We start from the raw sequence: 69,237 nt of genomic DNA, 5'->3' as shown, positions 1-69,237 counted from the left end.
ACTCCAGGTTTGTTACTCCAGGTATCTCTTGGCTTCTACTTTTGCATTTCAGTCCCCTCTGATGAAAAGGACATCATTTTGGGTATTAGCTCTAGAAGGCCTTGTAGGTCCTCATAGAACCTTTCAACTTCAGCTCTACATTGTACAGGAGGCTTCAGCATTATTGGTTGGGGCATAGACTTGCATTACTGTGATACTGAATGGCTGGCCTTGGAAATGAAGAGAGATCATTCTGTCGTTTTTGATCAAACAGATCGTTTTGCCCATTCCAATCCATTTTAAATCAGTGATTCCTAAAATCTTGATGTTCACTCTTGCCATCTCCTGTTTGATCACTTCCAATTTACCTTGATTCACGGACCTAACATTCCAGTTTCCTATGCAATATTGCTCTTTACAGCATCAGACTTACTTCCATCACCAGTCACGTCCACAACTGGGCATTGTTTGTGCTCTGACTCCATCTCTTCATCCTTTCTGGAATTATTCCTCCACTCTTCTCCAGTAGCATATTGCCCAATATGACCTACTGACCTGGGGAGTTCATCTTTCACTGTCATTATCTTTTTGCCTTTTCATACTGTTCATGGGGTTCTCAAGGCAAGAATACTGAAGTGGTTTGCCATTCCCTTCTCCAATGGACCACGTTTTGACAGAACTTCCACCATGACCCATCACCTGTTATCCTTCTCTGTCAGAGTGCAGACAGAATGAAATCCACAATCATAGACAGCATCACTGACTCAGTGTACATGAGTTTGAGCAAACTCCGGGCGATAGTGAAGGAAAGGGAAATCTGTGTGCTGCAGTTAGTTCATGCAGTCGCAAAGAGTTGGACAGGACTTAGTGACTGAACAACAACCCCACAATGGCTGAAGCCCTCACTTTAAACACCATCTTCAGCTAAAGACAAAAGAGGATTTCAGGGGTAGTGGTTTGGGGCTTCAAAGGGGCAGAAGGCAATTGACAGAGATGGAAAAGCAGATGTTTGGTGAACAAATGTTTGTGGGCCCTGCAGTGACGGTGGAACACAGAGGGGACTCTGATCTGTAGATTTCCCCACCACTCTGGCCTGTGTTCTTTGTAGATAGCTCTGGTGGTGGTTCTGTTCTGGGAACAGGCTCCTTATCTAAATTCTTTAGGCAGCTGAGGGAGAGGTAAAAAGACTTCCCAAGTCTTCTTTCTTAAAAAAACCATCAGCCTAAATTAATCCTCAGGCCAGAAACACATTTTTGGGTGGCACATCTTACCTGTCACAGTGAGCATGAACTGTCAAGCTCGACGCAGTGCTCCAAGGTAGGCATTACTGATCTCACGAACAAACAGAAACTCTTGAGTCCAAATAAGTTTATAATCGAGAGCTATAGGCTAAATACTCATGTCTCCCCACTCAATACATTTAAATTCTAACCCCCAAGAGGTGAGACTTTTGGGTCATCATCAGGCCATGATAGTAGAGTCCTGATATATGGAATTAATGCCCTAATAAAAGAGACCCCAGAGAGCTCTCCTTTCCACTATATGAGGACTGTGGGGAACCAGTATAGGCCATCTCAAAATATGCCTTAATGACATATTTTTTATTAATATACATATTTTATTAAAGTATACTTGACTTACAATGTTTCAGGTGCACAGCAAGGTGATTCAGTTATACATATACACATATATTATTTCATTATTTTCCAATATAGGTTATTACAAGATATTGACTATAGTTCCCTGTGCTATACAGTAAACCTTTGTTGCATATCTATTTTTTAATTAGAAATATAGCATTATACTAAGTCAAACAAGTTGAATCAAAATGTCATAAATTTTTTAGTTAGGCAAAAATTCATAGCTTTTCTAAAACATACACATTACACATATTATTTGTATATATGTATACAAAAGATTTTCTACTACACTTGATAAAGGCTTGAGAAAGAACATAAAAAAAAAAGATGGAGGAATTGGAAAACATAAACTAAATGAAGTGGGAGCACTGAGTATGAAATTTTTAAAGTGGAACAAACTAGATAAAATAAAAGATCCTTATATAGTCCAGTTGTTTTTAAACATGGCTGCTCATTAGAAACATATCTGGAGCTCCGGAGAAAAAAACCAACATCCAGGCATTTGTAGTTTTCAAAAAATTCCAAGATAATTCTGATACACATCTGGATTTTTAAAAGTGATTACAGGTTTTTCTATTAGACCATAGTTTTGGTGATATAGAGTTCTATTATTTTTCGGTTGATCAGTCATGATACAATGGTATTAACTGAGTAATAGTCACATAATCACAATAGTAAAAGATGTTTATCAGTTTTCACAACAATAGCCAGAAAAAAAATAAAAGATAATTACAATTGCAAGCCATAATGGAAACATGGTCAACCTAACAAGATAATTACATACAATTTCACAACCCAGATAATCACGATGGTGTGATCACTGACCTAGAGCCAGACATCCTGGAATGTGAAGTCAAGTGGGCCTTAGAAAGCATCACTACGAACAAAGCTAGTGGAGGTGATGGAATTCCAGTTGAGCTATTTCAAATCCTGAAAGATGATGCTGTGAAAGTGCTGCACTCAATATGCTGGCAAATTTGGAAAACTCAGCAGTGGCCACAGGACTGGAAAAGGTCAGTTTTCATTCCAACCCCAAAGAAAGGCAATGCCAAAGAATGCTCAAACTACCGCACAGTTGCACTCATCTCACACGCTAGTAAAGTAATGCTCAAATTTCTCCAAGCCAGACTTCAGCAATACGTGAACCGTGAACTTCCTGATGTTCAAGCTGGTTTTAGAAAAGGCAGAGGAACCAGAGATCAAATTGCCAACATCTACTGGATCATGGAAAAAGCAAGAGAGTTCCAGAAAAGCATCTATTTCTGCTTTATTGACTATGCCAAAGCCTTTGACTGTGTGGATCACAATCAACTGTGGAGAATTCTGAAAGAGATGGGAATACCAGACCACCTGATCTGCCTCTTGAGAAACCTATATGCAGGTCAGGAAGCAACAGTTAGAACTGGACATGGAACAACAGACTGGTTCCAAATAGGAAAAGGAGTTCATCAAGGCTGTATATTGTTACCCGGTTCATTTAACTTATATGCAGAGTACATCATGAGAAATGCTGGACTGGAAGAAACACAAACTGGAATCAAGATTGTGGGGAAAAACATCAATAACCTCAGATATGCAGATGACACCACCCTTATGGCAGAAAGCGAAGAGGAACTCAAAAGCCTCTTGATGAAAGTGAAAGTGGAGAGTGAAAAAGTTGGCTTAAAGCTCAACATTCAGAAAACGAAGATCATGGCATCTGGTCCCACCACTTCATGGGAAATAGATGGGGAAACAGTGGAAACAGTGTCAGACTTTATTTTTCTGGGCTCCAAAATCACTACAGATGGTGACTGCAGCCATGAAATTAAAAGGTGCTTACTCCTTGGAAGGAAAGTTATGACCAACCTAGATAGCATTGGAAAAGACTCTGATGCTGGGAGGGATTGGGAGCAGGAGGAGAAGGGGACAACAGAGGATGAGATGGCTGGATGGCATCACTGACTCAATGGATGTGAGTTTGAGTGAACTCCAGGAGTTGGTGATGGACAGGGAGGCCTGACGTGCTGCGATTCATGGGGTCGCAAAGAGTCAGACAGGACTGAGCGACTGATCTGATCTGGGGGGTCAAACAGAGTGATGTGGCAAGTGAAGTGCATACATAAATCCACCCAGCCAGTCTGTCTTTTGGTTGGTGCATTTAATACATTTACAGTTAAGGTAATTATTGATATGTATGATTCTGCAGCCATGAAATTAAAAGACACTTACTCCTTGGAAGGAAAGTTATGACCAACCTAGATAGCATATTGAAAAGCAGAGACATTACTTTGCCAACAAAGGTTCGTCTAGTCAAGGCTATGGTTTCTCCTGTGGTCATGTATGGATGTGAGAGTTGGACTGTGAAGAAGGCTGAGCACAGAAGAATTGATGCTTTTGAACTGTGGTGTTGGAGAAGACTCTTGAGAGTCCCTTGGACTGCAAGGAGATCCAACCAGTCCATTCTGAAGGAGATCAGCCCTGGGATTTCTTTGGAAGGAATGATGCTGAAGCTGAAACTCCAGTACTTTGGCCACCTCATGCAAAGAGTTGACTCATTGGAAAAGACTCTGATGCTGGGAGGGATTGGGGGCAGGAGGAGAAGGGGATGACAGAGGATGAGATTGCTGGATGGTATCACTGACTTGATGGACGTGAGTATGAGTGAACTCTGGGAGTTGGTGATGGACAGGGAGGCCTGGCGTGCTGCGATTCATGGGGTTGCAAAGAGTCGGACACAACTGAGCGACTGATCTGATCTGATCTCTGATGATTCTATTACCATTTTAATTGGTTTGGGTTTATTTTCGGTAGGTCTTTTCCTTCTCTTGTGTTTCCTACCTAGAGAAGTGTCTTTAGCATTTGTTGTAAAGCTGGTTTGGTGGTGCTGAATTCTCTTAATGTTTGCTTGTCTGCAAAGCTTCTGATTCCTCCATCAAATGTGAAGGAGAATCTTCCTGGGTAGATTCTGAGTTCTTAGTTGTATATTCCTCCCTTTCATCACTTTAAATATATCATGCCATTCCCTTCTGGCTTGTAGAGTTTCTGTTGAGAAATCAGCTGATAGCCTGATGGGAGTTCCCTTATCTGTTGTTATTTTTCCCTTGTTGGTTTTAATATTTTGTCTTTAATTGCGATTAGTTTGATTATTATGTGTCTTGGTGTGTTCCTCCTTGGATTTATCCTGCCTAGGACTCTCTGTGCTTCCTGGACTTGGGACTTATTTTCTTTCCCATGTTAGGGAAGTTTTCAGCTATTATCTCTTCAAATATTTTCTCAGGTCCTTTCTCTCTTTTCTCCTTCTTCTGGGACCCATACAATGTGAATGTTGGTGCATTTAATATTGCCCCAGAGGTCTCTTATGCTGTCTTCATTTCTCTTCATTCTTTTTTATATATTCTGTTCTGCAGCAGTGATTTCTACCTGTCTGTCCTCCAGGTCATTCATCTGTTCTTCTGTCTCTATTATTCTGCAATTGACTCCTTCTAGTGTATTATTCATCTCTGTTCTTTAGTTCTTGCAGGTCTTTGGTAAATGTATCTTGCATCTTCTCCACTGTTTTCCCAAGATCCTGGATCATCTTCACTACCATTATTCTGAATTCTTTTTCTGAAAGGTTACCTATCTCCACTTCACTTAGTTGTTTTTCTGAGGTTTTATCTTGTCCCTTCTTCCATAATTTTCTGCTTTTTCATTGTGATAAACTTTCTGTAAAAAAAAAAGAGGGGGGGTGTTTTGGCCACTGTGGGACTGTGTTTCCTCTTGCTTCTTCTGTCTGCCCTCTGATGGATAAAGATAAGAGGCTTGTGCAAGCTTCCCAAGGACTGGCTGGGGGTAAAACTGGGTTTTGCTCTGGTGGACAGGGCCTTGCTCAGTAAAACTTTAATCCAATTATCTGCTGATGGGTGGGGTTCACTCCCTCCTTGCTGGGGTCTATGACAGAGTTAATGGTGACCTCCAAGAGGGTTTATGCCAAGGGGGACCTTCTTGGCCTGCTGCTGCCAGTGTCCCTGTCCCTGTGGTGAGCCCCTGCCAACCCACAGCACCACAGGGGACCCTCCAACACTAGCAGGTAGTTCTGGTTCAGTCGCCTGTGGGGTCACTGCTCCTTTTCTCTGGGTCTTCAGTTCAGTTCAGTCGCTCAGTCATGTCCAACTCTTTGAGATCCCATGGATGGCAGCACTCCAGGCTTCCCTGTCCTTCACCAACTCCCAAAGCTTGCTCAAACTCATGTCCATCAAGTCGGTGATGCCATCCAACCATCTCATCCTCTGTCTTCCCCTTCTCCTCCTGCCTTCAACCTTTCTGTGTCTTGGTTTGCACAAGATTTTGTTTGTGCCCTCCAAGACTGGAGTCTCTCTTTCCCCCAGTCCTGTAGAAGTCCTATAATCAAATTCCACTGGACTTCAAGACCAGATTCCCAGGGGATTCCCAGTCTCTCTGTCAGATCCCCAGGCTGGAAAGCCTGACATGGAGTTCAGAACCTTCACAATGAAATGGGAATCCAAGTTCTTATTCTTGGAGCCAAAGAATGGAATCCACGAACCTGCAAACACTCACAGTAGCAAGTGAACAGGATTTATTAAGGAGGAGGAAAATACAAAGTTCTCAGCATAGACACTGAGAGGGGGTAAACAGTCCCTTAGAAGGTGGGGCTTACAGTAGTTTTTTATCTTTACCAGTATTAGTCTGTACATTTTTGGTTGGCTCTGGCTCCTGTCCTTAAAATGCATCATTTTTAACCAATCAGTTTAAAAGTCAAGATGCTTAACATCTTTATGGCTTCTCTTTATCCTTCAGTTCAGTTCAGTCGCTCAGTTGTGTCTGACTCTTTGCGACCCCATGAATTACAGCACGCCAGGCCTCCCTGTCCATCACCAACTCCCGGAGTTCACTCAAACTCATGTGCATCGAGTCGGTGATGCCATCCAGCCATCTCATCCTCTGTCGTCCCCTTCTCCTCCTGCCCCCAAGCCCTCCCAGCATCAAGGTCTTTCCCAATGAGTCAACTCTTCACATGAGGTGGCCCAAGTATTGGAGTTTCAGTCCCAGCATGAGTCCTTCCAATGAACACCCAGGACTAGTCTCCTTTAGGATGGACTGGTTGGATCTCCTTGCACTCCAAGGGACTTGCAAGAGTCTTCTCCAGCACCACAATTCAAAACCATCAATTCTTCAGTGCTCAGCTTTCTTCACTGTCCAACTCTCACATCCATACATAATCACTGGAAAAACCATAGCCTTGACTAGACGGACCTTTGTTGGCAAAGTAATGTCTCTGCTTTTGAATATGCTATCTAGGTTGGTCATAACTTTCCTTCTAAGGAGTAAGCACCTTTTAATTTCATGGCTTCAGTCACCATCAGAAGTGATTTTGGAGCCCAGAAAAATAAAGTCTGACACTGTTTCCCCATCTATTTCCCATGAAGTGATGGGATCAGATGCCATGATCTTCGTTTTCTGAATGTTGAGCTTTAAGCCAACTTTTTCACTCTCCTCTTTCACCTTCATCAAGAGTTTTTTTAGTTCCTCTTCACTTTCTGCCATAAGGGTGGTGTCATCTGCATATCTGAGGTTATTGATATTTCTCCCGGCAATCTTGATTCCAGCTTGTGCTTCTTCCAGCCCAGTGTTTCTCATGATGTACTCTGCATAGAAGTTAAATAAGCAGGGTGACAATATACAGCCTTGGTGTACTTCTTTTCCTATTTGGAACCAGTCTGTTGTTCCATGCCCACTTCTAACTGTTGCTTCCTGACCTGCATATAGGTTTCTCAAGAGGCAGATCAGATGGTTTGGTATTCCCATCTCTTTCAGAATTTTCCACAGTTATTGTGATCCACACAGTCAAAGGCTTTGGCATAGTCAATAAAGCAGAAATAGATGTTTTTCTGGAACTCTCTTGCTTTTTCGATGATCCAGAGGATGTTGGCAATTTGATCTCTGGTTCCTCTGCCTTTTCTAAAACCAGCTTGAACATCTGGAGGTTCATGGTTCACGTATTGCTGAAGCCTGGCTTGGAGAAATTTGAGCATTACTTTACTAGCGTGTGAGATGAGTGCAATTGTGCGGTAGTTTGAGCATTCTTTGGCATTGCCTTTCTTTGGGGTTGGAATGAAAACTGACCTTTTCCAGTCCTGTGGCCACTGCTGAGTTTTCCAAATTTGCCAGCATATTGAGTGCAGCACTTTCACAGCATCATCTTTCAGGATTTGAAATAGCTCAACTGGAATTCCATCACCCCCACTAGCTTTGTTCGTAGTGATGCTTTTCTAAGGCCCACTTGACTTCACATTCCAGGATGTCTGGCTCTAGGTGAGTGATCACACCATCGTGATTATCTGGGTTGTGAAGATCTTTTTTGTACAGTTCTCCTGTGTATTCTTGCCACCTCTACTTAATATCTGCTACTTCTGTTAGGTCCATACCATTTCTGTCCTTTATCGAGCCCATCTTTGCATGAAATGTTCCCTTGGTATCTCTAATTTTCTTGAAGAGATCTCTAGTCGTTCCCATTCTGTTGTTTTCCTCTATTTCTTTGCATTGATCACTGAGGAAGGCTTTCTTATCTCTCCTTGCTATTCTCTGGAACTCTGCATTCAAATGGGAATATCTTTCCTTTTCTTCTTTGCTTTTCGCTTCTCTTCTTTTCACAGCTCCTCAGACACCCATTTTGCTTTTTTGCATTTCTTTTCCATGGGGATGGTCTTGATCCCTGTCTCCTGTACAATGTCACAAACCTCCATCCATAGTTCATCAGGCACTCTATCTATCAGATCTAGTCCTTTAAATCTATTTCTCACTTCCACTGTATAATCATAAGTAACTTGATTTAAGTCATACCTGAGTGGTCTAGTGGTTTTCCCTACTTTCTTCAATTTAAGTCTGAATTTGGCAATAAGGAGTTCATGATCTGAGCCACAGTCAGCTCCCAGTCTTGTTTTTGCTGACTATATAGAGCTTCTCCATCTTTGGCTGCAAAGAATATAATCAATGTGATTTCGGTGTTGACCATCTAGTGATGTCCATGTGTAGAGTCTTCTCTTGCGTTGTTGGAAGAGGGTGTTTGCTATGACCAGTGTGTTCTCTTGGCAAAACTCTGTTAGCCTTTGCCCTGCTTCATTCCGTATTCCAAGGCCATATTTTCCTGTTACTCCAGGTGTTTCTTGACTTCCTACTTTTGCATTCCAGTCCCCTATAGTGAAAAGGACATCTTTTTTGGGTGTTAGTTCTAAAAGATCATGTAGGTCTTCATAGACCCATTCAACTTCAGCTTCTTCAGCATTACTGGTTGGGGCATAGGCTTGGATCACCATGATATTGAATGATTTGCCTTGGAAACGAACAGAGACCATTCTGTCGTTTTTGAGATTGCATCCAAGTACTGCATTTCGGACTCTTCTGTTGACCAAGATGGCTACTCCATTTCTTCTAAGGGATTTCTGCCCACAGTGGTAGATATAATGGTAATCTGAATTAAATTTACCCATTCCAGTCCATTTTAGTTGGCTGATTCCTAGAATGTCGACGTTCACGCTTGCCATCTCCTATTTGACCACTTCCAATTTGCCTTGGTTCATGGACCTAACTTTCCAGGTTCCTATGCAATATTGCTCTTTACAGCATTGGACCTTGCTTCTATCACAAGTCACATTCACTTGTGATACAATCCACTGGGTATTGTTTTTGCTTTGGCTCCATCCCTTAATTCTTTCTGGAGTTACTTCTCCACTGATCTCCTGTAGCATATTGGGCACCTACCAACCTGGGGAGTTCCTCTTTCAGTATCCTATGATTTTGCCTTTTCGTACTGTTTGTGGGGTTCTCAAAGCAAGAATACTGAAGTTGTTTGCCATTCCCTTCTCCAGTGGACCACATTCTGTCAGACCTCTCCACCATGACCCATCCATCTTGGGTGGCCCCACACGGCATGGCTTGGTTTCATTGAGTTAGACAAGGCTGTGGTCCATGTGATCAGACTGGCTAGTTTTCTGTGATTATGGTTTCAGTGTGTCTGCCCTCTGATGCCCTCTCACAACACCTACCGTCTTACTTGGACTTGGGGTATCTCTTCACAGCTACTCCAGCAAAGCGCAGCCACTGCCCCTTACCTTGGACGAAGTCACCCCTCCTGACCTTGAACATGGAATAGCTCCTCTTAGCCCTCCTGTGCCCACACAGCCGCCACTCCCTGGACATGGGTTGCTCCTCTTGGCCATCACCCCTGACCTCAGACGTGGGGTAGCTCCTCTTGATCCTTAGATTAAGTCAACAGCCTTTTTCATGTCCCCTGGTCACTTTACAATGGACGAGATGTATGGACTTAAGATTAGTGATCACCACGTTATTTTTCCCTCCAACATACAGAACAGAAGTTAATTACTGCTTTTCCCTGGATCTAAGGGGCTTCCCTCATAGCTCAGTTGGTAAAGAATCTGCCTACAATGCAGGTGACCCGGGTTCGATCCCTGGGTTGGGAAGATCCCCTGGAGAAGGGAATGGCAACCCACTCCAGTATTCTTGTCTGGAGAATTCCATGGAAAGAGAAGCCTGATAGGCTACAGTTCATGAGGTTGCAGAATCAGACAGGACTTAGCAACTAACACTTTCACTCACTCAAGGTTACTTAAGAAACAACCAATACAAGAGATACACACTGTCTCCCTTAGAGTAGGAAATAAGTCTCCCCTGTAAAAGGTGCAACCCTGCACCTGGAGGAAGAAGGATTCTTATCACCAAAGATGGGGAATTTGGGCACATGAAGCTTATATAAGCAAACCTTTCTACTTCTTTAACTGGGCACCCCAAACTTAAGTCTGTCAATTCCTCACAAAGTCACGGCTTGTCTAAAAAGAATAAAAGCTTCCTGCTTTGCCCACTTCTTGCTGTGGTTACTTGCTCAGTCATGTCTGACTCTTTTGCGACCCCATGGACTGCAGCCTGCTAGGCTCCTCTGTCCATGGAATTCTTCAGGCAAGAATACTAGAGTAGGTTGCCATTCCTTTCTCCAGGGGATCTTCCCATCCCAGGGATCAAACTCCAATCTCCTGCACTGCAAGCAGATTCTTTGTCCTCTCAGTCACCAGGGAAGTCCTTGCCCACTTCTTAGGTCCCATTTCTATGGGGCCTCCATGCGCATGAATTAGAGTTAAGTTTCTTCTTTTCCTGGTAATCTACCTTGAGTCAGTTTTACTATTAGTCCAGCCACCAGAACCCAAGAGGGTTGAGGGGTTATTTCACCTCCCCTAAAGTACAAATAGGATCAGAGCCCCTGCTATGACACCCACCAACCAAAAAAGCAGTTCTCAAACTGTGTTTAGAGGGAGCCGAGTCCTCCTCGCACCTGCTTTGAGGGCTACACAAGCACCTGATTATCATTTTAACCTTCACGCTCAAATGTGCTCCACACCAAATTTTAACACAGTAGACACTGCCAAAGCATTTCTGCCAGGGTAAAACTCATTTTTGTGCAAGCTTCTTCCCAGGATAAAACTTTTTGTTGCGTTCTCTGTTTATGAACTTCTGAGACTGCAGGCCTGGGTGGACAAATAAACCAGGTGTGCGTTTGCCCCAAATGCAAAACGATACCTGCAGGACACTCGCTGCAGGACTGTCAGTAGAGGCAAGACTGGTTCATCCTATGGGCCGATCAACAGGGGACTGGTTAGCCACACAATGGAGCTCTGGGGAGCCATGAAAGTAGTCAGGACTGCGACCACAGTCCTATGGAGCCATCTGTGGGATGGACTGTTAGATGAAAAAGGGGAACGAGGAGGAAACAATGGGTAAAAAGGAGATGCCTCAAAAAAAAAAAAAAAAAAAAAAAAAAAAACCAGAATGAACTAGGAACACCGGAGGTGGGTAGATCTGGGGAAAAGGACCCGGCGTCCACGCAGATCTGTGACTCTGCTCGGCCCTCAGGCGGCCCCACTCCTCGCAGCGGCCCCTGCACTTTGGCTTCTTCGTGGTCTTCAGGATTTCTGTGCCGGGCATTGCTGGACGTCCCTAAACCTGTCCCAAGACCGACACTCCTCACCCTCCTCGCACCGCTCGGTGTTGCGGGCCAGTAAGCCCGGCCCGAAGACCTGCGCTCCGCCTTCCCAGCGTCGGAGCCTCTCCAAACCCGCCGGGCTTTCCAGGGGCCAGGCCCAGGCGGCACACCTCCGGACCGGGGAGCCGGGGAGCTCCGACTCTGCTCCCCGAATACGAGGAAGCTGAAGAAGGCGTCTTCCCGGAAGAACGGTCCGGTGGGGATCCCCCAGGGAAAGTGCGTGGAGGTGGGGGTCTCGCCCCGCTTAGAGCCCGCGGAACCCCCAACGCGGGACTGGCGCGCTCAGGGCCCGGCCCCAGGGACTGCGTGGAAAAGCCCGTCGGCCGCTGCCTCTTCTGCAGCCGCACTTTGAGTGCTTGGCTTCTCTGGGCACTGGGAAAAGCCGGTGGAGGTCGCCGGGCCCCAGCCCGGGGCGCGAGAAGCGCGGGCGCCGGCCCGGAGAACCTAACGAGAGCCTGGAGGTGGCGCTGGCGGGCGGCGCGCGGGCTCCGCGACCGCCAGGGCAGCGCCTCCCGCGCGCACCAAGCCCCGCCCATGCGCAGACAGCGCCTCTCCTGATTGGGCAGTGCCGCCACGCTGGTGAGGCGGAACGAGCGTCGTCGCGTCCGGGTGACGTCTCCGGCGGGCGTCGGGCGGGGTCGTCGGCGTCGGCAGCAGTGTCGGCGGCGGCGGCGGCGGGTGGGAAATGGCGGAGTATTTGGCCTCCATCTTCGGCACCGAGAAAGACAAGTAAGTGAGAACCGGCCGCAGGGGTTCCGGGCTAGAGAGGCTGGTGGCGCGCGGAGGAGCTCGGCGGCGGGGCCCGGGCGGCGGCGGGAGGCCCGGCGGGGGGAGGGGCGGGCTGCCCTTCCGGCCTCGGAAGCCGCGCGCTGCCGCGTGCGCCCGGACAGGCGGGCGATGGGCCGGGCAGGCGCCGGGCTTCCGCTTGGGCAGAGCGGCCTCTCTTGCCGGGGGTTCCTCGGCGGCCCACCTACAGGCGACCCGTGCCCCGGGCTCTCGGAAGCAGACTCGAGTTGTGCTAAAGTTGTCAACGTTAACGATTCTCCCAAGTTTGATCTTTTAATGTCGAGTCGGGCAATCTGTAGTATAGACTCGCCCGCGTTAAATCGTTAGATAACTGAGGTTCGTGTTAGGGTTTTAGATGCTTAACAAGCTTGTTGTGTGAGTTAAGCGATCATGGAACTGACCATAAGGACATTTGTTGTGAAACAGTATTTTGGAGATGACGAGTTAACTAACCGTGAAAGACAGTCTGCTTTTAAAATACTTTCAGGTGCAATTCCAATATAAGAATAAGATGGGTGATTTTTTTAGGTTGCATACCTTCCGTAGTCAGTTGTTAGGTTGAGAGTAAAAACATATAATTTTGGCTTTGCCAGGTGTTAATTTGGGAGGACAGTTCTTTGAAAACCTTAAGATTGAGCTGGATGTATTCTTCGAATAAATGGTTAGCATCTTGGTGTTCTTCAGAGCTGTACACGGTTTATGTGAATATGTTTTTAACAGCAAACTCATAAGTTTGCCATAGCTAATGTTTTGACTTTATCAAAAACTTTATGAAAAACTTTAAATTGTTTCTGTTTTCCAGGATGCAGTGTATCTTGTAAAATGTCTTCTTTTACACATTCTAGAATCTCCTGTGTTGTTTGGAAGAGGGGGTTATATTTTTTCCTAGCAAAACTCACAAGACAGTCATCAGTCATATTCATTCCAGAAACACTTACTGGGTGTCAGCTCAAGGCCAGTGTCTGGGGACTCAGAGATGGTAAAATTTGGATCTTGTTCTCAAGGAGCAAGGGGGTGCTTGTCCTGCAAAGGATAACTGAATTAAAATGAACTGAAACGCATTAAGTGCTGTGGAAAAGAGATGTGCCCTGAATGCTGTGGCCCCAGAGGCAGCAGCTTGGGAAACAGGATCTTGAACGGATCGGCCAGCTCTGCTGGACAAAGAGGCTTCTCAAGTTTGCCGAAGAGCATGCATCGTCGATTTTACTCATGAGCTTCTATCAGTGTGGGCCGTGACTTATGTCTCCTGGAGTTTTTCTTTGCCTCATTCCTGTAAAAAGCTGCATAAGGTGGTGTCCTCACTGTTACTCTGACACTCTTACATTCCTGCCATAAACAACCCCACGTCCTCTGTTATATATTATCAAAGTCACAGCTGTAATTTAGGAAACCTGAATATTTAATCTAGGCTTCTCGTTTCAGGGAGATTTGTGGAGTTTTAATTTCCAGAAAACAGCTCAAAATTTTCAGCTGAAAAATGATTCCTGCTAACTTTTTTTTTATTAATTTGAACTGAAAGTAAAATGTACACCTAGCAATTAAAAATATTTAGCTAATTACACATTTGAGGTTTTAGACATTTTCTAAATGTAAGAATGGATTAGCCTTTCTAATATCTTCTCTCAAATAGTACACTGCATCTTTTCTTTAACATCTTTTCATTTTATTGCTGTAGTCCAATGAGCCTACTAGAAAAGTTTTGACTAATAGATTAAATTCAGTGATTAACTGGCCATTGTGAAATGGGAGTCATTTCTGATAGTACAGCAGCAAGGATTGTTTTAATTATATGGAATAGTTGGGTGTTAATGGTTGAAACAGAGGTTTTGTCCATTCTGAGACGGTCTTAAACTATTTTCAAGTGACTGTCTGAAGATGTAACATGACATACTCGTGTATGTAGTGATCATTTTTCTCTCCTCATAAATTTAGACTTTTCCATTTTTATTGCTACCTGATAATAAATAAATGGCTGGTTGATTTCATGGGCCATCAAATTTCACTGAGGCCCTTTAATCTTAACTGTGACTGTGAAAGTCGCTCAGTCGTGTCCAAGAGTGGGTAGCCTTTCCTTTCTCCAGGTGATCTTCCCAGCCCAGGGATCGAACCCAGGTCTCCCGAGTTGGCAACTGTGAATGGCCCTTGCTAAAATAATTGAATCTACAGGGCAACTTTCCCACCTCTGCAAGTCTGAATGTTACTGGGACACATCTAGTAAGGTTGTGTAACTCATCGAAGATCTGCTCGGCCACCATGCGCTGCTGTCGTGCTGGCTCGATTGCTAGTTTTGATTTTATCTGCATCGTCCAAGTACTGGAGCATATTGAGAGACGACCTTCTGTAGTTCTTACAGGCGGAGTGGGCGCCCCAATAGCTTATTCTCAGTGTATTGAAACTGGGGAGGATTGTTTACTTCAGACCTCTTTTTGGAAGTATTCTGTTGGTCTGGTGTCTTGGGTAGGGGAACCTGGACTTTGTATTTATTTGGATGATAGTGACTGCGTGTGATGAGCACGTAGTATACTTGATCCTGGTTCTTGGAACAGTGCCAAGGTTGGCATTTTCCTCAGTTTACAGAGACCCGGACAGGTGGGGGTGACAGGCCCAAACCCAAGCAACTAGTAGCAGAGTCAAGATCCTGACCCCTCACCAGACTGCTGATGTCCTCAAGAGAGGAGTTCATCATGGAAGGAAAAGGAGCAGCTAGGTTTTGAGTTAAATATAGTTTTAGACTGACTTACATTCAGTTTAAGAGAGAACAGTGGAGCAGAGAAGTATTGAATATAATTGAACCTTTGAACCACATGGAGGTTGGGATGCCAGCCCTCTGCACAGTCAGTAATCCAGTCCCAGTTCATTTAACCTCCAGTCAGCCCTTCATGTCTGCTGTTCTGAATCCTGTGATTCATCCAACCATGGGTCCTGTAGTCCTGCAGGATTTAATAACTGAAAAATCTGAATAGAAGTTGCTCAAGGATCAACCGTACTTGAAGGGGATTTGAATGAGGAGGAAATCAGGTTAGAATAGAGTGCCATGTTTGAAGAGGGGCAAATTGAAGCTAAATAAACCAGAGCTTGCCAGGGTACGGCAGTGGTAAAGAATCTGCCTGCATGCAGGAGACGCGGGGTTTGTTCCCTGGGTCAGGAAGCTCTTCTGGAGGAGGGCATGGCAGCCCCCTCCAGCATTCTTGCCTGGAGAATCCCATGGACAGGAGTGTGGTAGGCTACCATCCATGGGATCACAAAGAGCTGGGCACAACTGATCAGGTGGGCTGCTGCTACTAAGTCACTTCAGTCGTGTCTGACTCTGTGCGACCCCATAGACTGCAGCCCACCAGGCTCCCCGGTCCCTGGGATTCTCCAGGCAAGAACACTGGAGTGGGTTGCCAGTTCCTTCTCCAATGCATGAAAGTGAAAAGTGAAAGTGAAGTCGCTCAGTCGGGCTGACTCTTAGTGACCCCCCATGGACTGCAGCCCACCAGGCTCCTCCATCCATGGGATTTTCCAGGCAAGAGTACTGGAGTGGGTTGCCATTGCCTTCAAAGTACCTATTACCAAGAAAAACAATGTGCGTAGGTCTTTGTGAAATAAAAGAAAAGTAGTGTGGTGGCATTTGTCGTGTTGATGACGTATTTCCATCTATTTGATGTCTTTCCAGCACAATAATCAGTTCTCGTTTTCCCTTACAGAGTCAACTGTTCATTTTATTTCAAAATTGGAGCATGTCGTCATGGAGACAGATGCTCTCGGTTGCACAATAAACCGACCTTTAGCCAGGTTTGTTTGTTTTTCCTTTTTTTTTCGTTTTCATGTAAATTATCAAGACTTCATGTACTTTACATAAGCAGTTGGTAATTTCCATGTGTTAATAAGCAGGGTTTTTTTTCCTTCTAGTTTTATTTTTCTATTTGTGTTCATAAATGTGTTTTGTTTAAATGAGAGTGAGGCAGGTGAACCACCCCAGCAGGAGGCCTGAGAGCACCATTCCGTTTTTATCATTAGAGAAACTTGTTGGCTGTGACTGGGTTTCACTGCCTTACCACCCTCCCTGCCTCTAATTGACATGGGTCGGGAGGCGCAGCCAGGCCAGTGCTGACCTCGCCTCTTCTCCAGGCTGGTAGATGTAGAGGTGGGTGGGACCCAAAAGGAGCCTGCCGTGCTCTGCCCCCGGGGGTTCTCCAGTTCTACTGGGCATGTCCCCTGAAGACCCCAGCCAAGGACACAGCCAGTTGTATCATGTTATAGAAACATGAAAAATGAAATTTAACCTTAGAAGGTGGGCGCTTCCCTTCAGGTTAATGGCCAGTCTGTTCAGTTAATTGAGAGATGCCGGTTATTTGAGAGATTGGGCTTAGCTCTGTTGGAAGTTCGGCTAATTGAAGAAAAGGCAGGGGTTTACACCCTTCAAGTGATCCGGTGAATTTAAGGGAGATGGCACCTCTGAGAGGAACAGAAACCTTCTGCCCATGTTCACCTGAACATTTGGAATTTGAAAAAGATCTAGACTTCAGTCTTTCTTGAGCTCCTTCAGATGGCCCGTGAAGTCTAAACGTGCAGCCTTGGCACCAGTGGATATAATGTTTACGAAAGCCAGCCAGGTGGTGTAAGAAAAAGACAGTATTTTCTAATTTAATTGCTTTGAGCATGTCTCTTTTGAAATTCAGAATATTGGAGGATTTGCTTTACATTTTCTGTAATATTTTTTCTTTAAGTGCTTCCATTTGTGAACTAAGTCTCCCCCACTAGGCCAGTGGCCATGAGTCCATAAAGTTTGGTGGGAGTCAGCTGTATGTGTTAACTTGAACATCTTGTTTTGATTCATTTGGTTGGTTTCAGGTAATCCTGACCTCCTCTGATTTTAATGGAACTGCGTTACTCCCTTTAAGTGTCGTTTTATTAAACGGTCACTGCCAGATGACCTGGCTGAGATCTAACAGGAATTTCCTGTTGGAGAGTTGGGCTCCGTATAGCTGTCCATCAGACTTGTCACACTCAGGTGGTTTTAGTTAAAAACCTAATGTGGTTGGCTTTGGGGAACAGCCCAGGCCTGAGATGGGCTATCAGTGACGTGAGGGAGAGGCCAGGCCAGAGGACGAGGCTGTGCTGTGTGGCTGGTGGTCATTCTCCCCAGTGGGTTTCCCAGAGCAGACCTTTGACTAGGGGGCTCTCTCACAACCACTCCCCTTGAACACTCAGCTACAAGTGGAACAGGCCAGTTTTATACAACCAGTTAAAAAACTGCTTTGGATACATGTCGAGACTGAATATTTATTTTTGTAAATTATGCGATTTCTTGGTTCAGCTTGTAAATCTCTAACAATGTCAGTGTGGGTTTCTTTTTAAGCTTCTTACGGTGATGTGGACATTAAGATTCATGTAATGTGCTAGCCTACTAACTTAAACATGGTTTGTTTTTTCAGACAACTTGATTTTAAGAAGAACGGTACAATGTAAGGTTTCAAGTCTACCTGATCCAGTTTAAAGCACAAGGGCTAAAAGGATTTTTTTCCCTTAAAAGAAGGATCGAAAAAGAGCAAATGTTTTAAGCTATTGTATTATGTAAACAGAGATCCCACCAAGAAAATGTAAATGTGCTAGATGCCTCTGAGAGTTAGGAAACCCATTCGTGTGCCTGTTTCCTACGAGATCAAGAGAGCTTGATGGACTGCATATGCTTGAGTTACACATTTGGTTTTAAAAACACAATTTCATATGGGGAATATGATTATAACATGATTTTTTTGACATCATAGTGTCTGCTAGCTTGAAGCATAAAAAATGTTAGTGTTCTATTGCATTAAAACACTTCAATAACATGGGCCTACTCAAAATAATGATTTCTTCTTGGTTGCTGGCTGACTTGACCTAAGTCACTTGACCTAAGTCACTGCTCAAACTCTGTTTTCATAATATGATGGTTTGGGTGTACTCTCAGAAGACAAGTGTCTGATTCGCAGGAAGCAAACAAACAGCAGGCGTTGAGCCATTTGCAAACAAGTTGTCTCTTTGCAATTGTCTAATATATGCACAGCAGCCAGTAGAATTCCCCTTTTTATTTTTTTTTCCCCGCAGACCATCTTGATTCAAAACATCTATCGTAATCCCCAAAACAGTGCACAGACGGCTGACGGCTCACACTGTAAGTCCCACAGTTGGAGAAGTTTTTTAAGACAATGGTGTTAAAGAGCCCACTCTTAATTGAGACAAACCATGTTGGCTTCTGAGCTGCTGACATAGAGCTGTTGCAAACAGGACACGGTGCTGGAGGTCCTTGGCATTCACAGTAAGAACTTGATACTTGGCTGAGGTCAGCAGGCTGGCCGAGGAGGTCGCTGGCCAGGCCTCTCCCGCCCTGGATGTTTGTTAGCGAGAGGGGTCCGGCCCTGTGACAGCTGAACATCACCAGCCAGTTATTGGTCTTCCCAGTGGCTGAACCCCTGGCAATTATTAAGTTCTTTCTGTGAAATCAAAAACCTTAGGAATATGTAGGAATCAATAAGGTAAGTTGCCCAGTAAGTGTGGGTTTTATTTCACCATTACGATTTTTCCTCTAGGGAGTGGAGATTTCATGATATGTAATTATTGTATTTCTCTAGTCCATTTATCAGGCACGCTTCTTTCTCAGTTGTTCATTAAGTTTCCTGTTACAAGAATGGTTTTGGTGGTAGCCTGCCGACTTGTCTGCATTCTTAACTGGATTGGAACTTTGAAATGGTGAATTCTTCTAGTCTGTGACAGGAATACAATACTAGCATATCATGGGATCTCTGTTACACTAAAGTGTTAGGGCGCTCCAGGACAGCCATCAGCTGAGAGAAAACATCACTGCTTCAAAAGAAAATAACTTGCTCTTTTTTCAGCACTGAGTCTTGACTGAAGCGATCGCCACAGGAAACCGGTTAAGTGTTTACATTTAATTTTCCATAATATAAAGTTGTTGCGTTTTGTATTTCAGACCATTGCCCTCTTGAACATTTACCGTAACCCTCAAAACTCTTCCCAGTCTGCTGACGGTTTGCGCTGTAAGTTCATACAAGTTCCTTCCCTGGTTCCCTGGGCTTGCGTGTCAGAGCTCAGTGTCGACTGCACCTGGTCTGCCGCTGTAGTGTCGAGGACCGCCTTCCACTGGAGGTGTCAGAGCCTGTGTCCCCCTGAGCCCGTGGAAACCTCTGCTGGAGGTTTAACTTCTGCCCACTTAGCAGCGAGAGCCTAGAGAGGGGGCCCTTCCCAAGAGCATGGAGCTGCTGCTCCTCTGGGACTGTGGCCGTCATCCGCGAGGATGTGTGTCAGCTTAAATGTGGGCTCACGTTTTTTCCGCTTAAAGTGAAAGTCGCTCTAACTTTAAAAAAAATAGTTCTGAAATAATTTATTCAGATATTATTTCTTACTAGAGTTTTTTTCCGTTAAACTCCATTTGGAGATCATGCTTTTCACTGTGAGAGCATTGTTCTGAACATGACCCCAGTAGGGCCCTCCCGGTTGCACTGACCTTCAACATCAGTCCTGTGCGGACTCTGTTTTCATCAGATATTTTACATAGGTGTCTCCTGCATTGGGGAAATAAAGGATACGTGGCAGGGAATAGCTCTGGAGTGGGCATTCAGTGGACATCACTCCTTTATGTACCGGGGAGTGCTAAAGTCAAGTCACGGTTGTGGTATTGATGGGTAGTTTTTAGGGAACAGTAGAAATAATAAGTGTTGAACTCCAGAGTAAATGTTAGTCATTTGAGGATAAGCTGAAACGAACATCCTGGACTCATGTTAAAATCAGGGTCCAGACCAAAGCGTAGGTGCTTCTCATTCACCAGTTCGTTTTAAAGCTGTTTAAAAAAAAGAACAGATCACAGAATAACACCACAAAGTACCTTTGGTGGCCACATGCCTGGATCAGACACCTTGGCCCAGAGCCCCTCAGTTGTAGGGTGACCTGCGGTGGGCGCAACGGTGCTGGCAGCCGCCACCTCCCTGAGCTGGGCCAGACTGGGAGGCTCCCGGTTCTGTGCTGTGGCGCGTGGCACCTGCGTCCAGGGGGACCGGGCTGGTGCGCTTTTCCTGCCAAGACACAATGTTTTTCGATGCTAATACTGACCTTTAAAGAGAATTTCTTTCCTTGAATCTATGGTAGCAGGACTTGGTAGCCCTTGGTGTATTGTTTTTTTAAAGAAACAAGATCAATGGGTGAAAGAAAGTGTTCCTGTTTGGATGGTTAAGTCATTTTCTGACAGCCCTACCCTGGGGTAGAAGTGAATGAGAAGTAGGGGACTGAGGAACGACAGTGGATCGCTCTTTGCCCTGTTTGTTTTCAGGGGGATGTGCATGCTTTATTGACAGAAGGATGTTGTATTAGTTCTCTGTGTGTATATTTGTGATTCACAGGACTCTTGTTTTGCACATGCTACAAAATAAAAGTTTAGCTGTACTAAATGCTACAATTCTGGAGTCCAGATTGTATGAATACAAATTAAATGCAATTCTGCTTCTATAGTTTAGCTACTAGGTTCATCACTACTGGCTCTTTTTTAATTTAACCTTGTATCTGCAGAAAAGTAAACGTTCTATGCTTGGATTAAACTTAAATATGAATCCCAGTTTAAGAATGTTTCTTTAAGAAAACTGGGTACTTGTAAGTTGTATTTAAAATATACTGAGTCGTGTTAATACTTTAGTTGAGTAGCTTTTTTAATCACTCACCTCTGCCTTTCAGGTCATTTTGATTGACTCAAAAATTTTTAACCAGAGTATAGGAGATAAAATATGTCCACTAGGAAGCATTTTAAAACATGAACTTTATATAAGTTATTAAAATACAGTATTCTGTTTATGTAGTAACAGAATAGAGATACCAATCCCACAAATACAGCCAACAGTTTAATGGCCACCAAAATGTGATTCTCGGTATTGCTAAGACTTTGAGTGTGTGAATATTTTCTGTCTTCTCATTTTCCTAATGTGGAGAAGGATATTAATTTTAAACATTAAAACCTGCCCTTTGGAATGGGCTTCTCTTGACTGGCTTTTCTGTTGTTCAGACTTTGGTTTCTACTCAGGGAAGGAGATACACTCACTGTAACTTTTAAATCAAGACAAGCTGTCCGGAGTGGCGTCACCGCACTTGTTCACTGAGCGCTCTGTTGTAAAGCGAGCGGGGTTCCTGCAAGTTCAGAAACAACCACAATGCAGGGACACACACCACCCCCCCACACCCCCCAAATGACTGGAAAGGGAACTTAAATCACTGCCAGAATCAAGATGGAAGCCAGTTTTTATCCTTAGAGGGGAAGTTTTCAGAGAGCTAGGGCGTTGTGGACAGAACCCATGGCCACAGCCTGGGGCCCTTGGTGGGGCCCAGAGGAGGCCGCCAGTCCCGGAGGATTCCTTTGGAAGGTGGCTGTTAGCAACAGGCTGTCCCTGCTTCGAAGCTGCTGCGGGTCTGGCTGTTGGGAATATCAGCTTACTGACACTCCAGCTTTCTGCTTCCTCAAATTTAGATTCAGAGAGTGTCAGAGTTTGAATGGTAGAATGTAATGAGGATGGGATGTGAATTTGCTAAATCTTTCCACAGAATGGACAAGAGTTCACTTAGTACATGTGAATTACGAAGAATAAAGATGAAAAGCTTTCTTCAACAAAAACCTGTAACTTGCCCTTTATGCAAAAGAGGGCACTCAGATTACTGCGATTGAACTTGGTCATTGTCCTTCTCAGTCTTCACTTTCCATCATTTGGGTTTTAATTGCATCAGAAAGAATTAATAACATTCTGTGTAGCTGATAATTGGTAAAAGAAGCTAGTAGGGAGCATAGATGTTAATCATCTCCCCTGCCTGATTGCCACCTTTCATTTTAACCTAAGAAAGGAAAGGGGAAAGTCAGTGTGATTACTTGGCCTGTATCTTAAATCTAAAAAGGAAGAGAATTTTCAATTTGAAAATTTCTTTTGAGAGTCAACCTTTTCCTCATGCTTCTGAAAATTGTTGGCCCTTTGATGCTGATGAAAACTTGTCTTGATTTTAATATTTTAATAGCCAGAACTGAGGGGGTCATAAGGGGCTTTTAAAATCTCACCACACTTCAAACTTTAACAAGTGGCTGTGTGATGCACTGTCTTCAGTCTCCAGTAGAGTGCAGCTCTGTTTTCTCTCTAGATAAGCTGATGTGTGTTACATAGCAGTTTTGAGTTTAAGCACAGAGCTCTGGCGGTCACAGTTCCCGGCTCTAACCAGCAAGCTCTCTGTTGTTCACAGGCGCTGTGAGCGATGTCGAGATGCAGGAACATTATGATGAGTTCTTTGAGGTGAGCTAGTGACTGAACCCTGTAGACCCATTCACCCCCTGTATGGGGATTGGGACTTGACTCCATTAATAAGAATACATACTCATGAGTTCTGTTCCTTTTTCATCTTTATTGTGATCCTCTAACCCCTGTTCTCCCCTTAGGAGGTTTTCACAGAAATGGAGGAGAAGTATGGGGAGGTGGAGGAGATGAACGTCTGTGACAACCTCGGAGACCACCTCGTGGGGAACGTGTATGTCAAGGTAGGACTGAGGCGGCAGTTGGGGCCGAGGAGTGAGGCGTGCCTGCCTCACCTTAGCGAGCAGCCCTGCTCAGACCAGGCCGGAGCCTTAATGCCCTGGCCAGCCCTCGTTGGCTGCGTGCGGCTCCAGTCCAGCAGCTGGCATGTGGGTCCCGGGAGGATGGGTGTCTTAGGCTGTTGGTTAGTGGTTGTGGGACTGTGGAAAAGAAACTGAATTATATGTTTGGTTTCTTTTTCCTTTTTTTTTTAAACTTCTCTTGCCTGTGTAAATCACGACGTTTGTGCTTTTAACCAGTTGAATTTGAAAACCAAGGCAGCATGCATGGCATGATCTTGGACTGTTGTAAAAATAAGTCATCGTTAATAAAGGATGGTCCAGGTTTTAAATTGCTCTCTCGCATTATGCCACCTGTGTGAGCACGTGATACATATTTGAATCAATCATTGAAGATAACTTGTTACTGAAGTGTGGGTGGTGAGCAGTTCTGCTTTGTCTTTTCAGTTTCGCCGTGAAGAAGACGCGGAAAAGGCTGTGATTGACTTGAACAACCGCTGGTTTAATGGCCAGCCGATCCACGCCGAGCTCTCCCCCGTGACCGACTTCAGAGAAGCCTGCTGCCGCCAGTACGAGATGGGGTAGGTGCAGGCCGGCCCGGGGGGAGCGGGCGGGGGAGGAGGGGTTGTGTGCCCAGCATGACCGTTCTGTTCTGCAGGGAGTGCACGCGGGGCGGCTTCTGCAACTTCATGCACCTGAAGCCCATCTCCCGGGAGCTGCGACGGGAGCTGTATGGGCGCCGGCGCAAGAAGTGAGTACTGGGCAGGCTCAGCCCTGGGGCCTTCTCTTCAGAACGCTCCTCTGGGAACGTAGTGAATACTCCTGGGCAGGCTTAGCCCCGGGGCCTGCTCTTCAAAAAGCTCTGCTGGGAACGTAGTGAATCTCCTGGGCGGGCTCGGCCCCAGGGCCTCCTCTTCAAAAAGCTCTGCTGGGAACGTAGTGACTACTCCGGGGCCTCCTCTTCAGAAGGCTCTACTGGGAATGTAGTGCACACTGTAAGATATAAAAGGCACTCTGAGGGACATTCCACACATGTCTTCTTGCTTGTCAGGTAGAGATCAGACCTTGTTAACAGGGACCCATTGGCTGGGTGACCACTTAAAAGTAGATTTGTTTGCACATTATTCTGTTCCCTCCATGTCTGAACTTCCGTTTTCCATTGGGGTTTCTTGGGTTTTCTTGGTTTGGGCAGGTCTTTGGTTGGGGGCGGCGGGGAGGGGGCACTGTCCTGTGAACCAGAGACAGGCGTGCACAGCCACATGGCCAGTCCTGGTGCTTAATTGCAGGTGGTGCTGCTCTCATAAGCGGAGAAAAGGCCAGGGTGTCAGTATAACAGCCACTCTCCAGCTCAGATTGTGTTCTGGCCCCAGAGGGCTTCTCATCCCTCTCCTGTTAAACATGTGTTTGGAAATCCTTCATTGATGATCATTTTATTGTCAGCAGAAAAGTGTAGGAGAGAACGAACCTTGTTCTCCCTTCCCCCCAGTGGGCTGGTGGGCCCATTGCTGAGCTGAGAACATCTGAGAGGCTTGGCTCAGGTGGGATGGTGTGCGTGCCCCTTCCATTCTGGGTTATGGCTCCCCTGGCCACGCGAGTTGGCTCCACAGAAGGGGAGGTGTCATTCCTCTTTGGTCCCCAGGTGCGCATTTTTACCCCCAGGCGCTTTAATGTCTGAAATCGGGGCACGTGGCGCAGTGTCACCTGAGGCTCAGTCGGCAGCGTTTGTTCCTTTATCAGTGTCCCCAGTGCCACGAGCCGCTGGGTTTAGGTGTCACTGCCCTGCTAGGTTGCGTGCTGTGGTTTGGGTGCCAAGGTTTGTTTCTTGTCCTCTGTTGCAGGCATAGATCGCGGTCCCGCTCCCGGGAGCGTCGCTCTCGGTCTCGAGACCGTGGTCGCGGCGGCGGAGGTGGCGGTGGCGGAGGACGGGAGCGCGACAGGAGGCGGTCGAGAGACCGGGAGCGGTCTGGGCGATTCTGAGCCATGCCATTTTTACCGTATGTCTGCTAGAAAGTGTTGTAGTTGATTGACCAAACCAGTTCATAATGGGAATTTTTTTTAAAAAACAACAAAAAAAAACAAAGATGGGTTTCTGAATAAAATTTGTAGTGATACAGTGTTCTTGTGTGACTTATTTCTTGTGCGCAGTCTTTAAGTCTTTTCCTTCACGTCATGAGTCCTTGAGGTGACTACACCAGTCACTCTGGGTATAAATGACAGATTTTTAAACTTAGGGAATGAAATAAAACACCTCCCAGTTAAGGGGAAATTCTTAGGAGAAAAAGTCAGACCTGTTACTTGTTACCTTCATGTTAACAAGTGGTCCAGCTCTTCTGAAGCTGTTAGTAGGCTGGGGTAGAAGCTGCGAACAGTGCTGGCTCTTAGAACAGAGCCAGTCCTTGGAAAAGATGCAGTCTGTGGCCCTTGGAGGGGTCGGATCTCATATTGTGAACTTCTAGTGTTGCTCCCAGAGCCACCTTGTGTCCCTGAGACGTGGGGGCATGTGACACAGGTGCCTGCCCAGGCCCTTGCCTTCCTGTCTCAACCTGACAGTAGCAAGACCACCAGGGTAACGAGCACAGCCCTGCCGTCACATCCACCTCTGCAGAGCCTTCGTGTCTGGTGTCCCCTCCCCACACCTTTGTCATTGATGACGCAAGGCAGCGTAACTTGCTGCAACCATGGACTTGTTCCAAGTTCCTGCCATGGCCACACCTCGGCTAGGGGCACAGAGTTTTTAAGAGAAAGTCTTAACCCAAAGACCAACCAAAACATGGCTCTGGGTGGTCATCTCAGGGCAGCACACTGCGTCCCTGTGCTTGCCCATAGCAGTCCTCCAGACACCCACCCGCATGCCGCTCGGTGACAGGAGTTCAGGGGTGTCCCGTCTGATCCCCTTAAATCCTGTTCATGGAAGGTCTACCAGGAAATATGCTACTTCAATCAGTTTGCTTCATGGACATCAATTTTTATTTGATTATAAAAAAGCAATTCTAGTGGCTGATAGTTTTGTTCAGGTCTGTTGTCTTGAAATTACTGTATTTTTTTCACAACAGGAGAGGATTTTGGATAAATTGGTGGCACTTAAGGTAGTCTAGGAAGTTTTAAGTCATCTTAATTTTTCTTCTAAAAAAGTAGACACTAGTACTTTAGATCTTCTTCCTGAGTTTGGTCAGAGTTGTAGAAATACTGCCACTCCATCTGAAAGAGGGAATGTGGTTTAACTTGTATTAACTTTAAGTCTCCTTGTGAAAGGAAATGTAACCGAAAATTCCATCCAGTGTCTTAAATGTCACTCAAGTGAGAAAGGACCTTACCAAGTAAAGGAAAAAGAGGCCTGCTGCCCGCCCTCCACACCCTAGTGCAAGTCACATGAGGGGCAGTTTGGGCCCGAAGCTGCCCCCATGTGTTGCTGCTGGCTTTGGCGTGTTCAGGACCCAGTCGAAAGAGATGCTCTGTAGAGAAGCCCAAAAGGAGGATGGATCCTAGCTCCAAATTTAAAGAAAACAGCCATTTGAAATAACTGATTTATTAATAGCACATTAGATCTGATAGAGTGCCTGAAGAATGGATGGAGGTTTGTGACATTTTATAGAAGGCAGTGATCCAGAAGGCAGTGATCCAGACCATCCCCATGAAGAAAAAATGTGAAAAGGCACAATGGTGGTCTGAGGAGGCTTTACAAATAGCTGAAAATAGAGAAAAGAGAAGCTAAAGGCTAACAAGGAAAGGTACACCCATCTGAATGCAGAGTTCCAAAGAATATCAAGGAGAGAGAAGAAAGCCTTCCTCAGTGATCAATGCAAAGAAATAGAGGAAAACAGAATGGAAAAGAGTAGAGATCTCTTCAAGAAAATTAGAGATACCAAGGAAATATTTCATGCAAAGATGGGCACAGTAAAAGAAATGGTATGGACCTAACAGAAGCAGAAGATACTAAGAAGAGGTGGCAAGAATACATAGAAGAACGATACAAAAAAGATGTTTATGACCCAGATAACCACAGTGGTATGATCACTCAGCTAGAGCCAGACATCCTGGAATGCGAAGACAAGTGGACCTTAGGAACCATCACTACGAAAAAAGCTAGTGGGGGTGATGGAATTCCAGTTGAGCTATTTCAGTCCTAAAAGATGAAGGTGTTAAAGTGCTGCACTCAGTATGCCTGAAAATTTGGAAAACAGCAGTGGCCACAGGACTGGAAAAGGTCAGTTTTCAAAAGAATGTTCAAACTACCATACAGTTGTACTCATCTCACGCTAGTAAAGTAATGCTCAAAATTCTCCAAGCTAGGTTTCAATAGTATGTAAACCATGAACTTCTAGATGTTCAAGCTGGATTTAGAAAAGGCAGAGGAACCAGAGATCAAATTGCCAACATCCAATGGATCATAGAAAAAGCAAGAGAGTTCCAGGAAAACATCTGCTTTATTGACTAAGCCAAAGCCTTTGACTGTGGATCACAACAAAGTGTGGAAAATTCTTCAAGAGATGGGAATACCAGACCATCTTACATGCCTCCTGGGAAATCTGTATGCTGGTCAAGAAGCAGCAGTTAGAATGGGGCATGGAACAACAGACTGGTTCCAGATTGGGAAAGGAGTACATCAAGGCTGTATATTGTCACCCTGCTTATTTAACTTCTATGCATAGTACATCATGCAAAATGCCAGGCTGGATGAAGCACAAGCTGGAATCAAGATTGCCGGGAGAAATATCAATAACCTCAGATGGGCAGATGACACCACCCTTATGGCAGAAAGTGAAGATGAACTGAAGAGCCTCTCGATGAAAGTGAAAGAGGAGAGTGAAAAAACTGGCTTAAAACTCAACATTCAGAAAACTAAGATCATGGCATCTGGTCCCGTCACTTCATGGCAAATAGATGGGGGAAACAATGGAAACAGTGGGAGACTTTATTTTCTAGGGCTTGAAAATCACTGCACATGGTGACTGTAGCCATGAAATTAAAAGACGCTCCTTGGAAGAAAAGCTATGACCAACCTAGACAGCATATTAAAAAGCAGAGACATACCTTTGCCAACAAAGGTCCATCTAGTCAAAGCAATGGTTTTTCCAGTAGTCATGTATGGATGTGAGAGTTGGACCATAAAGAAAGCTGAGCACCAAAGAATTGATGCTTTTGAACTGTGGTGTTGGAGAAGACTCTTGAGAGTCCCTTGGACTGCAAGGAGATGAAACTGATAAGGAAATCAGTCCTGAATATACGTTGGAAGGACTGATGCTGAAGCTGAAGCTTGAATACGTTGGCCATCTAATGGGAAGAACTGACTCATTGGAAAAGACCCTGATGCTGGGAAAGATTGAAAGCAGAAGGAGAAGGGGACGACAGAGGATGAGATGGTTGGATGGCATCACTGACTCAATGGATGTGAATTTGAGCAAGCTCCGGGAGTTGGTGATGGACAGGGAAGCCTGGCGTGCTGCAGTCCATGGGGTCGACTGAACTGAACTGCTCTGTTGATGAGAGAAAACTCACTTCCTTTGAATGAGACAGCACTGGGGAAAGGGTTGCTGGTGGGGTCCCTGCAGTACCACGTCCTTCTTTCTTAGTTCAGGTGTTCTTACCAAAAGGGGGTGAAACAGCAAATGCTTTCTCTTTTTAAAAAAGTCTATGCAAAATGCAGAAGACCGGTATTAGAAATGTGCTTCTGAAGCCTTTGTGATGCAAAGTCAGCGGGGTCTTGGCAGTCAGCGTCACGTGGGACTCAGTGTGGCTGACCCTGGTGAGGTTAACTCTGTGTCCAACAGTTCCCAAACTTGGGGTTTTTCACAGACCATGTAGATTTTCCTAAAGAAAGCAGGATTGTGATCAACATAGGATTCTCAATTTCTGATTTTCTAAGTGGGACTTTTTAGATTGCTCTCATTAACGTCCACCCATCATTTCATGAAAGAACATTTCAAGTTTTTATCATAAAGATTTTTAAACATACTCACAAGTAGAGAAATTGTGGCGAAGCCTGATATACTTAAAACATGTGTATGTAATGTCCACATCCCTGACTTTTCCATGTTACCTTCTCAGCAAAGCACAGCCTTCCAGGAAGCTTGGCTCCATGAACCACCCGCAGAGGTGCCCTACCTGCCTTGCCTTTCACCTCCTTGGGCCAGGGTGTGGCAGCTGCATCCATCAGGGTATCTCGGTGTATGTGTGTGTACGTGCATGCGTGTGCACCCCTGCATGTGTGCCAGAAGTGAGCAAGATGGAATAAATGCATTGTTGGCACCTGGCATTTCGGCATAGAATAGGCTTTACCCTGGAGAAAAGTATGGTCAACCAGAAGAGGTGGTTCAGAAGACCAGGCACTCCGAGAACTGGTAGATCCAGACAATCAAGTTGGGAAGAGACGGCTCTGTCCAGGTGCCCAGGGATTTAGATTTTCTGAGGGCTTTGGGCAGCATGAACTAGCCCTGGGGGCTGGATTCCTGTCCCTGCCAAGCCAGACACAGGCAACGCAGAGCATGTCGGGAAGAGAGGGCATCAGCTTCTTATCCCAGGTAATCCACATAACCTTTTAAGAAATAAGAGGAAACTGCTTGGAAACGTAAGTAAATTGATAAGGTGCTCGCTCCCAGGGCAAGTAGCAGCAGATACGGCCTTCCAACCACGACAATAAAGGATGATGTAATGGCTGTGCTGACCCACAACAGACAGGTGCTGGTTATTTCTCCAGCAAAGAGGGGCTTATTCGGGTTCTCCAGAGAAGGCAGCCTTGAGGAGCACCTGCAAGTCCTCACATGGCCAACAAGATGACGAAAGCCGGGCTCCAGCTGTATTTCGCCACCAGCTCCAGTCCCAACCCTAAGGGGTTTGTGTCACTTCAGGCCAATAACAAGTGGGCTGCAGCTTCTCCAGGCTTCACGCTGACAGAGGAAGGATACCTTCCCCCAAGACCCCCAGCATTTCAAAGCTCATTGACCCAAACTGGTGCTGCTTATTTTTCTAATCAGAAAATGAACAGTTTCCAAGTTCTTCACATGAAATGAGTATGATACTGATAAAACCTCACAGATGGAACACACACAGAAAACAATAGGGGAATCTCAGGTCTAAATATAGATGTAAAAGTCCTAAATAAAATACTGGCGAACAATCTAGCAGCAAATTAAACATGCTAAATTAAGTGGGATTTAGTCTAGGAATTAGGATGAATGATAACAAATATTTAATTTGTTCCAAGAGAAGTTTTCTTAGGAGACTCCCATTCACATTTTTGTTGCATCCCTTAGCCAGCTCAAACACTGTATTTTTCATGAGCTGCGTGATGCCTACAGCACAATATTTTGGAAACAGTTACAAGGTTATGAGCCCCCAGGAGGTCCTGCCCAGGCAAGAAGAAGCTGCATGGGCCGAAGCCCAGCCCCGCCTCCTGGCCACAGAGTTCCTCCTCCCTCCTGGAAGAAATGGCCGTCTCAACATGTGGTCATGGTCTTGTTTTATTATCTTAAAAACTACATAGATATGAAGTAATTCAGACAGAGAAACACAAATATATGACATCACTTATATGTGGAGTCTAAAAAAATGGTACAAATGAATGTATTTACAAAACAAATAGACTCAGACAGAAAACAAACCTCTGATTACCAAAATGGAAAAAGGTTGAAGGAAGGATAAATTGAGAGTTTGGAGTTTAGATATAAAATACTACATATAAAATAGATAACCATATGGCAGAAACCAAAACAGTGTTGTAAAGCAATTATCTTCCAATTAAAATATATTAGAAGTTTTTAAATGCTGCTAAGAACAATCAGGAGAAGGCAATGGCACCCCACTCCAGTACTCTTGCCTGGGAAATCCCATGGATGGAGGAGCCTGGTAGGCTGCAGTCCATGAGGTCGCTATGAGTCGGACACGACTGAGCGACTTCACTTTGACTTCTCACTTTCATGCATTGGAGATGGAAATGGCAACCCACTCCAGTGTTCTTGCCTGGAGAATCCCACAGACAGGGGAGCCTGGTGGGCTGCCATCTACGGGGTTGCACAGAGTCGGACACGACTGAAGTGACTTAGCAGCAGCAGCAACAAAAAGAACAATCATGAAAGATAACCAACAAGGACCTACCGTACAGCATAGGGAACTATATTCAATATCAGTAATAACCTATGATGGAAAAGAATCTGGAAAAGTATATACATATACAAACACATATAGGTGGAAGTAGTGACAGATTCCTCTTCTTGGGCTGTAAAACCACTGTGGACAGTGACTGCAGCCATGAAATCAGAAGACAATTGCTCTTGGCAGGAAAGCTATGACAAACCTAGACAGTGTGTTGAAAAGCAGAGACATTACTCTGACAACAAAGGTCCGTATAGTCAAGCCTATGGTCTTCTCATATGACACTGAAAGATGAACTCCCCGGGTCAGTAGGTGCCCAATATGCTACTGGAGAAGAGTGAAGAAATAACTCCAGAAAGAATGAAGAGATGGAGCCAAAGTGGAAACAACACCCAGGTATAGATGTGACTGGTGATGGAAGTAAAGTTCGATGCTGTAAAGAAGAATATTCCATAGGAACCCGAAATGTTAGGTCCATGAATCAAGGTAAATTGGAAGTGGTCAAACAGGAGATGGTAAGAGTGAACATCAACATTTTAGGAATCAGAGAACTAAACTGGACTGGAATGGGCAAATTTAATTCAGATGACCATTATATCTACTACTGTGGGCAAGAATCCCTTAGAAGAAATGGAGTAGCCCTCATAGTCAACAAGAGAGTCCGAAATGCAGTACTTGGCTGCAGTCTTAACAACAGAATGATCTCTGTTCGTTTCCAAGGCAAAGCATTCAATATCACAGAAATCTGAGTCTATGCCTCAACCACTAATGCCAAAGAAGCTGACGTTAAACGGTTCTATGAGGGCCTGCAAGAACTTCTAGAACCAACACCCAAAAAAGATATCCTTTTCATCACAGGAGACTGGAATGCAAAAGCAGGAAGTCAAGATATATCTGGAGTAACAGGCAAATTTGGCCTTTGAGGACAAAATGAAGCAGAGCAAAGGCTAACAGAGTGTTGGCAAAGCAACACACTGGTCATAGCAAACATCCTCTTCCAACAACACAAGAGATGATTCTACACATGGACATCATCAGATGGTCAATACTAAAATCAGATTAATTATATTCTTTGCAGTCAATGATGAAGAAGCTCTATACACTCAGCAGAAACAAGACCTGGAGCTGACTGTGGTTCAGATTATGAACACCTTATTGCCAAATTCAGACTTAAATTGAAGAAAGTAGGGAAAACCACTAGATGATTCAGGTGTGACCTAAATCAAATCCCTTACAATTATACAGTGGAAGTGACAAATAGATTCAAGGGATTAGATCTGATAGACAGAGTGCCTGAAGAACTATGGATGGGGGTTCATGACACTGTACAAGAGGCAGTGATCAAGACCATCCCCAAGAAAAAGAAATGCAAAAAGGCAAAATGGTTGTCTGAGGAGGCTTTACAAATACTTGAGAAAAGAAGAGAAGCTAAAGGCAAAGGAGAAAAGGAAAGGTATACCCATCTGAATGCAGAGTTCCAAAGAATAGCAAGGAGAGATAAGAAAGCCTTCCTCAGTGATCAATGCACAGATAGAAGAAAATAGAATGGGAAAGACTAGAAATCTTTAAGAAAATTAGAGATACCAAGAGAATATTTCATGCAAAGATGGGCACAATAAAGGACAGAAACAGTGTGGACCTAACAGAAGCAGAAGATATTAAGAAAGGGTGACAAGAATACACAGAACTATACAAAAAATATCTTCATGACCCAAATAACCACGATGGTGTGATCACTCACCTAGAGTCAGACATCCTTGAGTCCGAAGTCAAGTGGACCTTAGGAAGCATTACTACAAATGAAGCTAATGGAGGTGATGGAATTTCAGCTGAGTTATTTCAAATCCTAAAAGATGATGCTGTTAAAGTGCTGCACTCAATGTGCCTGCAAATTTGGAAAACTCAGCAGTGGCCAAAGGACTGGAAAAAATCAGTTTTCATTTCAATTCCAGGAAAAGCAATCCGAAGAATGTTCAAACTACCACACAATTTCACTCATCTCACTTGCTAGCAAAGTAATGCTCAAAATTCTCCAAGCAAGGCTTCTACAGTATATGAACTAAGAACTTCCAGATGTTCAAGCTGGATTTAGAAAAGGCAGAGAAACCAGAGATCAAATTGCCAACATCCGTTGGATCATTGAAAAAGCAAGAGAGTTCCAGAAAAACATCTACTTCTCTTTCATTGACTATGTCAAAGTCCTTGACTGTGTGGATCACAACAAACTGTGGAAAATTCTTCAAGAGATGGGAATACCAGACCACCTGACCTGCCTCCTGAGAAATCTGTTTGCAGGTTTCTGGAAATCTGGACATGGAACAACAGACTGATTCCAAATCTGGAAAAGGAGTACGTCAAGGCTGTATATTGTCATCTTGCTTATTTAACTCCTATGCATAGTACATCATGTGAAATGCCGGGCTGGATGAAGCACAAGCTGGAATCAAGATTGCTGGGAGAAATAGCAATAACCTCAGATAGGGAGATGACACCACCCTTGTGGCAGAAAGCAAAGAGGAAATAAAGAGCCTGTTGATGAAAGTGAAAGAGGAGAGTGAAAAAATTGGCTTAAAACTCAACATTCAAACATTGAAGATCATGGCATCCGGTCCCATCACTTCATGGTAAATAGATGGGGAAACAATGGAAACAGTGAGAGACTTTATTTTCTTGGGCTCGAAAACCACTGCAGATGGTGACTGCAGCCATGAAATTAAAAGACGCTTGCTCCTTGGAAGAAAAGCTATGACCAACCTAGACAGCATATTAAAAAGCAGACCCATTACTTTACCAACAAAGGTCCGTCTAGTCAAAGCTATGTTTTTCCAGTAGTCACATATGCATGTAAGAGTTGGGACTATAAAGAAAGCTAAGCACCGAAGAATTGATGCTTTTGAACTGTGGTGTTGGAGAAGCCTCTTGAGAGTCCCTTGGCCTGCAAGGAGATCAAACCAGTCCATCCTAAAGGAAATCAGTCCTGAATATTCATCAGAAGGACTGATGCTTAAGCTGAAACTCTAATCCTTTGGCCACCTGATGGAAAGAACTGATTCATTGGGAAAGACCCTGATGCTGGGAAAGATTGAAGGTAAAAGAAGAAGGGGACAACAGAGGATGAGATGGTTGGATGGCATCAGTGACTCGATGAACATGAGTTTGAGCAGTCCCAGGGACTGGTGATGGATAGGGAAACCTGGCATTCTGCAGTCCATGGGGTCGCAAAGAGTCGGACACGACTGAGCAACCGAACTGAACTGAACCAACAGTCTTCCCAGTAGTCATATACACTTGTGAGAGCTGGATTATTAAGAAGGCAGAGCGCCAAAGAATTGATGCCTTTGAAGTGGGGTGCTGGAGAAGACTCCTGAGAGTCCCTTGGACAGCAAGGAGATCAAACCAGTCAATCTTGAGGGAAATCAACCCTGAATACTCATTGAAAGGACTGATGCTGAAGCCAAAGCTCCAGTATTCTGGTCACCTGATGCGAACTCACTGGTAAAGTCCCTAATGCTGAGAAAGATTGATGGCAGACGGAGAAGAGGGCGTCAGAGGATGAGATCGCTGGATGGCATTACTGATGCAATGGACATGAACTTGGGCAAACTTCGGGAGATGGTGAGGGCCAAGGAGGCCTGGCGTGTTGCAGTCCGTGGGGTAGCAAAGAGTCAGACATGACTGGGCAACTGAACAACATATATATACATATCTATTTATCTATATAACTGAAGTACTAGGAACTTTCCTGGTGGTCCAGTGGTTAAGAATCCTCCTGCCAATGCAGGGAACGTGGATTTGATCCCTGGTCCTGGAAGATCCCACACATGGCAGAGCAGCTTAGCCTGCGTGCCACAACTGCTGAGCCCTAGACTCGCCGACTCGAGAGCCGGAGAGCCTCAACAAGAGAAGCCGCTGCAATGAGAAGCCTGTGCAACGCAACCAGAGGGTAGCCCTCGTGTGTCACAATTCAGAGAAAGCCCATGCAGCAACGAAGACCCAGTGCAGCCAAAAATAAATAAAATTTATAATAATAATAAAAACAGAACTAAAAAACAATCTACATAGGCTTCACCAAACATTACAGTTTTGCCTGTTCTTAAATGCTATATAAATGGAATCATTCTGTATCCCTTGCCTTGCTTTGGCTCAGCTTGTCTGAGGCATTCGATGTGTCTTTGGACTCAGTGAACTTGGAATTTGCAGCTTGAGGATTGAGTGAATAGCATTGAAACACGTATATTATCATATGTGAAATAGATCGCCAGTCCAGGTTCGATGCATGAGACAGGGTGCTCAGGGCTGGTGCCCTGGGATGACCCTGAGGGATGGGATGGGAAGGGAGGTGGGAGTGGGGTTCAGGATGAGGAACACATGTACACCCATGGCTGTGTTGGGTGGCAAAAACCACCACAATATTGTAAAGCAATTAGCCTCCAATTAAACAAATTTTTTTTAAATGTGGTAAGAAAGGAATTGAGTAGTTCACATGTGTTTCTGGCACAACTGACCACCTGGAAGAACAGGAGGAGGAGGAGAGGTCAGTGGGGGCAAGTTCCCCGAAGCAGGTACGAGCTTGCACATGCATGGATCAGGACAGGCTGGCACCAGCCCATACTTGGAAACACGTGACCCTTCCCCTCTCACCCCATGTGTCCGCTGAGAGCTGGCCGCCGTGACTCCCGCGGCTGTCTTCCCTCGGGACAGCTGGTGGGGCAGCCCTTGCCTGGATGGAGCCCTGCCAGTCACCAGTGCAGAGAGAGGGGAAGCCCTTGCTGGTTCTTCAACTCTAATCAAGGCAATGGATGAACTTCCACAATTCATGGGTCAAAGCAAGTCACATGGCTTCTCAGGACTGTGGTCAGGGGGCGCCAGAGGGAGCGCAGGGGGTCCTGGGATGCCGGGTGGACAGCAGTGCCCTCCAGAGTGCAGTCAAGGCACAGCAGGCAGGAAAGAGGGCGACATCACACAGGGCCTCTTGAGCTTGGGTAGGTAGCACTGGAGCTCCTCTGAGTCGTGGGGAGGACAAAACGTTCTGACTTATATTTTTAAAGTAACGTCTCACTGCAGGCTGGAGAAGAGACTAAAGAGTGGACGGTGGGGACCAACATGGACGCTGTTGCTGTGGTCCAGGCATAGGGGGTGGAGGCAGGCTGGAAGACAGTCTCAGTCCCCTTTGTCTTCCAGCTCTTCACTGGAACTGCAGTGACAGGTGCCCGGCATGTCCCGAAGGATGGATGAGGCTGGTGCCTTTTCACACCACCAGCCATTTGCATATCTCTGTGAAGCACCTGCCCAAGTCTCTGCCCATCTTAAAATCCGGTAGTTTATCTCTTTCCTGTGTATTTCTAGGAGTTCTTTACCCAGCTGAGTCCTTTGTTGTTGTGCGTTGCAAACATCTATCCCAGTCTAGGGCTTCCTTTTCCCTCCCAATGGCATGTTTTGATGAACACAACGTCTTCTAATGTAAGTAGTCCTGTTCAGCAGTATTTCTTCTAAGGACAATGCTTTCTGGGTTCTGTTTAAGACATCTTTGCTCCTGAGCCCCCACTCTGGCTTTGCCATAAGCTTATTATCTTCCCTGGGCATTTAGGGCCAGAATTCTTTTCTGATCGCTTTGTGTGTAGGGTGTAAGGTTGGTTGTTTTTCTACATGGAGAGCCCATTGAAAGAGCTCCAGCATCTTTCAATGTGGAAATAGCCACAACCCTCCCCTGCCACACTGAGGGGGCCTCTGTAGATGAGGTGATCACACACATGGACGGGTGCATTTCCAGGGTCTCCTGTCCAGCCAGGGGAGGGGGACAGGAGAGCCAGTCCCCAGGGTTTGCCCCTCTTAAACTGACCAGTATCCTGCAGTCAAGAGATACAGACAAGTTACGGTCATCCTCCGAGCAGACATGCCACTCTCCTTTCCTGAGAAAGAGGGGATTTGGGAGGAGAGGGGAGGGGCAGTGGGTGCTGCTGCTGAGCTAAAGGGTTGTCACTGCCCACCCCTGGATCTTCAGTGCTCTCTCCCGGCCCACTGCACAGAGGCCACAGGGGTCCAGAGTGGGCTGGAGGGGGTAGTCCCTCAAGACTACCCTCCCTCACGCACAAGCCATGTTCCCAATACTCCCTCCCCAACCTTCCTGTTGGATGGCTGACTCTGTCCCAAGAAAGTCTGAACAGGTAAGATCTATGTGGTAATCAACTCAAGGGCTGCCCTGAGGTCAAGGCTGAAACCTCACTCCCCATCCATCGGTCTCCCCTGCAGCTCAGTGCTACTGTCCAGGGAGGCTCCCCAGCAGCTCGGCAGGAGACCAAATGAGTTTCAGCAGTCTGAAACTGCTGGAACAGAGAAATGTAACCCTCCTCCCACATCAAAGCCCTAAGACAGGGCATGTCCAAAGCTGAATTCTCCTTCTCCTTTAAAGTTGTCTTCTCTTTCAAAGACATTGAAGCTCCAGGTCTCTTCCTCCCATGGCCTCTTACATACTGGAGGCTTATCAACCAAACAGTCCCAAGGCCATGAGGTGGCTGCCCTCCCTGCTCCTGTCACCGATCCCAGGAGCCGCAGGACGGGCCTGGAAACACAGCCCTGCGAGTCCACGTGGCAGGCCCTGCCCAGGAACATCAGAGACGCGCCCGGCCCTGGTGGCAGGCTCCCGGAGGCCAAATGACTCATGCAGATGTAGAGCCTGGCTCTCAGGGGGACCTACCTACCTCAACACACCTTTGGACTTAGAGTGAGCTCACCCCCAAAACGGCACCCCCATCTGAAGGCAGACTTCAGTCTTTTGCTCAGAAGGTTCCTCCAGGTGAGTCTGCCTTTCTCAAAGCTGCTGCTTCCTCTGGGGAGCGTGTTCAAACCTTTCACAGCAAAGCTTTAAGCTCAGAAAATCCCCACCTGTACTACTGAACAAACATTCCAGCACCTGCCTCAAATCCCAGGTCTTCTTTTTTTTAAAAAACAAAAAACAAAAAAAACAAGTTGAATCAAATGAAATTGCTGTTTTTTGTTAGGCTAAAATGGTGGATTCCCTGGTGGTCCAGTGGTTAAGAATCTGCCTGCCAATGCAGGGGACACAGGTTCAATCCCTGGGTCGGGGAAGATTCCAAAGGCCACGGAGAAACTAAGCCCATGACCCACAACTACTGAGCCTGTGCTCTAGAGCCCACGCTCGAAACAAGAGAAGCCACCACGATGAGAAGCTGGCAAGCCGCAATGAAGAGGAGCCCCCGCTCACTGCATTTAGAGAAAGCCCAAATGCAGCAGTGAAGACCAGTGCAGCCAAAAATAGATAAATTAATTATAGGTAAACTTTTATTTATATACTATTTGGCTTCACTGGGTCTTCACTGGGGCACACCAGATCTCTACTTGCAGCATATGAACTCTTAGTTACAGCATGTGGGATCCAGTTCCCTGACCATGGTTGGACCCCCTGCAGAGGGAGCACAGAGTCTTAGCCACTGGACCACCAGGGAAATCCCAATAAATTAATTTTAAAAAGTGGTCAAACATCAGCTGCTTCATGGGGTTCAACCTCACATATCCCAACTGCCATTGCAAAACAGGCAAGGAAGTCGATGAAGAAAAGCAGAGATGCAGGCGTCTGACAGCCTGGGTGGAATTCTGGCTCTGCTCCCCATTAGTTGCAGACCTTGGGCAAGTCACTGGCCTCCTCTCCTAGGATAGTTATGAAGATTCCATTAGTTACTGTAGGCCAAGTTCCTAGAACAGTGCCGGGCTTGTGCTTAAGCTGGGTTAAGCTGTTGTTATTAGTGGAAACGGTATTAGTCATGGAAGGTAGGACATGGTGGTGTGGGGAAGGGTGAGCAGAGGAATAACCAGGAACCCTAATAGGCCTGCTTTACAAAGTGAGGACTTGACAGGTGCCGTAGGAAGTTACTGAGTACAGGCCTATATGGGCAAAGAATCTAGAAGAGTGGACATATGTGTATGTATAACTGGCTCACTTTGCTGTACACCCGAAACTAACACAACACTGTAGATCAACTGTAATCCAATAAAACTTTTTTAAATAAAAAAAATTTTAAAGAACCTACTGAGTATAAAACTTACATTCTGAAATTGACACAACATCATGGGGAAAGTAAAGTAGACTTAAATAAATAGACATTCCATGTTCATGGACCCCAAGACTTAATTTTTTCCCTTGGCTGGGCCAAACTTTCCCACTTATTCTTCCAAACTGACCAATCAGATACATTGCTCCTCCTTACCTAGGACAGAGGAAGCAGTGGAGACGGGCTGGGGAAACTCCTCCACATGCTTACATGAGAGGAGAGGGAGACACCTGCCCCCAAGCCCACATGCAGCAATTAATATCAACAGTTAAACCCACTCTGCCACTCCTTCTCCTCTCCTCCATGGCAGCATGTTTCAGAAGACTTGATGTTGACTCCCTAAGTCCAGAAGAATAAAAGAATTAGGAATCAACTTAATCAAGGAAATGTAAGACTTGTACACTGAAAATTACCAAAAAATTGCAAAGAAACTAAAAAAAAACCAAACAACTAAATAAGTGGAAAGGTACCCTTTGTTCACAGATCTAGAAGGTTTAACATTGTTAAGATGGCAGTACTCCCCCAAACCAATCCACAGGTCCCAATCAGTGCCTCTCATCATGCTAATAACCTCTTTGCACGAATGGAAAAGCTGATCCTAAAATTCTATGGAATTTCAAGGAACCCTGGGCTTTCCTGGTGGCTCAGATGGTAAAGAATCCAAATGCCATGCAGGAGATCTGGGTTGGATCCCTGGGTTGGGAAGATCCCCTGGAGGAGGGCATGGCAACCCATTCCAGTATTCTTCCCTGGAGAATCCCCATGGACAGAGGAGCCTGGCAGGCTATAGTCCATGGAGTCAAAAAGAATTGGACATGACTGAGAGACTAAGCACACAAAAGGAACCCCAAATAGCCAAGACAATCTCAAAAAAGAACAAAGTTGGAAGACTTGCACTTCCGGATTTCAAAATCTAGTACAAAGTTACAGTAATAAAAATGATGTGGTTTTGGCATAAGGACAGATGTATGTGGTTGTTGTTCAGTCACTAAGTTGTGTATAACTCTTTGCAGCCACGTGGACTGAAGCATACCAGGCCTCCCTGTTCCTCACCATATCCTCACCAGGATAGATGTACAGATCAATGAAATAGAATTCAGTTCAGTTCAGTTCGGTCGCTCAGTCGTGTCTGACTCTTTGCAAGCCCATGGACTGCAGCACATCAGGCTTTCCTGTCCATCATTAACTCCCAGAGCTTGCTCAAACTCATGTCCATCAAGTTGGTGATGCCATCCAACCATTTCATCCTCTGTCATCCCCTTCTCCCCCTGTCTTCAATCTTTCCCAGCATCAGGGTCTTTTCCAATGAGTCAGTTCTTCAAAATGAAATTACAGGTCCATAAGTAAACCCTAACATCTATGGTCAATTGCTTTTGACAAGAGTATCAAGACCAGTCAATGGGGATAAAATGGTCTCTTTAACAAATGGTACTGGGACAACTGGTTATACACATGCAAAAGAATGAAGCTGGATTTTCACCTCACACCATAAACAAAAATTAACCCAAAGCAGGACTTTTCTGGTGGCTCAGTGGTAAAGAATCTGCCTGCCAATGCAGGAGACACGGGTTTGATCACTGATTAGGAAGATCCCACATGCCGCAGAGCAACCAAGCCCGGTTGACTGTGCTCTAGAGCCCGTGCTCCACAACAAGAGAAGCCACCTCAGTGAGAAGCCTGCACAGTGCCACTAGAGAGTAGCCCCTGCTTGTGGCAACTAGAGAAAAGCCTGCGCAGCAACAAAGAACCAGCATATTTATAAATAAATAAATAATTTAAAAATCAACTCAAAGTAGATAAAAATCTGAATACCGTAATTAAACCCATGAAAGTCATCAAAGACAACACAGTAGATCTTCATGACCTTGGATTAGGCAGTAGTTTCTTAGATATGACAACAAAAACGCAACGCACAAAAGAAGAAAAAGTAGGTAAACTGGAGTTCATCAAAACTGAACACTTTCGTGCATCAAAAAACACTACCAATAAAATAAAAAGACGCCTCACAGAATGGGATAAAATATTTGCAAATTACATATCTGATAAAGGGTCCAGTATCCAGAATATAAAAAGAACTATTATAACTCAACCACAAAACATCAAGCAACCCAATTAAAAATGGGCAAACGATCTGAATAGACATTTTCCCAAAGAAGATATACAAATGACCAACAAGCACATGAAAAATGCTCCACATCACTTGTCATCAGGCAAATGCAAATCAAAACCACAACCAGATACCACTTCACACCCCCTAGGATGGCTGTGATCAAAACAAGGAATGATGATAGGTGTTGGTAAGTGCATGAACAAATTGGAACCCTCCTACATTGCTGATTGGAATGTAATGTTGTGTAATGGGAGTGTAATGTAAGGTGCAGTTGTGTGGAAAACAGGCAGTTTCTCAAAGGTTAAACGTAGAGTTACCATATGACCAAGCAACTGTATTTTTAGCTGTCTATCCAAGAGAAATGAAAACATATGTCCACATGAAAAAGTGTCCATGAGTATTCATAGCAACATTAAACATACTAACCAAAAGGTGGAAACAATACAAATGTCCATCAACTGACAAAGGAATAAATAAAATATGAGACAGCCATACAACAGCATTTCACTGGACAATAAAAAGAAAAGTACTGATACGTACAACAACATGGATGTACCTTGAAAAAACGCTAAGTGAAGGAAGCCAGTCACAAGAGACCACATGCTAGATGATTCCATTTATATGAAACATCCAGAATAGGCAAATCTAGAGAGACAGAAAGTAGATTAGAGTTTGCCAGGGGCTGGGGGGTATGGAAAGGGTATGGAAAGTTTGGTGTGGGAGTGATAGCTAAGGGGCTAGGGTTTCTATGGTGATTAGAACATTCTAAATTGACTGTGGTGATGGCTGAACTTTTCTGTGAATATACTAAAAGTCATTGAATTGTACACTTTAAATAGTTGAATTGTAGAGTATGTGAATTGTATCAATAAAACTGTTGGGATTCCCTGGTGGTCCAGTGGTGAAGACTCCAGGCTCCCAATGCAGGGGCCCTGGGTTCAACCCTGGCCAGGGAATTAGATCCCACATGCTGCAACTAAGATCTGGCACAGCCGAATCAATAAATTTAAAAAATAAAACTGTCGCAAATATAAAAAGTTGTCGGCATAAGAAAGAGCATTTATTATTTTTTTTAAGCTGTGCTGGTCTTCATTGCTGCGTGCAGGCTTTCTCTAGTTGCGATGTGCAGGCTTCTCATTGCAGTGGGAAAGAGCATTTATTTTTATTGTTAAAATAGGTATGGTCTAAAGTTCATAAATCAAGAAAAGAAATACAGGATGTTGTCTACATAATGGCGATGAATACCATTTGAAAATGTGTAAGACTCTAAGAGATATACATAAAGAGAGAAATGTAAAGCAAATGTAATACAAATTCAACATTTGGGAAATCTGGATGAAGGGCGTCTGGAAATTCTTTGTACTATTTTGCCACTTTTCTGAGACTCTAAAATTATGTTGAGGACTTCCCTAACGGTCCAGTTGTTAGGACTCGGCACTTACCCTGTTGAGGGCTCAGGTTCAATCTCTGGGTTGGGAACTAAGATCCTACAAGCCGTGCGGTGTGACCAAACAAAATAAAATGATATCCAAAAAATTTTTTTTTAATTTTAACACTTGCATTTTAAAACAACACAAACTTACTGTCTCTCACAATCCTGGAGGCCTCACTCCTTCTGAGGGCTCTGGCAGAGGGTCCCCCCATCTCTTTCAGCTCCTGCTAGTTGCCCGTGTTCTTGTCTTGTGCCCAGATGACTCCAGCCTGTGCCTCTGTCTTCATGTGGCTGTCTCCCCTCCTTGGCTCTGTGGCCACAATTCCCTCTTATGAGGACATCAGTCTTATTGGATTTAGAGCTCCCTTCTTTGTCCAGTACAACCTCATCTTGAGTTGATCACACCCTCAAAGACCCCATTTCCAGATGCCTCACACTCTCTTAGTAAAAGTTTAATATCTGGGAATCCGTGAGAATCTGGGAATTCTCACACTATTCTTGCCACTTTTGTGGTAATCTGAAATTATGCCAAGAGAAAATAATTTGAGCATAATAAAAAAACTCCCCACCAGAAACCCTCTCAAGTGCCCCAGGTCATCGAGGCTGAAGTCAGAACCCAGGTCCAGACCCAGCCACCCCTCCCACCCTCTGGGTGCTCCTGTTCCTTCTCTGGCCGCACTCACCTTCTCTGGATCCCCTGCTTCTGGCCTTTGCACTGACCTACTTCAGCCAGGGACATCCTTCCCTGGAACAAGGTGTGGTTCTTAAGCTCCCTGCTCAAGGGTCACCTGTCCAGAGAGCCTGCTGACCACCTGATCTAGGACTCCCATTCCTGTCTCTCTCCATTTATCTCTTTCACTTTGTCATTCTTCCTATCAGTCTCATTACTGGCAGTTTCTTACAAAATGATGTCTGTCGAGCCTGTTCCCCTAGAACAGCAGCCGCTCAGGCGCAGAGGCCCTGTCTGCGCTCCCTGTTTCCCCACGCAGGCCCGGGTGCAGTGCGCGCACATGGCTGGACACTAAACAGTCGGGTACTGGGCGCAGTAACTCCATCCTCTGCCCAAGCCTGGCGGCCCCGCCCCTGACTCAGTCACTACGGTGCAGGAGAAACTCAAGGGTCAGTGTTTCTCCACTCAGCTCAGGAACCTCAAGAGAAACACAGGCTCTTTAAAAATCGAGAGCAACCAGTTTGGAATACTATTGTTGGCGGTGGCCTTCCCAACGGCCAGGGCCAACCTGGCTGTCAGCCATTGGCTCCCGGAGCTGGGGACAGCCTGCCAGCAGCCCGGTTCACAACGGCTTTGTGGCTTATGCCGTGTCCACGAGCGCTCAGCTTGCTCCCCGATGGGAGCGGTCACCCGGCTCGGCACACAGCGGGGCTCAGCCGGCGAAGCGCTGTATGTGCCGGACCCTTGGACCATGAGGGGCAGAACAAACCCGCGGTGATGGATCCGAAGCCCAGGTGCAGAGCGCCTACCGTCTGCGCTCTGGGCCCCCAGCTTTCGGCCTCTTGGGGTCCTGCGACCAGAAAGAACCTTGTCGGGTGGTCGCGGGACTGGGGCCCGCGTGATACGTGCTCATCCTCAAGTCCTTGCTCTCTCCAGACCGCAGGCCTGTAACTCAACAAAAAGTATTTATTACATTCCCGCAGAGCAAGGAGTTACCGAAGTAAAACAGAATCGCGACACTGGGTACAGAGCCTTCGCGCCAGTTGGGGTCTCGGGGTAGAGAAGCAGGGGAAGGGAAGGCGTAGGCGGGGCGGGCGGGGGTCCCGGGAGCGAGGGGAAAGGAGTAGACACGGACCACCGGCCCCTCGTGGCGTCTAACCAGAGTTCGGTGTGGGGCAGTGGGGGTGAGGCAGTGGGGGAGGGAGGGGGGCGGTGCGCTAGGGGCATGGCGAGGGGGCGGGTACGAGCGAGGTGTGGGTGGGGCCCTCGATCCGCAACTCGGGATTGGCCGGGTGCCGGCCCCCGCCCCCCTTCTCTCGGCCAATCGCCTTCCTCCCACTCTGGCCGCTTGGTGCAGGGTAGCCAACAGCCTTGGGGTTGCGTCTCCGCGTCGCAGCTTTCCCGGCCGCCGCTCGCCGCTCCCGGACGCGCCCAGCCCTCCTCTCTCTTCGGGTCTCGGTCCAGGTGAGCACCTGTAGGACCGAGACTCGCCTCAACCCTAGGCGGAGGGATCTGGCTGGGTTCTCGGAAGGGGTCCCTGCCGCCCAACCCCGGGCCAGTGTTGCATCATCTGCATCTGCTCGCGGCGGATCCGGGGCCGCGCCTGGGGCGTCCCAGACCCACTCCTAGCGCGAGTCCAGACTCTCCTGAAGCGGGGGTTTCCGCGCCCACGTGGCGTAGGGCCTCCGCTCCAGCTCCCGAGACTGAGCAGGGGTCAGCAGTGGGGGCGAGCCGGGGAGCGTGGGGCCGAGACCTGGGGAGGGAACTTTCGGAAGGTGCGCTCTAATGGTGCGTGCCATCATTGATTTTTTGCTGCTTTTTGGATGAAAAATGGTCGTTTCGTAAATTGCTCTTTTCCGTCAATTCTATTAAGTGGGATGTGTGTGTGTAAAATATTGATGTGGTTGCGCGCGCCGCACGAGCGCTGGCTGCCCGCGGGCGGGGGTAGCGTGGCGAGGGGGCGCAGGGCCCCGCCCACGGCACAAACCAAGGGAATGGGGGAGGGTGCCATTCGACCCCATACTTTGAGCCCTAGGCGGGGTGGGTGGCTGAGCTGGACAGTACGGAGGGGAAGTGTAGGAGGAGGAGGGTCGGGAGCGCAAAACGTAGCCTCCCAGGGGTTACTTGGGGGTGTTTATCCCACACGGTATCCCCAAATGCCCCTCCGATAGTCTGGGTGACCCGCGGTCTCCAGGTTCACTGGAGAGGCTCGATTTCCCGCCTGGAAAGTCTCACTGGGAAACAGGAGTTTACTACTTTCCGCGCCCTTGGCCCTGACTGGACCCCTGGACCGACTGGGGCGCGTGTGCAGGGAGCGGGGGGTGGGGTGGGGTGGGGTGGGGTGCGGGTTCTGTCGAGGGTCGTGACCCCAGGAGGGTCTTGCGGTTTGAGGTGCGGCAGTAGCCGGCAGGGCGGCGCTAAGTGAGCCCGCCTGCCCCGGACGCACATGCGTCGGCGCGCTGAGCGCTTTGCCTGCGTGGAACTGAGCCCACCTGGAGCCTAGCCAGGCTGGGCGGGACCGAGTTCCCGGGTTCGGGACCCAGTCGCCCAGCGAGGGTCGCACCGAGTGCCTGTGGGTTCTGTAGAGACTGTCTGCTCCAGTCTGAGTTCCAATAGCTCCTACTTTTCCGGAGGTTGCTCGAGGCGAGGTAGGTCGCCACCTAGGAGGCGCGGGGCTGCCGGCGTCTGCGGGGTATTGTGGCCAGTTCCTCGGCCTGGGGCTGCTGGCCTGTGGGCCTCTGTGGGGAGAGGGCGCTTCTGCGTGATGGAAGAACCACCTCCCCCCGCCGGCGGGCGCCCCGCGGAGCTAAGGCAGTGTCTCGCTTACCGCACAGGCTTTTTGATAAGGAGCAAGAATGACGTAGGATATCCTTGCAGCGTTTCATGAGGGAACCTAAACCCCTGAAAAAATATTTGCTGATCCTAGGGTTTGAAGGAACCACTGCTCCAGGTACGTTTCGGGCAGACGAGCTCGAAGGCTGATTTCTGCCCCGGAAAGCTGGGGGAGAATTTGAAAGGGCCTCGGGGATTTGAAATGGATGTGATTGCAAAGGCTGGGGGTCTCCGCCTCCCTAGGCTTCTGCCTGTGCATCTGGGGCGACCTGCTGGGTTCTGGTCTGCACCTGACCCCGCCCTGGGAGACGGAACCAGCTGGGGCTGCCTCTACTCTTGCTGGGGTGCCTCTACTCTTGCTGATGGCAGCGGTACCCACAGGGCCTGCTCTGGAGAGAGCCAGCCGGTCAGTTACCCTCCACGTGTACTTCCAAGTGTGGGGCCCAGTTCTGCCTGGACTGCCCCACCTGTTCACAGCATAACTGCTTTCCTAAGCCTCCTGGGGAGCAGAGGCACAGGGTTGGGGGCTGGGGTCCCTCTAGCTTCCAGGAGGAGGGCGGGAGTGGGGCTGCACTCAGAGGTCACCTGGAGCCACATCCCTACCTTGAGCTCCTCTCAGGGACCTTCCAAATCCACAGGGCTCCAGATAGGTTGGGGAAGGGGAACTTTAGATTTATAAAAAAGTTGGGAATAGAACAGAGGTCTCACAACCCAACCCCCTCCCCGCCGCCCCGCCCCCAACACAAACACATCGGCACAGTTCCTCCTCTTATTACCATCTTAGGTTTTTTTTTTTGCAACCAATGAACATTACTGTTGATTAAAGTCCGTACTTACTCAGAGTGCCTTAGTTTCCCCTAGCACCCTTTTCTGTTCTGGCGTTCCCTTCTGGAGACCTCATTCCATTTAGTCTTCACTGCTCCTTATAGAGTCGGAGCCGTGATAAGTTTTCAGTCGTCAGCCTGGTGAGTGATGGCTGTCCATTCCTTTTTCTTTCTTTCCTTTTTTTTTTGTCATCTGTTTTAAGTTTCCATGAATTTTAAAAATTTGATAAATACATGTAATATGTTGTTTATTTTAACCATTCATAACTGTACAATTTGGTAGCAATACTTACAATCACAGTGTTATGCAGCCATTGCTATTATCTGTACCCCAAACTTTTTCATGGTAACTCTACCCATTAAACAGTGACTCCTTTCCCCAGCTCCTGGAAACCTCTGTTCTCACCGTCTCTGATTTTGTCTGTTCTGAGTACCTCCTATAGGTGGAGCCATGCAATGTTTCTTCTTTGCCTGATTTACTTGACTCAGCAGAATGTTTCCTTTTTTTAGGGTAAAAATATTATTACTATCTTCATCTTCCTCTAATTATTTCCATCATTCAATGTAGTCTTTTTAACACAACATTGTTGAGATATCTTTGATGTATAAAAGTTGTGTGTATATTTAAGGTATGCAACTTGATGTTTTGATTTACATATACATTGTGAAAAGACACCACAATCAACCTATAAGATAAATAACATTCATTACCTCTCCATAGCTGCTGTGTGTGTGTGTGTGTGTGTGTTCATATGTTGAGAATTAAAACTTCATTCCATTTTTGTGACCAAATACAATTCCACTGTGTGGACAAGCCACATTTTGTTATCCGTTCACCCACTGATGGACATTTGGTTTGTTTCCATGTTTTTGCTGTTGTGAATAGTGCTGTTATCAATGCGGTGGACAGACACCTGTCTCCATGTTTGGGTAGGTGTGTAGGAGTGGGATAGCTGGGGCACACAGTAGCTGTACGTGTAACCTTCGGGGAAAGCGCCCAGTTGTTTTGCACGGCAGCTGTGCTTGCATAGTTATGCCTCTTCTTGTCCAGCTTCTTGAGTGAGAGGAGCCCCACACCCAGAGGAGGCCGGGTGAGCAGGAGTCTCCAGATGGGAGCTGTAAAGCAGGCTCTTCTGCAGGAATCTGGAAATAGGCTGAACTGACAGCTTCTCCTCCCTTTCCCTTTGGCAGGTCCCACCATGCCTTTTGAGACATCCCCTGCAGACACCCCCTGCAGGTCTGCAGGGTGCCCCCACCTCTCAGGGGCACACTTGGGGAGAGGGAGCCTGGAGAAGGAGCCTCCGGAGGACAAGGAAGCCAAGGAGCTGCTGTGGATCCGTCCCGACGCCCCAAGCAGGTGTTCCTGGCAACTAGGCAGGCCGGTCGCCGACTCCCCACATTGCCACGCTGCCTTGTGAGTTCCGCTAATGATCATAAGATGGTCCATCTGTTACCCTGCGGGGGAGGGTCTGTTTTCTGGAAGCCAGATGGTCATGTGGACCTGGGGTATGACCCCCCACCCCCTGCTCCATCCTTTGCAATCACTCTAGGTGGATGGTGAGTTGAGATGGGAGGTATTTCATAGCTGAGTCCCCCAGGGCTCAGAGAGGCCAAGGCTTGTTTGTGCTATAGCCCGGCACCTAGGTGGGGCTTCTCAGGTGATAAAGAATCCACTTGCAATGCTAAGGATGTCTCTGGGCTTCCCTGATGGCTCAGTGGTAAAAAAACAAAAACAAAAACAAAAACTGCCTGCCAATGCAGGAGACTCGGGTTTGACCCCTGGGTTAGGAAGATCCCCTGGAGGAGGAAATGGCAACCCACTCCAGTATTCTTGCCTGGGAAATTCCATGAGCAGAGGAGCCTGGCAGGCTACAGTCCATGGGATTGCAAGGAGTCGGACACGGCTGAGTGGCTGAGTATGCACACATGCTAGCCCCTAGGTGGGTGCCCTCCCTGCCCGCCCAGGACTGCGCATTCCTGTAATTAGAACCATGTCTGCCTTCTCTACTTAACTCCAGGTCATGAAATATTTTTCTATAGTGGGGTTTTTGTGGTTGGACTGAGACTGTTGGATGAACAAGCCATGATTTTAAGCGCTCTCAGACATTCACTGTCTGCAGTGACCTCGGTTTGAAGAACTGTGGTGGAAAATAGAGTTCATATAGTGCATGCGTCTTTATCAGGCACCTCCTGTGTCTGTGCCCTGTTCTAGGTGCAGGAAATAATCAGTGGGAAAGACAAAAAGGCAAAAATCCCTGACCTACCGTGAAACTCAAATCAAGTCCACTACATCTTAGGATTATCTTTATTTCCTTGGTGTAACCTCCCAACAGTAGAACAAAATGTCATAAGAATGTACCTTTTAGGTACTTGATTCTTACTCCTCATACCCTGCTATGCCAACGCCGATGCTTACTGATTTTAGATTCAGAACTGGGGATGTGCAGGGGGTGTGCTCCAAAGTGGGGTCAATGGACAGAAATGACATTTACAAACCCAGAAACTCCCGACATTAAACACATCTCGATGCTGGGAGCTCAGGAGGCCAAGATGGCTGCTGGCCATACGTCACGAGCCCTCGCTGCCAAAGCAAACCAGGGCAGGGGGTGAAGGGCCCGTGTGAGGCTGGGGTTGGGGAGGCCCAGACTCCTGACGGCTCCGTGAGCGTCTCACCCGGGCCTGGACACCGTTGTACCCAGGCTGTAACCTGGGTACAGGTGTGCTCCACGCGGTGGCCTGACCCTCCTCCAGCGCCCTGGCAGGGTTTCTGTCCCCCCCAAACCGCTTGACACAGCTCAGGTTCACTGTTTGTGAGGAGCTGGGCTCAGGCCCGAGGCACTAGGGCTCAGCTACTGTGGGACTCTAGACCTGGGTCCCTGGAGGAGACAGCCTGGGGGTCCCGGTGGGGAGACCAGAAGGGTGATGAGATGGTGGCGTGGCCACGCAACTCGGGTAGACTTCGGAGGTGGTACCTGGATGGGCAGGAGATGCTAGGCATGTGGGTTTCTGGGGAAGGGGATTCCAGATGGTTCCCAGGTGGGGTGGACTTAGAGGAACAGAGTGGGAGCACCGGGCCAGGGGAAGAGCTGCAGAGGGAAAGGGGAAAGCAGGCCCCTCCGTGGTGAGGGGTTTCAGGTTTGTTCCAGGGTGCTGTGGGCTCTCCCACAGGAAGAACGGAAAGCAACTGAGATGAGGTGTTAAAAGTCTACCCCCAGGCTCCTGCCTTGGTCACCTCAGGCCAACTTCTCCCGTGACTTTCTGGCCCCCAGGGCCTGGTACTGAGTCGGGAACCCTGAGTTCTCCGCTTGCCCATCAGCCCCTGCTGGGGACAGGGGTGGGGATAGGGTTACAGGCAGGCCAGGCCTCCGTCTCCTTCTAGTCCATCAGCCTCTGCTGGGGGTGGATGACTCAGCCACCTCTCCTGCCCTCCCCAGGTGTTTAATTCTCCTGCCTTGGCTTTAACTAGTTAATGAGTCAACCCCAGGGTCGCCCCTAGGACTTGGTCTCCCTCCAAGGCTGGGTTCAGGAACCCTTTGTCCCTGCCCAGGCTCTCTCCCCTCACTCTGATGCCCACACCTCTATTGGCTGAGCCTGCTTCCAGGGCAGCCCAGGGCATCTGTTTTAGCTCCTCACCACCTTGGAAGGTGCAAGGGTTCCAGCTGGGCCATGTCGCCGCCTGTCTGGGCTGGGGGCGGAAGGCAGCATTCCTGGGGAGCTGGCTCACCACCTTGGGGGTGGGTGAAGAATCCACATTTATAACAGGCTCTTGCCGTGGGGGCCGGGGCGCCTTCAGCTGTGGGAGCCATGGTGCAGGAGAGATCCAGAGCGTAGGAAGCCTTTGTGTTTCTTTGGCTCAGTTTTGCATATTCCGGCAAGAATATTTGGTGGCACCTCATTGGCGTGAATGGGGCAGGAGTGTGGGACCTGAATCTCTCCTCGAGGGTGAAGGTGGAGGGTGCGTTGTGGGGGCCACTTGGAAGACGCAGGTTCAAGGTGTGTACACAGCTGAGCAGCTGCTGGGCTGTCCCATACCCCCTGTCACCTGTCACCAGCTTCTCAGCTGGAAGAACTGCTGCAGCGGGTGGTCACTCAACTTGGAGGGGGACCGTTGACCCATGAGAAGCGAATCCGACTCTGAGCCTGAAGGACCACTTGGGAGTCGTCTGACCCTGGCCCCAAGCACAGGGGTGACCAGCCTTTGTTCTTTGGCCTGCGAGTCGAGCTTCCCACACCTGTGCCAGACCCCCGAGTGACGCCTGGGTGGGCTCTGAAGCCACTGTCCCTGTCTGGTGGCCAGACCCTCTGAGGGGTCCCTGCCCTTAGGTCCCCACCGGTTTTTTCATCAAAGAGAAGGAAAGGAGGTATTCCAGGAGGCAGGAGCCATGAGAGGAGATGAATATCAAAAACCCTCAAAAGACTGGGGCTTCCGCAGTGGTCCAGGGTGAGACCCCGCACTCCCGGTACAGGCGCACAGGCTCCAGCCCTGGTTGAGGAACTAAGATCCCACATTCCATGTGGTGCAGCCAGAAAAATGAACAAACGGAACCCCGAAAAAGATAGACCAGGACATACTGTTGTTTTGAGAAGTGAAAGTGTTAGTCACTCAGTCGTGTCCCCCTCTGCGACCCCTTGGACTGCAGCCCGCCAGGCTCCTCTGTCCATTGAATTCTCCAGGCAAGGATACTGGAGTGGGTTGCCATTCCCTTCTCCAGGGGATCTTCCTGACCCAGTGATCGAACCCGAGTCTCCCACTTGGCAGACAGATTAACACTCAAAAGAAGTTGTAGAAATAGCAGAGAGATCGTGGGGACATTCACCCAGCTGCCCACTGACACCGTCTGTTACCACAGTGTGTTTTCAAACCCTGGAGACACTGGTGCAGCTGTTACTAAATCACATTTGTTTTCATGGGTTTTGAGGTGCACTTGCCCGTGTGTGTGTGTGTGTGTCTGTGTGCCTTTTGCCAAGTGTGGATTTGTATAATCGCCATCCTGATGCTTGTGAAAGCCAATTCTTTGATTTATTTAAAAGAATGTGCTGGGCTGCCAAAGCCGGTTTTGTTTTTTTCTGAGTAATCACGGACTCCTCCTCTGTTTAAGGGTAAAATCTCCAAAAATCTTGCCGGATATCCTGAAGAAAATCGGAGATACCCCGATGGTGAGGATCAACAAGATCGGGAGGAACTTTGGCCTCAAGTGTGAGCTCTGTGAGTGCCGGCTTCCTCGCCCTATGCGAGGCTTGTGGGCCTGGGGGCGGGTGTCCCTCCACATTGGGTAAGGTCAGAAGCATACACAACAGGGAGGGGTGCTGGGGGCTGACCGAGGCCGCTCCCGAGTCGTCGGTGTCAGAGAGCCGAGACCTGAGTGTGGACAGCAGCGTGTCCAGGCAGATGTCGGGGGTGGTACCCAAGCGGGGACTGCAGGTGTTGTAACCCGGCAGCTGCAGGAGGAGGGGGCCGGAGCCCAGGAGCAGAGCGGGACCCTTCTGTCCTGGACCATCCCAGGGAGGAGCAGACACGCCGTGGCTTGGACGGGCTGATGGGACAGTGGGGGCGACTATTGTGAGGAGGGTCTCAGCCATCAGCCAGGCAGGAAGTGGCTCCCTGGGGGCTTAGACAGACACTTGTCATTCATAAGACGCAGTGGGAATTTGGGGACTGTGTTTGCCTGGGCCTCCTACCCAAGGGGATCGCCCTTGAGTCTCCTCCAAGTCCTGTGGGGAGGGGGCATCTTTGCAGGAGGCTATCTCCAGGAACACGGGAGGGTGAGGGGCTTTCTTCACCTCCACTCTTCTGCGCACGGAGCCCAGGTAGACGTCAGCCTTGACCCAGAGGAAGTGGCAGGTGCAGAGGTCCAGGTGCAGAGGTCCTGGTTGGGGTGAAAGAGGACCAGGCCCAGTGCTGGAGCAGAGAGCCGGGGAGGGGAGAGTGTGGGGGTCTAGGGACTGAGGCCCTGTGGTCGATTCACCCCAGAGGCATCATCATTAGAGCCTTCCTGCCCCCACCCCTCCCCGGGCAGTGAAGAGTTTTCTCCCGAGCAGTGAGCAGAACACACCACCGGGTGGGGGAAGGGTTCGCTGCTGGGGCTGTGCCATAGTGGGCTCCATGCTCTCACGTCAGATAATAGAAGCCATTACCTAGTACCCTGTAGGCATGGGCCTGCTGCTGCTGCTGCTGCTGCTAAGTCACTTCAGTCGTGTCCGACTCTGTGCGACCCCGTAGACAGCAGCCCACCAGGCTCCCCCGTCCCTGGGATTCTCCAGGCAAGAACACTGGAGTGGGTTGCCATTGCCTTCTCCAATGCATGAACGTGAAAAGTGAAAGTGAAGTCGCTCAGTCGTGTCCGACTCTTCGAGACCCCATGGACTGCAGCCTACCAGGCTTCTCTGTCCATGGGATTTTCTAGGCAAGAGTACTGGCTTGCTGCACTTCAACTTGGCAAGAGCCGTTGAAACATTTTAGTGTGTCCATTTTACAGGTGGAAAAACCAAGGCTCAGATTGGTTACGTGGCTTACCCCACAGCTGATCAGCTGGAATCCCTGCCTTTGTGCCAGCCTTTCCATGGGCTCGTTAGAATTTTCTAACTAATTCACGTGTGTAGCCGACAAGAGTCCAGGGCGCAGGCCTCCTCAGCGGTCAGACACTCGAGAGCCCCCTTCACTGTCCCAGCAGGGCCTCTCTGAGTCCCGGGAGAGAAAACCTGTCTCTGGTTGTGGGATTTCAGAAGCCAGCACAGACCAGGATGGAGCGCGATCTATGGGCCCTCCAGGCTGGCCAGGGCCCTGCCAATCACATTTGGAGCCACATCGCTCCCTTTTACTGACACAGTGTAGTTTTAAGAGGTGGGAGGGAGTGCCCCTATGGAAAGACAAGCAGAGGCTTGGGCACAGCAAGGGCGGTCCTGTCTGCAGGATGGGGAGGATGGCCAGGAGGCCCAGGGGATTGGGGTGTGGAGGGTCTGCTGGTTGTGGTCTGGCCATGTGATGGGGGGGGCTGTTACTTCAGGATATGAGGTCATTTGGCAGGGCCACTGGGCCCAATTTAAGCCTGGGGCTCCAGTCACCACCCACCCCCAGCACATGCCCAGCATGTCTCTTTGGGCCTGTGCTGCCTCATGGGGGTGGCCCTGCTCCATCCATCCAGTGGGGGCCCCCTTGGCTCCTCTGTCTCATTCACCTGGAGCCGCCGCATGGTCCATGGCAGGTAGGATGGACAGGTGAGAGAAGCCACAGTGGGCATGCACCTTCGTCCAGGTCAGGCGTGGGAGGCACAGTGGAAGGTGACGATTTTCAGAACCCCTGAAGCCTGCCGCTGCATCCCGGGCGTATCGGGTGATGGGAAGGGGACGGCAGGCATCAGTTAGGGCTAAGGGCCTCTTCTTCTCGTGATGTGTCTCTGGCTCCCAGTGGCCAAGTGCGAGTTCTTCAACGCGGGTGGGAGCGTGAAAGACCGTATCAGCCTGCGGATGATAGAGGACGCTGAGCGTGAGGGGACCATAAAGCCTGGGGACACAATCATTGAGCCAACGTCGGGGAACACAGGTGGGCGCTGCCTCCTCCTCCGGGCCCGTGGTGGGGGTGGGAGCGGCAGTGCCCCGCCAGCTGCATTCAGGGTCACTCTCCGCTCCGGTGCAGCAGCCCCTGGGTCCACAGTGAGCCCCACAACGTCTGCTGCTGTTGCTTTTTGAAATATTTACGTGCTCATTTGGCTGTGCTGGGTCTTAATTGTGGCATGTGGATCTTACTTGCAGCATGTGGGATCTAGTTTCCTGACCGGAAATCAAGCCCAGGCACTCTGCGTTGGGAGCTTGGAGTCTTAGCCACTGTTATATCACCTCCCCGGCTCCCAGTAAGAGCTGGAGGAATTGGGGTTCACAACGTGCACCCCTTTTTTCCCCTCATTCAAGGGCAGAAGGGGGTGATGGAGGGCCTTTTTCCAGTGCCCTCTCCCCTGGGCCTCTGGGGCTGGCGGTGGGGCCTGGAGGGTGCCATGGCCCCTCTCACCCCATGTCCTGTCCCCAGGGATCGGCCTGGCCCTGGCTGCCGCTGTGAAGGGCTATCGCTGCATCATCGTGATGCCAGAGAAGATGAGCACGGAGAAGGTAAGCAGGTGGGCAGGGGATGGGGTGGCTCCCAGGCCTCTGTCCCCGCGCTGCAGGCCTGGCAGGGAGGTGAAGGCTGCCACATGCCTTTGCAGGTGGATGTACTGCGGGCGCTGGGGGCTGAGATCGTGAGGACGCCTACCAACGCCAGATTTGATTCCCCCGAGTCGCACGTAGGGGTGGCCTGGAGGCTAAGGAATGAGATCCCCAATTCTCACATCCTGGACCAGGTGAGGTCAGGGCCGAGGGGTGAGCACGCTCCCAGAGGTTTGGACCAAGTGGGGCCTTCCCTGGGGGATCTCTGTTGGGGGCTTGCAGGTGGTGTCGCCTCTGCAGGAGGAGGGGCGGGGTGCAGAGTGACCGATGTGCTGGCATGCAGATGCTGCCCTCTCCTGGCCCAGTGTGTGGCTGATGGGGTTGGCGAGCCTTGGGCTCTGCTGCCCGTGTGCCCGCTTCAAGGGCTCAGCTCAGCACGCTGGGTTGGAATGTCCCTTGCACAGGACCCTGGGAGCTCTCTAAGACATAAAATGCATGCAGACCTTTTAACTGGATGCTCTTCTTTGTCATTCATTCCACGTCTGGGTTAATTCAGAAATCTCATCTTCTGGAGAACTGGTTTTGATGCTTGGTGTCTGTTGAGCCACAGGAGCCCCTCTGACTTGCACTGAGTCGTTTACCTGGCACCCTGTGGCTGCTGCCAGTTCTGTGCGTTGACCTCATCATGGCTCCTTTGCTCTTTCCTGGCAGTACCGCAATGCCAGCAACCCCCTCGCTCACTATGACATCACAGCCGAGGAGATCCTGCATCAGTGTGACGGTGGGTACCTCTAACTCTGCTGTCCATCTTGACTGGGAGTGTACACTTACCCACTCCTTGGTAAACTCCTATTCATCCTTCAAAACCCAGTTCAAATATCCCTTCTCTGAAATGCTGCCCTGAATATTTCCCAGGAGCAGTTTCCGCCCTCTGTTCTGCCCTCTTGGACTCTGCCCATGCCTCACCTGCAACACCCAACTTATCATATCTGTTTACCTAGTAGTCTTTTCCTCCAAACTTGTAGGCACTCCTGAGTGCAGGGAACAAGCATGTCCCAGGCTGGTGCTGGGCTCACAGTTGGGGCTTCACATTGCTGAACGGCACTGACCCCAAACGCCAGTGTGGGCACTGAATTCAGCGTTCGGGTTTTCTCGTGTGCAGACCTGGGGTGGTGGCTTGCAGCTTGGCTTCTTGGAAGCTCTCTGCACATTTGGTGCCAAGCCCCATGGGGGTTGCGATGTTCTCTAAGGGCTGTTTCCTGAGAGAGTCCTGGGAGTGGCTGCCAGGGACTTGGCACCTTTGGCTTCCTGTTTGGAGCCTGGTGTTGGCTTAAGTGCCCTCATTCTGTGCCCAGGAGCCAGGCAGCATGGTCCAGGCATTTGCTCACCCAGGTTTTACATGTGAGAATCCTCTCATTTGGCAAAAACAGTGCATCTGCCTCAGCACGGGTGCCTGCGCTGACTTGCCTGCTGGGTCCCTGAGCTGGCCACCAGGTGCCGAGAGAGCCCAGACAATGTCAGAGCTGAGCTGAGTGGTTAATTCTAGTTTCTTTGGTAATTCAGTTCACTTACCCACGTCATCTGAAACCAGACAGCCCCCTGTGCCCCACCTCCTGCAGGAAGGTCCTCTGTTCACAGATTCACAACTCTCGTGGGGGTTTTATGACTGGCTGCCATTTAGATTAAATGGAGCTCCCTGGGTCCCCATTACGGTGAATGCTTCTTCAAGGTGGAGGATGTGATGAAAGATTTCAGCATGAGAACAGGTCTGCCTTTGCCCTTTGGATGACCTGCCTTCATCGTGTACCAGAGTGTTCTTGATTCCTATGAAGAGTTGAGGGGGCACAGCCGTTCCTTCCTGGAGATGTCCTTCCTGACACACTTCTCCATCTCCAGGGAAGCTGGACATGCTGGTGGCATCGGCGGGCACGGGTGGGACCATCACAGGCGTGGCCAGGAAGCTGAAGGAGAAGTGCCCTGGGTGCAAGGTGAGGGACTGCGAGGGGCATGGGCACCACCCCGCCCTGCCCTGCCCGGAGATGGGGGCCTGAACGCAGGTATGTTTCCCACCTGTGGCCTGAACTGCAGCCAGAGGCTTAGCCAGCAGTCTGCTTGGCCTTGGGTGCCCAGAGCGGCCTCTGCTTTAGAGCTGAAAGTTCTAGCTCCCGACACTTCTGCCCCAACAGCCTTGCATCTTGTAGGGTGTGTGTACCTGTCCCTGCCAGGTGATAAAGGACAGCAGTGTATGACCCAGGTGCCTAGATGGACTGGGGTGGGAGAGTCCAGCTGGGGGGCCTCCCAGGATCGTCCCAGAGCTGTAAGCGCTCAGGCTCAGGTCCTGGGCTCTGAGATCTGGGAGGGGCACTTGGGCCTGGGGAGGGGCTCAGAAACACCCCACTGGTGGTACCCGCGTATCCTCTCTTGCTGCCTGTTTCTCTGATGTCCAGGAGAGGTCATCCCAGCACTGCCCCTCGCCCCAGGCTCCCACTGTCCATTGGCATCTCTCCAGGGTTGTCCTAGGTGCCCTGCATGGGAGGAGCTTGCCGGAAATCCACTTCCCCCAGCCTCCCACTGCCTCCACCCAGAGTGCCCCAAGCTGGACATTTAACGTGTGATCTCCCAGCACCTGGGCCTGGGCTTCTGGGTTTTGAGTCTTGAGGCCTGGGAGCGGGGCTGCACCCTGATGCCAGCCGGGCGTGTCCAGGTGAGACTGGAGCCCTAAGGACGCCCACTCCACAGATTGTTGGCGTGGATCCCGAAGGCTCCATCCTTGCAGAGCCTGAGGAGCTGAACCAGACGGAGCAGACGGCCTACGAGGTGGAAGGGATCGGCTATGACTTCATCCCCACGGTGCTGGACCGCACGGTAGGCGGGGCAGCAGTGACGGGGCCAGCCTCAGCCTTGTCTGGCTGGGCACGGGTGGCCGGCCCAGCAGGAGCAGAGAAATGAGTTCCGAGCTGTGTAGACGGTGGTAGACGAGGTGCTGTCCCAGGGGTCCTCACGTGGTGACTCGCAATGCTGTGATCAGTGAGCTCCTGCCACGGACACAGAGGCCATGGGTGGGGTGTGGCGCTTCCTGTCTATGCACAAACCTCCCTGCAGAGCAAGGGAGCTGGGCGGCTGGGGCAGGTGAGCAGGCCAAGGAGGGAGATGTGAAGAGCACAGAGAAGGCTGCTTTTAAGGACCGTAAAGGAAGCTTCAGGCAGAGAGACCAGGCTACAGTGTGGCCATGCCGCAGGGCTGGCAGGCGGTTTAGGTGCCATGGGCACACTGCTGGACCCTTGGGCAGGGGGAGTGGGGATGATCTAGGTCTGCAGAGTGAGTGTTGGATCCCAGACAGAGGCTGGGCTGCATCCCCAGAGGTCATGGCCACCTGGACCACCGTCGTCTGCGAGATTGCAAACTGGGCCATGGGCCCCACCCCCACCCCCACCCCCCCCACCTGACTGCTGAGTGCTGGGCGCTGCCCGGGCTGACCGTTGTCCTTGGCTTCCCGCAGGTAGTGGATAAGTGGTTCAAGAGCAACGACGAGGAGGCCTTTGCCTTCGCCCGCATGCTGATTGCTCAGGAGGGGCTGTTGTGTGGTGAGTGGATACCACGCTCTGCCCTGCCAGCTTCCGTCCAGCGTGTGAGGGACACCCTCACTCTGGCCGCCCGGCCACCTGCCCCCGGGGCTCTGAGTTCCGTGGGAGGCTTTGGTGGTGCAGTGCTGAGCAGATGGGAGACGGAGCAGGGTGTGGACGGACAGTGAAAAGTGGGGTCCCCCAGCACCCCACACCCAGCTCATCCACCAAGGATCTCTCCAGAGCAGGTGTGGTCGTGCCCACACTTGGGTGCACATGCAGCCGCCTGCCCCCCGGTGTGTCTGACCCCTCCCGCCCTCCTGGCAGGTGGCAGCTCTGGCAGTGCCATGTCCGTGGCCGTGAAGGCCGCCCAGGAGCTGCAGGAAGGCCAGCGCTGTGTGGTGATCCTGCCGGACTCGGTGCGGAACTACATGTGAGGCCTCCGTCCTCCCCAGCCTCCAGTGCCTGCGCTGTCTCTGCTCCTGGCCGTTCCCCCAGATCCTACGGCAGGGCCCAGGGAGCCTGGGGTCTGCGGCCCCGCGCCGCGTCCCTGGAGTTCACGCGTTCTCGGCTGGCTTGTCCCCGGCTTGGGTCTCCCAGATGCCTTTGGAAGTCTGTGCACGTTCATCGTGGCAGCACTTGGGGGCCTGGCGGGACTCCCCAGGGAAGGGACCCCATGTGCCCCCTCACTCCTTCGAGCTCTCAGGGCCTCCTGTTCAGCCACGGAGGATGAGGACGAGGATGTGGCCGCCCTGAGAGCAGCTCCCCACCCCCGCCCACTGGATCCTTTGGTCACTCACAGTCTGGCCCTGAACTGGGGGGACCCAGGCTGGGGTCAGTGGCCCCCGAGGCCTCTTCGAGTCCAGTGGTTCTGAGTGTCCATGCACCTGGAGCTCGCTGGCTCCTCTGGGCTCATGGCCCTGCCTGGGGTCACTGGCCGAAAGAGCCAAGGTTGGAGTGTGGGCGAGAGGTCACGGGGGGCTAATGCCCTCCTCCATGGATGCATGTACCCTCTGGTGTCCTCCCTGACCCAAGAGTGACGGGTTACACACCTCGAGTGAGCTCAGCTTCCCCCAGGGGGGCCATTCCGTAACTGGGACTCCAGCTGGGGGTGAGTCACCTCTGGGTGTCCACTGCCAAGTTGCCCTGAACCTGGCTACCCACCCACACTACACAGTGCATGAGAACGGCCATCTCCCCATGTGCTTGGCTGGCCTGCTGTGTGGGCACGCACGTGTGCCTATGTGTGCGTGAGAGAGAGGGCTGGAGTGAGTGAGTGATCGTGTCCTCAGGCTGGGGGCTGGGGGGCCTCTGCCCCCACTTTGTTGGCCCTCATCTGCCTTTTGGGGTAGGTCCCTGGCAGCCCCTGAAGCCTGGCCTGGTGTCCTCTGACCCCTGGTGGGACAGGCTCCCCCTGCCAGAAGCCCTGAGGGGCTGTGACGACACGAGATTCGGGACAGAACTGTTACTGACCGGGGTCTTGGACCCTTTGATCAGTAGAAATGGATCCGAGGCCAGACAGGAAGTTCAGGCAGGGCTTTACCGGGACTTGTGCTGCAGCAGTGGGAGCAAAAACAAATTTGAATAACGGGTTCCCTGGCTTGCTCCCTGAGTGTGGGGGGTGGTGAGCTGGGTCCTTACATGGGGTGGGTCCAGGGGTCGGGCCGGAGGGTGGCCTGCCCACCGCTGGGTGGTGGTGTGCGCAGGGGGCATGAGCAAGACCCTGCCTTTGCCCCTGACACCTCGAAAGCGGCAGCCAGGTTTTGGGTCTTTTAGCATCTTGTCCACAGTTTGTCCCATCCACACATGCACGTGGTTACTTCTAGTCCCTTCTCGTTTCCTTGTGTCTGTTGCTGGAGGAGATGTTTGTCCAGGTGCAGGCGTTGCAGTGAAGGGTCCTGGGCCCCAGGGTCCCAGCCCATCACAGAACCTTCTGCTGTGCTCTGGGCGTATTCAGTTCTGGTTGGCCAGATACCCATACTGACCACCATTCCCTAGGAGGTCTTTCTGGCATCCAGCCCTCAGATCTCTTCGTGGAGCCTCCAGCCAGCCCCTTGGGGTCTCTGCTGGACTGTGGGATCTGGGGAAGGTGGGGTCTGGGCTTACTCTGAGGCCCTCTGCCCTCTTTGGGGCCAGGGGTGGTGTTGAGACCCTCCGCCCAGCCCTGTGGCTTCTGATGCTGTAGGTCCAAGTTCCTGAGCGACAAGTGGATGCTGCAGAAGGGCTTCATGAAGGAGGAGGAGATCTCAGTGAAGAGGCCATGGTGAGGACACCTCTGGGCAGAGACCACATGTGCGGGGCTCAGGACTCGTGTGCCGGGTCCCCAGCGGCACATGTGCAGTCCCTCACCTGGCTGGACACCCCCCGCGGGCTCCCTGTTCTCACTCGTCTCTCGGTTCACGGACTCCCTGGCCTGCCCTCTTCCCTCAGGTGGTGGCACCTCCAGGTTCAGGAGCTGAGCCTCTCAGCCCCGCTGACCGTGCTGCCCACCGTCACCTGTGAGCACACCATCGAGATCCTCCGGGAGAAGGGCTTCGACCAGGCACCCGTGGTGGACGAGTCGGGGTCAGTCTCAGCCTCCGTCCAGCGCTCTGCCCTACTGGCCCTGCCTGTGTGCCCCTCAGCTCCGTGCCTGCACTGCTGGGCAGGGTGGCCCAGCCGACCGCACAGCTGGCCGGCTGACCTCGGTCACTTTTCATCCAGATGCTCAGAGCGTTGGACGGCTGGCCCCTGAGCCCTGGCCGGGGCGGGCCTGGTCGTATTAACCCTTCCCACCCCCCTGCACCCAGTGTGTGCACGGGAGCACGTGCCTGCCTGGAAGACCATGGCAGACGTGCGGTGGTGATGGTCCTCCATCAGGACTGTTCCAGGTCTAGCACCAAAAGGCCCACATCCCAGGACCCTGGCCAGTTGGTGACCCTTGACACTTGTCAGAATGGAAATGCCCAAAGGATTCACCCACTGGTTTGCTCTCTGCCCGCACCGGACAGTCAGCTCCAAGGGTGGGGCGTCAGGTCACTGCTGTGCCACACAGAGACCCCAGGCAGACAGTGTTAGTGTGTTAGACGCTCAGTCACGTCCAACTCTTTGCATCCCCATGGACTGCAGCCCGCCAGGCTTCTCTGTCCATGGGATTCTCCAGGCAAGAACACTGGAGTGGGTTGTCATTTCCTTCTCCAGGGGATCTTCCCGACCCAAGGATCGAACCCGGGTCTCTCACATTGCAGGCGGATTCTTTACCCTCTGAGCCACCAGGCCAGATAGTGGTTGATTCCGAGAGGAGTCCGGGTTTGGCCGTGAGGGCGGCTGTGCTGAATTCTGCCATATGGTAGGAGAGGCGCCAGCGCTGACCACTGCCCTGTGTCCACTTCCCCAGGGTGATCCTAGGGATGGTGACCCTGGGGAACATGCTGTCGTCCCTGCTCGCAGGGAAGGTTCAGCCATCAGACCAGGTTTGCAAAATCATCTACAAGCAGTTCAAACAGGTATGTGCCCCACGTGACCCAAGCAGGCGGTGCCGAGACCAGCTCTGTTCTGGAAGGCGGGGCAGGGAGTCCCTCTCTCTAGGGTGCCGGGTCCCTAACGCTCAGCTCATCAGATCCATAAATCAGAGGCTTTGCCCTGGCTTCACAAAGTGAGAGGCCCTGGGTGGGGAGAGGCCAGCATCGGCGAGGTCTCACCCACGTCTCACCCACACCCGAAGGCTTCCTCACCCCTCCCCTCCCGGCCCGCTGGTGTGCACCCTGTCCCACAGATGGTGCACGCTCCCTAGGCTCGTGTGTGCACACAGCCCCACCATGTGTGCCCTCCCCGGGCTTGTGTGCACACGCAGCCCCAGTGTGTGTGCCCTTGTCTGGCTGCTTTGACACAGTAGTGTTTCAAGGTCCCTCCGAAGTGTGCGTGCACACTGTCCACCCTTCCGTGCCTGAGTCCAGTTCCGCTGTGTCTCTGGCCTTTCCTGTGGATTCTACGGTGTGTGTATGGCCCTCCCATCCCTCAGGGAAGAGCCGAGCCTCTAAGTCCCCCTCCCTTAGTGTCCCAGGCTGGCCTGTAGCCACACCCTTCCTCCAGGGGGTAGCTGAGTCCCGGTCCCTTGGGCTTGAGTGCCACTCAGATCCTTGGGGGTCTTGGTACCTTGCCACTGAGGTGCTGGGGGGGTGCAGGCAGACTCAGGAGGTCCTTCAATGTGGCCCCACACATCCCCGTCCCTGTCCAGAGAATGTCCCAAGAAGAATGCAGCACTGTGGAAACCCAGGCGGGTCCCATCTCCTGGGCACACCTTCCCTGCCCAGGGCTGCCCCTTCTCACCGCCACCACCTCAGCGGGCTGGCTGCTATCACTGAGCAGCATGAAGAGGTCCCCATGGAGCTCTGGCTCCCCTGATGACCTGGCTCTCCCCGAGGGGAGGAGGAATCCTGACCCCCATGGTCTGACTACGTCCAGCATCTGACCTCATGAAGACAAGCATTGGGAAGTTGCTCCTGCAGCCCAGCACGGCTGTGTTGAGTACCCCTGCATGCGCACCCACGGGCAGGTGGGCCCGACCTTCCTCACACAACTGAAGGCACTGCTGATGTATTTCCTCCCGCCCTGGAACTCACATCTTCTCCCAGGGAACCTGCCTCCGTTACTGGAGTTGAACTAGAAAGCGTACCCAGTGGGGTTTCCCAGGGGCTCACTGCTTTGGAGATTACCTTGGGGGTTGAGAAATGGACCCTAAGTGTGCCTCCTCCTTTCTCCTGGAAGCTCTCACCATGTGTCTGTCGAGCAGATGGAACAGAGGGCCCCATGCTCCCTTGCCCTCTCTGTGCCCTGCAGTACTACATCTTGTCCTCATGTGGGATTCGTTCCAATGGACGTGAATACTTCGTTGTTCATAACCGAAGCCCCTAGTTCACTGAGGGTCCAGTCGTTGAGTTCTGCAGTTATGTTGTTCAGTTGCTCAGTCATGTCTGACTCTTTGTGACGCCATGGACTGCAGAACACCAGGCTTCCCTGTCCATCACCAACTCCCGGAGCTTATTCAAACTCATGTCCATTGATGCCATCCAGCCATCTCATCCTGTCGTCCCCTTCTCCTCCTGCCTTCAGTCTTTCCCAGGGGTCTTTTCTGATGAGTCAGTTCTTCGCATCAGGTGGCCAAAGTATTAGAGCTTCAGTTTCAGCATCAGTGCTTCCAATGAATATTCAGGCTTGATTTTCTCTAGGATTGACTGGTTTGATCTGGATTGATGGGTTTGATCTCCTTGCTGTCCAAGGGACTCTCAAGGGTATCCTCCAACACCACAGTTCGAAAGCATCAATTCTTCCAGTTCACCCAGGTGTTCTTTTATGAGTGTCGAGTCCCATTCAGTCTCTTGGGTCAGCAGGAGGCTCCAGAAGAAGCCCCCTGGGGACACCAGCCTCTCTGTCACTCCTTTCCTTGGGCTCCGGCCAGCGAGCACTGACCACAGCTTCTCTTCCAGATCTATCTGACAGACCCGCTGGGCAAGCTCTCGCACATCCTGGAGATGGACCACTTCGCCCTGGTGGTCCATGAGCAGATCCAGTGTAAGCTGGGTCCCCTGGGGCCTGGGGGAGGGGGTGCAGGAGCAGGAGCTCTGTGGGATGCTGGCTACTGAGCCCCTGACCCCTGACCTTTCCTGCTTTGAGCTCTAGGGCATCTGGGAGCCAGAGGTACTGACCCCCGGCCTTGGATGCAGATCCCAGAGGGACCCCGCTGTGGGCCAGGCCTGGGTGCTGGCTACCAGTGAGCTAGGGTGCTTTATAATCCAGGCCTCCTTGCTGCATCTCCAGAGGCCAGTGGTGTCCTTCAGGTTCTAGGCTACAAGGTTGTAGAAATCCCAAGAATTGGTGGTGGGCTCCAAGGCCCCCACCCACTTTCCCGCTGAGGGTTGGTCCAGGAGCCTGGGCGCCAACTCTAACCCCTCTCCCGTCCTTGGCTCCACAGCGCGGGACCTGGCCTTGTCAGGAGAGGTGGGGGGGCCGGCAGGTATGTACGCCCTGCCCACCCCTGGAGCTCAGAAGTGGCGCTGCGGTCAGTACCGCAGCCTCCGAGTGCAGGGGAGGGCGTCCAGCCCTGGACCCTGAACCCAGCTGGGAGGGCCCTCCTCTGTGTTGACCATATTCTCATGTTTGAGCGCCCGCACACCCTGACCGGGGATCCAGCTTCAGGGTCTGTGAGTAGTTTCCGTGGACGCAGCCCTATCTGGAAGCACTGCCATAGATGCTTTTGTGCTGTGTTGGCCGAGCTGAGTGGCCACAACAGACACCCAACAGCCCTTTACAGGAACTTGAAAGACCTGGTGTTGGACAGTGTCCCCAGGGGGCCTGGAGGCCACTCCGACTGCCCTCCCCTGAGGGCTCAGTGCTCCTCCAAAGCTGCCCCTTTGCCTAAAGCCCCCAGTCTCTTCTGGGTCCCTGTGCTTTTTTCTGAGATGCTCCAAGCTGGCACCTCCGTGCCTCCCCACCCCCACCCTGTTGACCTCTGCCCTCAAGGTTGTCAGGGACAGACGGAGGTGGGAGCTGGTGGAATGGGATGCACCCTGGTCATTTCCCACTCACTGCTCAGCTCTGCCCCACCCTCCGTGGGCTTCTCCACAGCTGTCAGTCAGCATTCTCCCGAGAAAGAACCAGTAGGACATGTGCATATAGAGATTCCCTGTAAGGAATAATCGGCTTACAGGCTGGCATGCCCCAAGAAGACCTGCAGGGCGAGTGGGCAGGCCTGAGACCCCATATCCAATGTTCCCAAATCCAAAGGCAGGACTCTTTCCTCTTGCTCGTGGAGGGTCAGCTCTTCTGTTCTATTTGGGGCCTTCAACTGGTTGGACAAGGCCCACCCACACTGGGCAGGGCGATCTGTTTTACTAGGTCCATCCAGTCAAGAGTTGTTCACATCCAAAGACACCCGGAATGACGTTTGACCCAGCGTAGGGGCACTCCATGGCCCAGTTGGGTTGAAATGTCGAATTAACCATCCTAGCCACCCTTTATACCCTTGGGCTACAGGGTAGGGGGCCCGAATTCATTCTAAGCCTAAGAGAAAGGCATGGGTTTGAGCACAGAATTGTAAGCCAGAGATGCGAGCTGGTGGTGGTGGGTGTGAGTGGGACTGGGATTTCAGGCCAAGACTCAGACCTTGGGCACCAGCTGCTCCCAATGACTTTGACCCTCAGGCATCCCCCCATGGGTGTGGCTCAGAGGGGTGAGGCCCTGCTCTCTGCAGCCTCACCTGTGTGGATACTCTTGGGAGAAGAGGGCACTTGTGGTCAGACACACAGGTGCCTGTGGACATGGGGCAGCCTCAGGGCTGGCCCACCTGCCCGTGCCTGGGGATGAGCTCCGTGGCCTCAGCTCTGCTCTGGGCAGAGGCCCCGCTGAACCTTTGGCCTTGTCCCTCCTCAGACCGCTGCCACGGGGAGTCCAGTAAGAGGCAGATGGTGTTCGGGGTCGTCACTGCCATCGACTTGCTGAACTTCGTGGCCACCCGGGAGCGGAACCAGAGGACAAAACCAGAAAGTGCTTTGAAGCTCGGAGGCGCGGGGGCTGAGGCCCAGCTCTGACTTCTCACTGCGAGCCTGCTTGGTTGTTCTCTTTTGCTTTTGTAAATACCAAGCAAACGGATGATTTTTAGCCTCCTGGTGCTGGGTGTCACTCTGTCCAGACCAGTAGCAAGACTGCTTATAGCTTAGCCCAGGGCTGGCAGAGATCTTGTCGTTTCCTCGTCTTTAACACTTGTCTCCCTAAATGAATCTATTTATGGTTTATTCCATTAGATGTGTTTTTCTTTAACTTTCTTTTAAAATGTTTCAGCAAGCAAATCTATCAAAAGAGAACCCAGCCAGGCAGATAGACCCCTGAATGACCAGGGTAGGGAGACTGAAGGCGGAGGCGAGAGGGCCTCGCCAAGGAGTCCAGAGCGGGGAGCAGCAGAATGGGGCCCAGGAAGTGTGGGTCAGGGCAACAGTCCACTTGGAGCCGGGCCAGTTGGAGTGGCTGGAGTGCTTGGAGTTTTTTAATTGAGGTGAAATTCCCGTAACCTAAAATGATTGACTTTTAGATGTGTAATTCAGTAGTGTTTATCAGAGGTTGTCCACCCACAACCTCTGTCAAATTCCAAAACCTTTCATCCCCCTCTCAAACTGTCACTCCCGTCTCCCCGCTTCACCTGGCAGTTACCACTCTGCTTTCTGTCCATGGATTTACCTGCTCTGGATATTTCATATAAAGAGAATCATACAGTCTGTGACCTCTCATGTCTGGCTTATTTTATTTTACATTATGTTTTGGGGTTCATTCACACTGTAGCGTGAATCAGTACTTCATTCCTTTTTGTGCGTTGGTCAGTCCTGTCCAACTCTTTGGGACCCCAGGGGCTGTAACCCGCCAGCCTCCTCTGTCCATGGGATTCTGCAGGCAAGAATACTGGGGTGGGTTGCCATTTCCTTCTCCAGAGGATCTTCCTGACCTTGGCATTGAACCTGGGTCTCCTGCACTGCAGGCAGACTCTTTACCATCTGAGCCACCAGGGAAATTTTCTTTTTTGTGGCTGAATGGTATTCCTTACATGGATAGACCACAGTTGGTAGGTATTTGAGTTGTTTCCAATCTCGGGCTATTGTGACTAGCAGTGCGATGAACGTTCATGGATAGGTTATTTGAACACCTCCTTTCAGTTCTTTTGGTTGTATGCCCAGGACTGGAATTGCTGGGCATGTGATCATTGTATGTTTCAGCTTTTTTTTTTTGAGGGACCACCGGATTGTGTTCCACAGCCACACCATTTTACATCCCCACCAGCAGCGCAAAAAGACTCCAGTTGCTCCGTGTCTTTGCCAACACTTTTATTTTCTGGCTTATATATATATCTATCTATTTGGCTGCACCAAGTCTCAGTTGCGGCATGCGGGATCTTTTCATTGTGGCATGCACGATCTCCAGCCTGTGGGATCCAGTTCCCCAACCAGGGATCAAACCCATGCCCCCTGTATGGGGAACATGGAATTCCAGCCACAGGACTACCAGGGAAGTCCCTGGCTTTTGGTTTTTACAGCCATGGTAGTGGGTGTGATGTGTATGTCAGTTGCCCAGTCGTGTCCGACTCTTTGCGACCCTATGGACTGTAGCCATAGTCTACAGAGGACTCTACAGGCTCCTTGGTCCGTGGAATTCTCCAGGCAAGAATCCTGGAGTGGGTTGCCATTCCCTGCTCGTGGTAGCTCACCCTGGTTTTGATTTGCATTTCCTTAATGACTAACATCGGAGAAAACAATGGCACCCCACTCCAGTACTCTTGCCTGCAAAATCCCATGGATGGAGGAGCCTGGTAGGCTGCAGTCCATGGGATCGCTAAGAGTCGGACACGACTGAGCGACTTCACTTTCACTTTTCACTTTCATGCATTGGAGAAGGAAATGGCAACCCACTCCAGTGTTCTTGCCTGGAGAATCCCAGGGACGGGGGAGCCTGGTGGGCTGCCGTTGATGGGGTCGCACAGGGTCGGACACGACTGAAGTGACTTAGCGTAGCATAGCATAGCACAGTGATGACTAACATGTTGAGCATCTTTTCACGTGCTTTTTTGGTCATTTGTGTATCGTCTTTGGAGGAGTGTCTGTTCAAGTCCCTCGTCCACTTCCAAGTCGGGTTGTCTTCTGTTCAGTTGTAAAAGTTATTCACCTGTTCTGCATACCAGGCCCTTCTCAGACCTGTGATTTGCAAACACTGCCTCCCATTCTACGATGTGTCTTTTCCCCTTTCTTGATAGTGACCGTTGGTGCACAACAGGATTTTCTTGTTCTGTTTGTTTTTGGTTTATTTGGCCTCCCCCTGCGGCATGAGGGATCTCAGTTCCCTGACCAGGGATTGAACCCATGACCCCTGCATTGGAAGCCTGGAGTCTTAACCACTGGACTCCCAGGGAAGTTCCAACAGTGTTTTGTGATGAAGTCTGATTTATCTTTTTGGTTTTGGTATTATATCTGAGAACCTGCTGCCAAATCCGAGGTCATATTTTCTTCTAAGAGTTTATCATTGTAGCTTGTACCTTTAGTTCGTTGGTCCACCTTGAATTAATTGTTGTACCTCGAAGGAGTCTGGGATCCAGCTTCCTTCTTTTGTGTGGCTTTTCTTTTGGTGAAGAAACACTCTTCCCTATTGAGGGCACAGCCTGGTGGGTGAGGCCATTGTCCGTCAGGAGCTTTGTGGTGGGGGCTCACAGGTGCCCCCCTCCCCGCCCCATGCCAGCTGCCTCCCTTCCTCCCGGCATCCCCGGAGGGCTGCCTCTTGGAGCAGCATGGATTCTGGGAAAGGCTTCCTGTTGTGGACATGGCTTCGCTCCTCAGGGAGGATCCTGGGTACAGCAGGGTGTGCCTTGTGGGAATGGCTGGTCCCTTGGTCGTCAACTACTCGTCTCCAAGACTAGAGGACCAGGTGTCCTGCAGCCTGGGGTCCCCTGGAGCCACAAGAAGGTCACACCACCATTCCCC

General features: G+C 49.7%; 2 protein-coding genes and 1 long non-coding RNA gene across 11 annotated transcripts; 2 read left to right on the top strand and 1 right to left on the bottom strand.

Annotated features, from left to right (window-relative positions):
* The first annotated feature begins 12,220 nt into the window (after window positions 1–12,220).
* On the top strand, window positions 12,221–25,142 carry U2AF1 (U2 small nuclear RNA auxiliary factor 1). 3 transcript variants are annotated; one of them, XM_045166556.1, is made up of 8 exons: window positions 12,221–12,378; window positions 16,125–16,212; window positions 19,391–19,457; window positions 22,681–22,730; window positions 22,874–22,972; window positions 23,474–23,607; window positions 23,685–23,777; window positions 24,865–25,142. In XM_045166556.1, the coding sequence occupies exons 1-8, from the start codon at window positions 12,335–12,337 to the stop codon at window positions 25,001–25,003; spliced, it is 714 nt and encodes a 237-aa protein (XP_045022491.1). In that variant the 5' UTR covers window positions 12,221–12,334; the 3' UTR covers window positions 25,004–25,142. The 3 variants fall into 3 exon arrangements, with proteins under 3 accessions (XP_045022491.1, XP_045022492.1, XP_045022493.1); XM_045166557.1 differs by lacking the exon at window positions 19,391–19,457 and adding an exon at window positions 18,508–18,574; XM_045166558.1 differs by lacking the exons at window positions 12,221–12,378; window positions 16,125–16,212 and adding an exon at window positions 18,519–18,574.
* Window positions 25,143–26,092: 950 nt separating this feature from the next.
* On the bottom strand, window positions 26,093–44,569 carry LOC112586859. Of its 3 annotated transcripts, XR_006553309.2 has the most exons (4): window positions 42,874–44,569; window positions 41,847–41,935; window positions 28,612–28,834; window positions 26,097–26,224 (listed from the first exon to the last, which is right to left on the bottom strand). It is a non-coding gene; the product is annotated as an uncharacterized LOC112586859 (long non-coding RNA). The 3 variants fall into 3 exon arrangements; XR_003111333.3 differs by lacking the exon at window positions 28,612–28,834 and having other exon boundaries at window positions 26,093–26,224; XR_003111332.2 differs by lacking the exons at window positions 26,097–26,224; window positions 28,612–28,834 and adding an exon at window positions 38,354–39,519.
* A 96-nt stretch (window positions 44,570–44,665) lies between these two features.
* Window positions 44,666–66,993, top strand: CBS (cystathionine beta-synthase). Of its 5 annotated transcripts, none has more exons than XM_025292350.2 (17): window positions 44,666–44,856; window positions 48,240–48,462; window positions 52,148–52,254; window positions 54,454–54,588; window positions 55,069–55,148; window positions 55,244–55,378; window positions 55,896–55,965; window positions 57,081–57,172; window positions 57,924–58,049; window positions 58,684–58,768; window positions 59,075–59,180; window positions 60,933–61,010; window positions 61,178–61,312; window positions 62,124–62,232; window positions 64,213–64,297; window positions 64,698–64,739; window positions 66,155–66,993. In XM_025292350.2, exons 2-17 carry the CDS (start codon window positions 48,248–48,250, stop codon window positions 66,310–66,312), a joined length of 1,758 nt encoding a protein of 585 aa, XP_025148135.1. In that variant the 5' UTR covers window positions 44,666–44,856; window positions 48,240–48,247; the 3' UTR covers window positions 66,313–66,993. The 5 variants fall into 5 exon arrangements, with proteins under 5 accessions (XP_025148135.1, XP_025148144.1, XP_044803396.1 ...); XM_025292359.2 differs by lacking the exon at window positions 44,666–44,856 and adding an exon at window positions 45,887–46,040; XM_044947461.1 differs by lacking the exon at window positions 44,666–44,856 and adding an exon at window positions 46,261–46,342.
* The last annotated feature ends 2,244 nt before the right edge of the window (window positions 66,994–69,237 follow it).

Source organism: Bubalus bubalis, chromosome 1 (genome assembly GCF_019923935.1).
Source record: "Bubalus bubalis isolate 160015118507 breed Murrah chromosome 1, NDDB_SH_1, whole genome shotgun sequence".
Classification (NCBI taxonomy): Eukaryota; Metazoa; Chordata; class Mammalia; order Artiodactyla; family Bovidae; genus Bubalus; species Bubalus bubalis.
The sequence above is the reverse complement of the archived record's forward strand: the minus strand, read 5'-3'. Positions and strand labels throughout refer to the sequence as shown.

What these genes read in the sequence shown, in the direction of transcription:
- U2AF1 (XM_045166556.1), top strand. Translation starts at nt 12,335, where the DNA reads ATGGCGGAGTATTTGGCCTCCATCTTCGGCACCGAGAAAGACAA. An exon ending in TTCGGCACCGAGAAAGACAA is followed by an intron (nt 12,379 to 16,124) that starts GTAAGTGAGAAC and finishes TTTCCCTTACAG; the next exon opens with AGTCAACTGTTCATTTTATT. An exon ending in TATGGGCGCCGGCGCAAGAA is followed by an intron (nt 23,778 to 24,864) that starts GTGAGTACTGGG and finishes CCTCTGTTGCAG; the next exon opens with GCATAGATCGCGGTCCCGCT.
- CBS (XM_044947461.1), top strand. Translation starts at nt 46,276, where the DNA reads ATGAGGGAACCTAAACCCCTGAAAAAATATTTGCTGATCCTAGGGTTT. An exon ending in TGGCCTCAAGTGTGAGCTCT is followed by an intron (nt 52,255 to 54,453) that starts GTGAGTGCCGGC and finishes TCTGGCTCCCAG; the next exon opens with TGGCCAAGTGCGAGTTCTTC. An exon ending in ATCTCAGTGAAGAGGCCATG is followed by an intron (nt 61,011 to 61,177) that starts GTGAGGACACCT and finishes CTCTTCCCTCAG; the next exon opens with GTGGTGGCACCTCCAGGTTC.